Below are 72,089 nucleotides of genomic sequence, written 5' to 3'. Positions count from 1 at the left end.
AAGTAAATATGAAATGAGCATGATGGGAGAGCTAACTTATTTTCTTGGTTTACAAGTTAAACAAGTTAGTGGTGGAATTTTCATTAGTCAAACTAAATATATTTATGATCTTTTAAAGAAGTTTGACTTAATGGATTGTTCATCTGCAAAAACTCACATGGCCACTACCACCAAGCTTGAATTAAACAAGGCTGAAAAGTCTGTAGACATTTCAAGTTATAGAGGCATGGTTGGTTCACTTTTATATTTAACTGCCAGTAGACCTGATATAATGTTTTCTACATGTCTCTGTGCTAGATTTCAAGCTGACCCTAAAGAGTCTCACTTAGTGGCTATTAAAAGGATTTTCAGATATCTCAAAGGGACTCCAAATCTAGGAATTTGGTACCCTAGAGAGTCTAGGTTTGATCTAATTGGCTACTCAGATGAGATTATGCAGGTTGTAAAATAGACAGGAAAAGCACAACTGGCACCTGTCAATTCTAGGGAATAAGCTTGTGTCATGGTTTAGCAAGAAGCAAAATTATGTTTCAACATCAACAGCTGAAGCTGAGTACATTGCTGCTGGTAGTTGTTGTGTACAGATACTGTGGATAAGAAATCAACTATTTGACTATGGACTAACTGTTGACAAAATTCCTATATTCTGTGACAACACAAGTGCCATTGCCATTACTGAAAATCCAGTGCAGCACTCAAGAACCAAGCACATTGACATCAAGTACCACTTCATAAGGGAACATATGATGAAAGGTACAGTGGAACTTCATTTTGTTCCAAGTGAAAAGCAGATTGCAGACATATTTACCAAGCCACTTGATGAATCAACATTCACAAGATTAGTAAGTGAGCTAGGTATGCTTAATTATTCATAAATTCATCTACTTTGTAGCCTGAAATGAATTTGTGACAAGAACAAAATTGGCTTTAAGTAAAGATTATTTTATCAATGGATAGTCCCTATCTGTTGAAAGTTGTTCTATCAACGGATGTTCATTATCCGTTGAAAGACAAATACATTTCTGGTAATTTTATCCTTCAACGGATAAAACAGTGTTAACCTTCAATGGATAACTATTTACCTCATCCGTTGAAGTGTCACATCAGTTACTTTAAGTGAGTCACAGCCGTTGATTTGTTTACTTAACCGTTGATACATATATACACTGTTGTATGTATTTGTATTAAAGGCAGTTTTCAGAATTTCTACAGTTTTCTTTATTTTCAAACGGTTGTAATTTGTTTAAAAGTATCATTTAATCATTTTATTTACATTTTAATTCGAGAAAGTATAAAAGCCCATTGAATTCTTATTTTCACTTTACGCTTTCTTGCAATTTTTACTCTCTTTCTCTCCTAAAACTCTCAATCTTTTCTCTGCAATCTCTACTCATAACAATGGCACCAGTAGTCAAGATTATGTCACAGTCTGGCTTTGTTTATGAAAAGAACAATTTCATAGCCTTGGTGGAAAAGAATGAAGCCCATTCAGATTATCACAAGATGATGGACTTCATCAAGAACTGCAAACTAAGCTATGTAATGCTGGAAGCCCCAACTATCTATTGTGAGGTAATTGAGGAGATTTGGACAACTGTAGAGTTCAACTCCACAGATATGACCATTGCTTTCTCTCTCAAAGGTAAGAATTATTGTATTAACTGTGATGATATATAGTCTTCCTTTAAGCTACCTGAGAATAATGCCATGACACCACACACTGATAATTGTTAGATCCCAATTTGTTTGTAGAAGGGGGGGTTGAATGCAAACAATACCGTTTAAGCGAATAAAATGCGGAATAAAAAAGTGAAACAAAATTCAAGTTAAATAAAACTTTTATTAAACTTGAAAGGTGTTACAACTACGGTATCGGTTACAAGAGATTAATCTCAAATCAATTATTACAAATCTAGAATAAATTCGACATGAACTTTTTCTATTTTTGCAATTAAAAGATCAAATGCTAAATGCGATTTGAGATTAAGTTCTAGGGATTTTAATTCGCTAGATTGATACACAAGAACAAGATAAAGATTTCTAGTTGATTGGATTTAACTTTACAATCTAGAAATTTAATCTTGAAGAAAAGCAGATGAAAAATAAAATGTTGTGCCTTTGTTTTCTGCTTCTTTTTCTCTTGTGTGTTCTGTTGAATTATTGCATTTTAGTCTTCTGCTGTGTTTTGTTGTTTAAGTAAACAAAACCATCTAGTTTACTCAGCAAGACTTTCGGCAAGACAATCAAATGAACTGGTATGACAATCCATTTGAACTGGTAGGACTTTCGGTGAGACTATCCTTTTGAACTAGCAAGACAATCCCAATAGCTAGCAAGACAATCAGAATGAACTAGCAAGACTTTCGGTATGACTATCAATTGTCATACCGATTGTCATAGTAGTTCAAATCAAATTGTCTTACTGAATTATTAATAGATTTTAATCTAATAATAATTCTGAAAATCCTTAATATTAATTCTGAATTAATTAATCAATTAATTCAATTAATCAATAAATTAATCTTTGCAGATATAATTTATTTTCTTAGTTAAATTATATGACTTAATTAATTAATAGAGAATTAATATTAATCTTGAGCAGCAACCATTCTTCTGAAAATCTTCTGAAAATTACTGTCAAGTATGAATCAATTCCACCACTTCAATGTTGACACTCGATGTACTGTCTGGTTCATGAGTGACTAACTTCCGTGACGTTTCTTCAAGTCTTGACCTTGATACTCTTGATTTTCTTCAGACTAAATCCTTGTAATTAATTAATACCCTGACGAGATCTCTGTCACTTGATTAATCCATAATCCTGATTTATATCACTGAGGCTTGATCAATTTCTTGAGCTTCTTCCAGTGAATTAAGTCTTCAAGTCTGTAGATGAATAATGTTTCTTAACCCTTTGACAGATGTTACTATATGAGATCTCTCTGACGATAGATCCACTATTTACTTATTACATTCTTATTTGAGTTGAGTTAAATCCTCGAATATACAAATAGGTTATGCCATATGCCTTTCAATAATGATGTATCTGCTATGTTAGATTCCATAGGCTATTCTTTTGATTCTGCTAGTCTAGGGAGCATTAGAAGAAAGGGCCTTAGGAAAGAATGGAGTTTTCTTGGAGATGCCTTTATCAAGGTTTTCTCTTGTTAATATGCTCTATATGCTAGTTTCTGATAGGTACTTTAATTTTAGCAACTATGTCATGCTAGAATTAGGTTCCAGGTTAGGTAACAAAGCTAATAGACCTCATAACATCTACTATGCTAGATTCTTTATGTTATTGGCTAACCATGTTGCTGAAGGTTTGGTCATAACTAATGAGAGCAATAAACTCAAATGTTGGGCACAAGAGAAAAGGGTCCTTGCAGACCTTTTGAGAATTAATCTCAACAGCCAGGTGCCATTGGTATATTTACCAATAATGAATGCACCTCAGGTAAGTGAGGTAAATACTTCTGCAACTCCTACATCTTCCACCCCCATTGTTTCTTTGCCTTCTAGTGTGGCAATGGAATCTGTGTCTTTGTCCCAACAGATTCCTACCAAAGCCACCAAAACTAAAATTCCAAAACACAAGTCAAAGAAAACCACCTTTGTTGTCTCTCAAAAGACAACAGTTGTAACATCTACCATAAACCCTGAAGGGAGTGAACAGGGTGTGAGTGGTGAGGGGAGGGGTGAACATCAAAAAAAACCCCAGGATAAGGTGGGAGAGGTGAGTGGTACCCTATCCAGCCAAGCTACAGTTTCTCAAAAGACTGTGGTGGTTCAAAAGGAGTCAAACACATCCCTAGTTGCATCCTCCCAAAAGGATGCAGCTATTGAAAATAGTCCCCAACCAGGGACACAGAACAAAAGAGGGAGGGACACTGAAGCCACACATTCACCTGTCAAAGCTTTTTCAAGAAGAAAGAAGGCTAAAACCCTAGTTTCCACACAGGGGGCACACACTGCACAGATACATCCACCTGTATCTTTGCCTTCTCAAACTCAGCTTGATGTGGCTCCAGTAAATGTGGAGTCACAGCCCCATTCTCTCATAATAGACACACAACAATCACCAAATTCTCCATCACCATCTCTGGATGTGGATATGATATTCACATCAATTCCTGATTCTCCCTCTTTAAAACTCAGGGAGGAGCCCCACTCAAATCCTGGTGATCATCATCTGTTAGATGATTTGTTGGATCATCAGCCAATTCTTTCAGACTTAGTTGAAGAATCTGTATCACCTCACTTAAAATCAATTCACACAGATTCAACAATTATGTCACTTTCAAAATCTACATCTTTTCCTTCTTCAACGGATATCTATCATCCGTTGACAAGTGGTTGTTCTTCGACGGATAAGCTTAACAGCAGTTATCCGTTGATATCATCAGTTTCCACTTCAACGGATACTCCCTATCCGTTGATGGTCTCTACACATATAACTGAATCAATTCCAAGTGTAGAAGACATGGTTACTGTACAATCACTTCTAGGATTGAGGGAAGGGAGTGATAATTTGAGTGAGAGGCTGGGTTGCTCCCAGGCAAAAGGAGAGGTTGAGAGTCAAAATATGCATGCTATTTCTTCGAGCATGGCAAAAGTAAGTGAGGGGAGTGACACCTTAGTAGGTGAGGGTGAGGGTGTGAGGGTGTGTGTGAGCCAGGGGGAGCCCCTGATGCAAGAATATAGAGAAAATGAGAGAAAAGCAGGTACATAAGCTATAAGGGTGGATCCAGTCATTGCTAGTGAGTCAATGATTGTGGATGATGCTGAAAAGGAAACACAATTTTAGCAACATTACAAAGCTGAGATTGATAACATTTCCTTGGATGCTGACACTTTTACTCATCCTGTTTCAGCCTATCAACTGTTGGCTGCTCAGGGCAATGTGGAGACAGAGCAGACTTTGAACATAGTGCACACTTCAGAATCTCTTCAAAGAGATAAAGTTGTTGTTAATAGGATGCCTTCTCAAGCTGGTGAGCCATCTGAAGAATTTGAAGTAAATATTAATGATGATGACTCTAATTCTCTGGATGGGAGCATGAACTTAGGGGGAGATGCAAGCCCAAGTTCTGTTCCAGATTTACCTGAATGGGCATGGACAAAGAAATCTACACCAGGACAGTTTGGTGTAGCTTTGGTCAAGCAAGTAATGGCTATTAAAAAAGGCCCTTCAGGAGACTACAGATGTTGGTACAAAGGCTATTCTTCAAGCTCATCTAGACTCTCTGCATCTCTTGCAGTTGCAGCATATCAGACAGAATTTAAGTGTGGATGAACTCAAAAAGGATATTGCTGATCTGAAATCCTACAATTCTGAGAAGTTGGATTCAGTTATGCCTTATGGTACTATGCAAGATTTGTTGCTGAGATTGAGGAGAGAATCTGATACTGACAAGAGGCTGGCCAAGTTGGAAAACAGAGTTCAAATCATTGAAGACTCTGTGGTCACCATTCTTCAAAATCAACAATCTCAGACAAATCTACTATTGCAGCTGGCAAAAGCACAAGGCTTGACCCTTATCCTTGATGATAACAAAAAGGGGGAGAATAAAAGGGAAGGGGAAGGAGAGCCATCAACAACAGTTCAAATATCTAAAGTGCTAGTTCCTGCCATCACCACTTCTCCAATACTTCAAATCAAAGGAAAGCTTGATGGAATTGATCTAATCCAGATAGCAGTAGCTGAGATGAAAGTCAAAGAGCAAAGGAAGAAAATTGATGAAAGGATGCAACAAATTTTTAGTTCTACAACTTCAAAATCACAATTTGTGAAGCATAGCACACAAGTGGAGCCAATCATCATGGAGCTCAAGCCAGTAAGGAGAAATAAGGTTGGAGAGACTTCTTCCAAGAATCTGAAACCTATGGTTCTCAAGCCCAACAACAGATCCAATAAGGACTCTACAAAGAACCCTCTAAGCCTTGCTCAGTTGAAAGAAGTGGACTTTCCTCTTCCAAAGCCTGATGAAGACAAGGTTTTGGGTGGTAATATCATGAAGCACAAGGAGACCAAGGATGTGGTTGAAAGGATGAACATGGCCATTATCTTTAGAGAGGGAAAGAGTATCCGTGTGATACAAGGACATCCCAAATTCTCTGTAGTCAAGAGGGAAGAAACCAGAAGGTTGAAGGAAGAAGCTAAAAAGCTAAAGGCTGACAAAAGAGCACAAGCAAAGCTTAAAAACAGCTAAAGTCAAGTCAAGCTGAAGAAAAGAAAGAAATTGAAGACAAGAGTGAAGATGTAGGTATGGGGGACATGGTTAGTGATGATGTGGAGGAAAGAAGTAAGGAAATAAAGGAATGGCAGAAATGGAACAGAAAGAAGGCCAATGCAAAAAGGAAGATGGTAAATGAAACTGAAGAAACCCAATCAAAATCCAAACCACTACCTTCTATTCCTGAACCCATTGTGCCTAACCCCTTCATAAACATCCATGGTGAAACAATCAATCCTAAGGAGGAACCAATTGATTGGGACACCATCAAATTGCCCACCTTTTTAACCACTTCTCCACCATCAAAGAAACAGAAAAGGAAAATCAAATCAACACCTCCTCTAACCTCAATCAAATTCACTCAGAAGCCTAAGGCCACAAGCCTCAAAGGATGATTATGTTCACATTTGTGACATAAGGAATTCTCAGACATTGAACTCTTTCTGGATGAGCTGGGGGAAGGAAGGGGAATAGATGCCTACAGACAGCTTCCCAGAAAAGACTAGTGTTCAAATATAAAGGAAGTGGGGAAAGGACTTGGCCTCTCTACAGAATTCTGAATGAAGGCTATTCTACCTTGATTAGAGTCTACTCAGCCATAAAAAGAGATTTTGGCTTTACCAGGACTGCCAAAACTGAGATTCTCAACAAGATTGCCAGCATAAGGAAAACTTGGTGGGAGCCTAATGCCTTGCCTAGAACATTACTCATCCAAGAGAGAGGAATTACAGTTCATAAATCACCTCATTTGTTGATGGAGTTCAGAGACAATAAAGGAGTCAGAAGATTTTTCAGACTTGAAGATCAGCTCAAGATTACCAGTAATGAAACTCTCAAGGATATGCAATCTAAGTTGGACATCAATGAAGAAGATGAAGTTGAGTTCTACAGACAACTCCAACTTCAAATAGAGGAGAATGACAGGAGGCTAGGGAAGAAAATAAGGGATCAAATGAAAAGAAATTAATCTGCTCAGACCAAAGGAGCACCCTTGGAAACAATGTAATTCTTCAATTCTATCTCAGTATACACACTTTGGCAGCACTTTTGAATTTCTACTTTATTTCAGTTCATATGTTTGTTAAGTGTTTTGTTATCATCAAGTTAAACCCAAATTTATGCCTACAGTTCTAGTAGACATAAATAGGGGAGATTGTTAGGAATATGTGTATTAGTTTGATGATAAGTTAAACAAAACACTTAAGTAGAAATCTAGTGTTTGTAGCCTCAACGGATAAGACCATTTTGGCTATCCGTTGAAGGAGTAGCTTTACTTAGAAATAAGTTTAGTATTGTAGCATATTTCATTCTCTGTATTTAAGTTGTAATTCTTAGATGTTGTGGGAAATTATCAGTCATGTTGACTACTAGTGGATATGCAAATAGGAGGGCTAATTGTAAATATTTTATGCCTTGTAATTTTGTATAAATGAAGTTGTATCAACTGATATTAAAGGCCTTCAACGGATGAGAAGCAAAGCTTCAACGGATGTCTCTAAAGCTTCAATGGATAACATCCATCAACGGATGAGTGCTTCAACGGATAAAGCTTCAACTGCTAATGCATCAACGGATAAAGCTTCAACGGATAAAGCTTCAACGGATAAAGCATCAACGGATGAAAGCTTCAACGGATGCTTAGTTCAAATAGCAGTTGATAGTGACAATTCATAAGCTGACAGAGGCACATGGGTTGACAGAGACAAACGGGAATGTGGCAGCCTCTAGGAGGAATCAAGAAAATGCAGCATTTCCATTCTGGTGCAAATAAGGAAGTATTCAAAGATTCACAGCTAAACCTAAATTGCATTGGATAGAGAAATGAAGAAGAAACATGTGAAGAATCTTTTAATTGTATTTTACAGTTTTGTCTTCACTTGTAAACATGGTGATATATAAACCAAGTAGCAGCTAGTAATTAGAGTGTGAATTTTCCAGAGCTGTTTAGAAAAATCCAGAGAGAAAATCATCTAGTTTGTACTAGGACGCAGCTGTGATTTAATTCTTTGAATCACAGATTTTTTGAAATAACACATCTCTGGTGGAACAACAAATCCACCAGAAAAGTTTTTAAGTCTGTTGTGTTCTTTACATTTGTGTTTGAATATATATCTGTCGGCATTAGCTGAAAGCAATTCACACACACTTGTTCATCAAAACACAATAGCCCAGAAACTGCTCAAAACTTGAAAAAGTTTTGAGATTTACATTCAACCCCCCTTCTGTAAATCTCATTGTTAGTTCACTGGGAATAACAGAAGCAACATGGTATTAGACTTGATAGGTTTTGTTTTATTATCTTGTCTTATTACTATGTAATCTTGGTGATATATAAACCAATAGAAGCAAATAGAATAATAAGAAGACTAAGCAAATATATTCTCAGAGAAACAATTGTAAGTTATATCCTGTAGCATTTCTCTGTAAGTTTAGTTGTTCATATTTCTAAGCAGCTGTAAGCTATTCAAGCGTCACAGGGTTCTCTTGATATATATATATATATGGTGGATACATTCAAATCCACCAGAAAGTTTTTAAAGACTTGTGTTTTTAAATACTTATGTTTTGATTTATCTAACTCTTCATTCCGTATTTTGCAAATCAAACACTTATATATTGTTAAGTTAGAACCATTTTTAATTAATCTCAAAAAGTAGCCAAAATTACATTCACCCCCTCTGTAATTCTTATTGTATTATTAGGTACTAACAAAAGAGATGAATATATATGACATGAGAGAGAATTGAGACTTGAGAGTTGAGAGATAGAGGAGAGATAGTTGAGAGTTGAGAGTTAATGATAGAGAAGAGAGGAGAGTTTCTTGAGCGATAAAGGTCGGCGATCTAAAATGAAGAAACCAGATTGCCGAATAGAAAAAGATGGGAGAAAAAGGCAAATATGGAGAAGAAAATAATTGAGACCCTTATTTTTTAAATGAATAAGGCACGAAAAATGGTGCTTGTAAAAAAAGACAGCACTCACTACTCCTAAGGTCATGGTCCACAGTACACATCCATTATTTTACATTATTCAAAAAATAAATATATTATACATATATTTTTAAAAAATAATATATTAAAATATATCCGATTTTATTTCAATTTAATATTCCGATTAAATCCCCAATTTCTGATAAATCGTAAATCGGTAACTCAACCGATTTGGTCCGATTTCCGATTTCTACAACCATGATTATACCTAACATGTAAAAAATGGAACACTCTAACGGGAAGGCATGTTAGGTTTAAATTTAGATAACGAAAGACACGCACGCCATATTTGTTAATTATTCAGCCATCATCTATAATACTCCAAGTCATCTCCTGCCTATATTTTTTTATCGTAGGTCGCAGCCGCTACCCTTTGGGTGCGCACTGGGTAAACCGTACAGACTCATGCAATAGCCTGTATTAACCCTAATGTAGCCTAAATCTTATTCTAAATTTTTTTATAACATATTTAAGGTTTAAATATATAATATTATAATATGAAAATGATATATATATATATATATCTTCATAATTATTATATGCATAGATGTATATATGTACTGCTTGTATTTTTATTTATAAAAAAAATGTTATGTAATATTAAGTGTATGATAAAGTTATTTTATTGTTAACTAAATTTATAAAAATTCTAATATATGAATATATGTTTTAGTGATATATTTTATTTTATAGGTAAGTAATGTTCATAATAATAACTCATTTTTATTTTATAATGTTTACTTTAAAAAATGAATATAAATATAAAAATGTTATAATATTATAATAAATATCATTTTATTAAATATATTATTTTATTTCCACTAATATAAAATATAATTAATTAAACTCCTTTTTTCAAAAAAAGAAATCATTAAAAAAAATTATTTATATATTTAAAATTAATAAAAAAGAAATAGTTAATCTCATTAGAGAAAAAATGCTTACATCTATACTATATTATAATAGACGAAATATTAAAATTTTGGTAGTCGGTCGGTCAGTACTCGGTGAAATTACTTAATTATCCTTACTTAATTATTTCAATTCTAATTATTGGGTCGATCAATTCTGATTCTAATTGATATTGAAGGCAACTTACTCTATTACTTTACCAATTTCATATCTATTTTATATTGAACTCTATATCATTATAATTTATATTAAATTCAGTTTCTTCTACCAATTTAATTTTAATTCATATCGAGTTCTATATTATTCTAATTTATTACTTCGGGTTAAATTAATAAGCAAACTAAATATAATTATTAAGATTTAGTTGATATGTCATGTGAATCGGGCTAAGACAAAATAATAATACTATCATTCCTCCTAAAAAAATTATACAAATGAACTTGGATAAACAAAATAATATATTTTATTTATCCGGGATAAAAAAAATACATTATACAATTGATTCAGACTAACACAAAACTAAAATAAAAATACAATTCGACCAAGAAAAATAAAATAATATATACTAATTATTTAGTCTAAAATAAAATTATCGTATTGATCCACACTTAAAAAAAAATAAAATTAAACTAAAAATAATTAGTTTGATTTGGTCGGTGTATTGGGCATTGTGCTAAAATAAAATAATATAAACCACTAATCTGAGATAAATCAAATTAATATTAGATTAAGTATAATTCGTATCCTATTGATGAGAACTAAAAATCAAATTTTAATTAAAACATAAATATTATTTTAAAACAAATACACATAAATTATCAATAAAACTATATCGTTCAATCAGTAATATTGTCTTTTTCAAATATCTTTTATAAAATTACTGTTAATCGATTAAGTAATCAACATTCTAAAATAATATTTAATAAGGTCCCAACATAATGAAGATATTATATTTTTACTATAACGACTCGTGTATTTTTGAATTATTAAATTATGTAATTATGGAAATTATAAAATAAATAAAATATGTGTATTGATTTTGACCGCTATGTGTTGTTTGATTTTTGATCTGTGATTTATAATATACCGGGTTGTTCGTGTGATTAATTATGGAGTCGTATTGGATTGTTTTCATTTTCAAAAGTGGATTTGGTGCAAATTTATTTGCATAAATATTGGGAATGTTTCTAAAATTATTTTTATGATTTTATAATTACAATAATTATTTTTAGGATTTTATAAAACTGAGAAATCAATATTTTATTAATTATTTATCTTTAAATGATTTTCTGAATGCTTTTATTTATAAAATCCATATTCAATTCTAGAATTCTTCAAAAATTATGAAACTCATATTTATTTAACTTTGGAATATTCCGAGAATTTTAAAATTATTTCGGAAATTTTCGGGCTTAATTTCACGCGCTCGTTATTTCGCTTCATTGATAAAAGCGCATATAAAGTGCATTTTAAAAATTATTTTAAAATTCTAAAATTCATGTTTTTATTAACTTCGGGATATTTGTAATATTTTAAGACTATTTTCATGATTTACTGAATTTGTTTTAAGTACACCTCGGTTCGTTAAATGTGAAATACGTGTATATACTGCATTTCAGAAATTATTTTTAAATTATGAAATTTATGTTTTTGTGAACTTCGGGATATTTATAGCGTTTTAAAATTATTTTGGAGATCTGTTGAGTTTTATTTTTGTGCGTTTTATTTCGCTAAATTATAAATTTCGGGTAAAGTCGGGTTTGCAATTGGAAATACAGGACACGTGGAGGCATTTCCTTCCTTATTGTGATACGTGGCAGTAGTTAATTGTGTTGCTGTAGTATATAAAAAAAATTAAAAATAATAATAATACAAAACAAAGGGGATGTACCCCATGTTCTGTCTTCTCTCCGGCGTGGCTTGTCTCTCTCTCCCGTAATCTCTCGATCTTGTCTCTCCCACTCGATTCTCTTCTTCTTCTTTTTATTTTCCGATTCCTTCCACTTACAGCTGCCGGTGATTGGCCTCTTTTCGGCTGCTGCTCGGTGTTAACCTCGAATTGGTACCTTGTTCCGTTTATGATGTATATACCTAAGTATATATATATCTACATATGCATAGCAGTTGTGTGTCTTTTGCTGTGTTTTGCTGCTGTCCCCTATTTTCTTTCCGGCCACCGCCGTGTGTTTTCCGGCGTAGTGGCCGGCGCGCGTGTGTTCATTTGGATGCTGTGTATGTACTGTGGTTTCTGATAATTTAATTCGGTTTTACTTGTTTTCTGCAGGAATAAATTTGATTAGTATTCGTGATGTAATCTTCGTGCAGAAAGTTATTTAATTATTTATCGGCAAAATTCGTGTGGAAACCTGGAATTATTCGGGCACCGACGAATTTTACCGCCGTCCGCGATGAATTTCGACGAGCGGACGGTGGACGATGATTATATATATCTGATACCTAATATTTTGAAAATAAATATATGAAAATAAAATTCGAGTAATAATTAATAATTGTGATTGAGTTGGAATTTAAAAATGTGTGGATTTTGATTGACATTGTTGGTTTGAAGCAGTGATTGGATAATTGTTGCGATTGTTGTGTTTAAGATTTGACGTCGATGATGTTTCGACGGGTAGTTCGATAAACAAAGGGAACGCTGCCCCATTTCCAGGAAACTGAATTACGGAAATACGGGAGCGTATCCGAAGATTATCGGGACGTCGAGCGAGTATAAGTAAATACTTATACGTATATTTTATACAGAACCTGATTGTATGTGGTGTTGTATGTTTTGACCAAAACACAGTAACCCTAATTTCGTAAAATAACGAGTATACGTATTTTCTGAAAATAAACACTGGATCGATTTCGAGAATGTGAACCCTAATTGTTTTATGTATTATTCTAATATGAATAATTACGAGTCGTGTTTGAATAACGTTGGGTAAGAATTAGTATCGAGGATATGTCAAGCATACCTAGACGTCTAACGTAGGGTATTTCGACCCTGTAGGTTATAGTCGGGAACCTGAAAGTGGATGATGGACTAAAGATAATATAGTGGTCAGTCGACGAGCTCAGTAGAGTTTCAACAGAAAGACTTGAGTGTCGAAGTCAAATCCAATGGGATCTAGTGGTTGGACATTAGAACCTGAGCAGCAGAGTCGGCTCAGAGTTGATCAGTAATAGTTGTAAAGCCTTGTAAGGCAAGTATTTCTGAACTTTTCTTCAAGATATATTACCAATGTTTTCGAACTGTTTCATAACATGTTACTATTATTAAACATAACTCCTGATTTATAATGCATATGCTTCAAACTATTTACCCTTAAACCCTTATTCTTTCTTGATCTTGAGCCGTAAGCCTTATTCTTTGCAAACCGTCCTTTGTTGATCCTCAGACACCAAACCATACAAATATAATACTACTCTTCAAAGATATAATTACCAAACACCAAACACTGAAAGAGAATGATTTGAAAACACGGAAACTTTTATACTCCAATCATTCTTAATAACATCAAAGAACCATGTCCTGAAAAATCATTACTGGTCTGATACCGGACCCTTGTACAAACTGAAAACCGTTTCTTATACATACCCCGATATACTCTTGAGATATCCATGAGTTTCCTTACGTTTTTATGCAAATGTTTAACCATCATCGATTATGATCTTGTTTTATTGAATTATATTGTTATCATATTGAACTGCTTTAGGATTGGATAGTTTTTATATATATGTGGACCAGATTCGTGGTCAGACCATACCAATGGTCAAGTTAGGCCAATGTGTGCCTTGGATCCAGTAATTAGAGCAGTGTTGTGTGCTTGCTCGGGGTTAGTGCGTGACTGATCAGCAGCCCAACCTTGGTTTTTAAAACTTAAAATGAATATCCAATTCTAATGATTAGTTAAAAAGAAACTTGATTCCTTTGAATCATCTCATTTGACCATTGTTTAACCTCAGTTATCACTATTATGACTTGCTGAGCTAGTTAGCTCACCCTTGCGATTCTTTTATATATTTTACAGTTGAAAAGAATATGGATGATAGTGAAGTTCCTCGGTCCAAAGTACGGGCTAAGGTTCCAGTTAAGTTGAATCAAGCTAGAAGAAGCTTCATGCGGTATAGAGTTAGTCAGATTGTAAGAATGATTTTATTATCAATTTTAAGTTAAATTGGTTGGGATTTGGTACGTTGGAATAAAGGTTAAGATTGTGGCTTGTTTTCATACTTTAACCTGTTACGATCCGTGGTTTTGTGAAACAGGGTTATTATATATAATATTTCTTATACAGGTTGATATATTGTGTTTGTGTTGTGGACCCCAAACTTCTGACCCGGGTTTGGAGAGTGCCACAGGTTGGTATCAGAGCTACAGGTTATAAGTCACTGAGACAAGCCTAGATTGTCGGGATTGGGTAGAGGGTTAGGATTAGGAATAGGAAGTAGGAAGATAAGTCATCGTGAGGTTGAGTGCGATTGTATAGTAGGTCTCCGGCACGGTTCGTATTGCGATTCGGGATTTTTAGCTTGCGACGTGATTTCCAGACAACAGCAATGGCAGATCCTGATTTCCCGATGTCATTTGATCGTTTGGAGCTTTCCGTTCAAGGATAGTCATCTTCTATCAGATTTGATTTGTACCTTGTTCCTCCACCAGCATTAAGGGTACTACCTTCTGTTATAACGGTTGCACTTCTTCAAGCTATTTTACACTAATTTTTCGCCTCTTGATGTGAGATTACCTACTCAAAAACTTCCATCTGTTTATTCTTGTTTTACTGAATATTCGGCTGTGAGTGTATCTTTCTAGTTTACCTTATATCCTGTTCTATACCCCCAGTTTAGAACTTGTCCTATGAAGCGATTGCAGCTACGAGGATGGATTCGAGAGTTACAGTAAATGGGGAGCACTTGGGATATAAATAAAGGTGAGAAGAAGTTTAGAGAGAAGATTTAAGTATTTCAGAGGATAGCTGTTATCGGGTTAAAAGAAGTCATTAGTGACTAAGCCACCCGTGAATAATTATGGGATAAATTAGCTGAATTTTGAAAGAGTTAAAGAGAAAGGTATAAATCTGGAATTTTTGGTGGAATTAAATGATGGTGCTATGATAAATGCGATACATAAAGTAGTGATATGATATGATACGAGCAAACTTTGTTCTATGAAATAGACTTGTTGACTATTGGATAGCCTGTTCTACTTAACTACTGCAACGATAATGTTGGGAGTATTACCAGTATGAGAGCCTTGATGTGAAGCTACGAATGAGATAATGTGCGACAACAATTGAAGTTTCGTCGATTAAGGAAGGCAAATGGACTCGATAAAGGAGAAAAGGTAGATCGAAGTGAACGGACCTTTATGTGATTGTTTCTTTAATTTGGTACCTTGTTATAGGTCGGAAGGACAACAACCAACTCATATAGTAAGGAAAACCAGATTTATGATTTTCAAAATTTTTAACAAGTTTTCGAAAAAGAATTTTCCTTACAAAATTTCTAAAAGTCTTTTTGAATAAAATAAGTTTTAAACCTTGGTTGTCAAGTTACTACTTGAGTTTCTTGTTTGTTAAAAGACCCGGATTACCTGGAAGGATGCTGTTTCAGACTCAGTATTGTTAATTCGGAGAACGTGATAACCTGCGATTATGAAGAAGTTAATTATTCCTAACAGCAAGGTGCAAGTATTATCTGATAAGATTAACAACAGAATCAGCGTACGAAGTAACTATACATTCAATTACTAGGACTATTAGAGTTCGAATAATTCATTGATTTAACAGAAGCTGGAGCGTGATCGAAGAAGATTGGAAAAATTCCCAGACCTCTCTAAAAGCAAAATATTATTAACAAAAGGATCATTATGTCGAATGGTATGTGGTTATTCTAAATTAAAAGAGGAATCTTGAAGTTACCTGGTAGGAACGCCATTATGATCAAACTAGTAAGGTATTATAAGTATAAGTGCGATGTTAAAGACGCAAAACTTAGCAAGTAAGAATTCATTATAATGCTTGGTTTGCAAAGACATTTCAGCGGACTTTCTAAAAGTTGTTATATGACGCAATTGGGATATGATCGAACGAGCTCGAAAGATGAATACAAATGAAATGTGGATGGTGACCAATGGTATCATTCTTGCCTTCAATATTACAGCATATATTCCTATTCAATTCCTAAAAATATATGAACTTCTTTTCTCAAATAAACTCTTTTCTATGATATCGAAAAAGAGGATATTGCATTCCTTTCAAATTTAATTGTTTCCTCAAGTTTTGCTTTCTGATTGGGACAAACAGTGTTATGGTAAGACACTTGGTCAGAATGACGAAGAGTCGGGTGGGACGCCACCTAATCATGCGCTGTATGCCAAATGGTATGAAAGACTGGCCATCTTAAGTACCAATGTGGTTATCTTATTCATATTCAAATCCTTGTTTCTCCTTTATTTTCAACTCTAATTTTTGTTGAATTTTGAATCCTTCTAGTCGTTTCGTTGTACTGTCGTTCTTTGCAAGAGGTTTTCAAGCAGAAATCAACGTATCCTCAATCAAGCGGACGAAGTTCCATCTACCTCTTATGCATGGAAAGGAAAAACGGGCACATGACGAGGATTGCAAATCACTAGCACCAGTAAAGGGTCCACTAAGAGTCAAGGGAATCTACTCCAATAAGGAATACGTTTCCAAAAACGATAGTTATGAATTGTCTGTGAAATAGGGTATTCATAATACGTATGCGGTGACGTGAATGATTATGGTAAATACCTTATGCGTTAAAGTATTAAAAGATGTGAGAGAAACTTAATTGTTTATCTCAAAGTTTTGTTGATAAGATGAATTACCCTGCTGAATTGACAAGATTGTGAGTAAAGGACTAGCAAGTCAAGAACGTGTAATTGTTAAATAAGTGAGTACCAATGGTGAAATTGAGATTCCTGGCAATAAGTTGTGCAGAATCGGTATCCTGGAAGATAAGAAGATTTGATATTGTTCTAAAGAATGGATTGACTACTAAAGTGTGGTGTCCAGATAGACCGTTGTGACGAAAAGATAATTCTGAGGATGCCAAATGAGAAGGTGGGGAGGTTTAAAAGATGAAAGAAGGTAAAGAATTTGTTAATGATGATTATGATGATCAAGATATGAGCATTATGGTGATTACGGGATACATAAAAGTCAGAAGCAAACAAAATTTGAAGATTTGATAGCAATTAAGGAGTTTCAAGATATGTTTTAGATGAGTTATCAACATTTCTTCCAGATAGAGAAAGGAAGCTCGCGATTGACTTAACGCCTGAGACGAAGCCAGCGACTACGACCTTACCCAACATGGCACCAGTTAAAATGAGGAAGTTAGCAAAGTAGATGCAAGAGATATTTGAAGAAGAAGTAATTAGACCCAGCATATCCTATAAGGTGCACCGGTACTAATTGTGAATAAGAAAATGGAGGTATGAGATTATGCGTCGACTAAAGAAAGCTCAACAAGTTTACTATCAAAAGTAAGTATATGTTACCTCGAACTACTGATTTGTTGATCAAATAGAAGAAGCAAAGTATTTTCTAAAATTGATTTAAGATTTGGGTGTTACCAATTGGAGATTGAACCTATGGACATAATCTTTAAGGAATATCTGGATAAGTTGTAATTATGTTACTTAAAATCAACGGAGGACTGCACGAAACATTTAATGACAACTGAGGAATCGGAGAAGAAAGAAGTTATATGTAAAGTTTGCAAGGTGAAATTTTTTATGATAGAAAGCATAAGTAATCAGTGAGGAGTAGACCAAAGGAGATCCAGTAGAAATTAAATTTACTATGAATAAAGGAAGGCCAAAAGCACCAAAAAAAGTAAGAAGTTTTACCCTGGACCGGTTATCATTGAAAATTTGTGCAGGATTTCTTGAAAGTTGCAATACCTTTGGCAAAGTTAACTAGGAAAAGCAAGAAGTTTATATGAAATGGGGAAGGGTGATGAAAGTTTTGCGGAGTTAAATGAAAGAATGATTACATCACCTGTTTTATCACTTTGAAAGTATCAAGGAGATTTGGTAGTTATAGTGATGCTTCTCATAAGGGAGTAGAATGTGTGATGATGCAGCATAATAAAATGATTGTATACGCACCCAGACAACCGAAACCTTATGAGCAGAAGTATCCTATTTGTAATAGGGACTAGCAGTAATAATATTCGCTTTGAAATATTGAGAAACATGATATGTATGGGGAAAGGTGTAAGATCTATATGGGCCATAAGAGTTTGAAGTATGTATTCACGAGGAAAAGAAAATGTAGTGGCAAAGGATAAGCAAAAAAAGAGAGAACGAACATAGAGACTGCACCAGAAGAATTAACTATAGAATTCTGAAGGTTGGTATGGAAAGCTAAAGTTCATAATCCAAAAGGAACAAGGATGGATAGTATGACCTTTCAGTTAAAATTATGAAGGGAAAGATAAGATGTCAAGAGAAGATAATGGATCACGGTGTTAACTGTTAGTAAGAGGAAATTTATGCGCCCAATATCGAGTATTTAATCTATTGAAGAAATGCCAAGATATATAGAAATTTAAAGAAAAATAGTGATAACCAGATGTAAGAAGGGAATTTCAAAATAGATTGGGAAGTGTTGAACATGTCAAAGAATTAAGGTGAAATATCGGAGGCCTAGTGAACAAGACAGACCAAGGAGTGGTTTTACAATAAGCGAATCGTAAAATGTATCAGTGATGTTGTTAAAGAAAAGGGATGAAAGTATAAGAGTATGTACTGATTATCAGGAGTTAACAAAACAACGAATAAGAAGAAGTGAGACCCTATAAAGAATTGATTATTTACGAGACCTAATTCAAGCAGTATGTTATATCTCGTGGATTAACTTAAGATCTGACCTGAGAATATATCAGAGATTACAATTAAAGTAAGTTCAGAGCATTGTAAGCTCTGGTGATATTATGTGAAATAATAAGTGTATCAGGTGACTATAAGGAATTAAGGATCGTGGTGTATAAGGAATACTTAGATAAGCAAACTGTATTTATTAATAACATCCTCAGCTACTCAAAGAATAAGGAAGTCGGCGTGGAATGCCCAAGGATTATTATTTTCTCCAAAGATCAGAAGGAAAGCAACTATACATTGAATTTTCAAGAATGAAATTTTGACTACGGTTAACAAAAGATTCTGAATTAATCCATTAACAACTACCTAAGCAAAGCCGTATGATAACATATACCTTATTCCGACAGAAAGGATTGAATGTAATTAGGACCACCGAGGAGGTAATAAACGAATTGGAAAGAGTGAAATTTGAAGTTCAAATATTTAAAGGTGATAATACGTGAATATATAAGATTACTTTTCAGCCATAACTGATGGAAAAGAGTAAGAGATGTTTAAATGTTTGGAAATCAAGTTGAAAACGAGCACCGCCTATCATCCTTAAACGGAGAATCAAAGTGTGGGAGTGATTGGGGAAATGTAAGATATGTTGAGAGATTGAGTTTTAAGGATACACTGGAATGATCATTTATCAGTAATGTTAGCTTTGGAATGCCATTTTACCAAGCTTCATATAAACACAAGTGTAGGTCCCCATTTCTATTAAAATAAAATAGGAGAAAGAAAGCTATCAAATTCTAAGTTAAATCGGCACACCAAGAGCGTAGTAATATTGATTGAAGCAGCTCGGAGTAGACAAAGAAAGAAGGCGAAATTGTATCGAGAGAAAGTATGAGTATAGAAATAGGATCAGTAGTGTTAGTATAAGTTTCATCTTGAAGAAGACTGGATAAGTTTGAGTAGAAGGGACAGGTTAAGTCCTAAAATTAATGAATCATTCGAGGTATTGATAAAAATAGATAAAGTTGTTCATGAGTTGATGTGACTGTCACAACAGTGTGTACATACAATGTGTTTTCCTGTCAATGTTAAAGTAATAAGCATTCGATCTGAATTAAGCGATTGATTAGGAGCCAAAGGGCTCTTGTCCAAGTTTGTTCTGCATATAGTGATTAATCCAAATTCTTGATCGTTCAAGGCGAGTCCTTGGAAATGAGTATATATCTATGGTGAATACGTTGAAAATCCTCGAGTAGAAGAGTCTACTTGGAAACTAGAGTCAGATATGCTTGACAAATATCCTCACTTATTTAGTTAGACCAGATTCTGAGGACGGAATCTTTTTAAGGGAGGGAGGATATAACGACTCGTGTATTTTTGAATTATTAAATTATGTAATTATGGAAATTATTAAATAAATAAAATATGTGTATTGGTTTTGACCGCTATGTATTGTTTGATTTTTGATGTGTGATTTATAATATACCGGGTTGTTCGTGTGATTAATTATGGAGTCGTATTGGATTGTTTTCATTTTCAAAAGTGGATTTGGTGCAAATTTATTTGCATAAATATTGGGAATGTTTCTAAAATTGTTTTTAGGATTTTATAATTACAATAATTATTTTTAGGATTTTATAAAACTGAGAAATCAATATTTTATTAATTATTTATCTTTAAATGATTTTCTGAATGCTTTTATTTGTAAAATCCATATTCAATTCTAGAATTCTTCAAAAATTATGAAACTCATATTTATTTAACTTTGGAATATTCCGAGAATTTTAAAATTATTTTGGAAATTTTCGGGATTAATTTCACGCGCTCGTTGTTTCGCTTCATTGATAAAAGCGGATATAAAGTGCATTTTAAAAATCATTTTAAAATTCCAAAATTCAAGTTTTTATTAACGTCGGGATATTTGTAATATTTTAAGACTATTTTCATGATTTTCTGAATCTATTTTAAGTATACCTCGGTTCGTTAAATGTGAAATACGGGTATATACTGCGTTTCAGAAATTATTTTTAAATTATGAAATTTATGTTTTTGTGAACTTCGGGATATTTATAGCGTTTTAAAATTATTTTGGAGATTTGTTGAGTTTTATTTTTGTGCGTTTTATTTCGCTAAATTATAAATTTCAGGTAAAGTCGGGTTTGCAATTGGAAATACAAGACACGTGGAGGCATTTCCTTCCTTATTATGATACGTGGCAATAGTTAATTGTGTTGCTGTAGTATATAAAAAAAATAAAAAAATAATAATAATACAAAACAAATGGGATGTACCCCCTGTTCTGTCTTCTCTCCGGCGTGGCTTGTCTCTCTCTCCCCTAATCTCTCGATCTTGCCTCTCCCACTCGATTCTCCTCTTCTTCTTTTTATTTTCCGATTCCTTCCTCTTACAGCTGCCGGTGGTTGGCCTCTTTTCGGCTGCTGCTCGGTATTAACCTCGAATTGGTATCTTGTTCCGTTTATGATGTATATACCTAAGTATATATATATATATCTGCATATGCATAGCAGTTGTGTGTGTTTTGCTGTGTTTTGCTGCTATCCCCTATTTTCTTTCCGGCCACCGCCGTGTGTTTTCCGGCGTGGTGGCCGGCGCGCGTGTGTTCATTTGGATGTTGTGTATGTACTGTGGTTTCTGATAATTTAATTCGGTTTTACTTGTTTTCTGCAGGAATAAATTTGATTAGTATTCGTGATGTAATCTTCGTGCAGAAAGTTATTTAATTATTTATCGGCGAAATTCGAGAATCATAGGTAAGGCAAAGCGTTTTTACCCGTTATCCCCTAAGATCTCAGTGGAAAACTGGAATTATTCGGGCACCGACGAATTTTACCGCCGTCCGCGATGAATTTCGACGAGCGGACGGCGGACGATGATGACATATATCTGAGTCCTAATATTTTGAAAATAAATAAATGAAAATAAAATACGAGTAATAATTAATAATTGTGATTGAGTTGGAATTTGAAAATGTGTGGATTTTGATTGACATTGTTGGTTTGAAGCAGTGATTGGATAATTGTTGCAATTGTTGTGTTTGAGATTTGACGTCGATGATGTTTCGACGGGTAGTCCGATAAACAAAGGGAACGTTGCCCGATTTCCGGGAAACTGAATTAGGGAAATACGGGAGCGTATCCGAAGATTATCGGGACGTCGAGCGAGTATAAGTAAATACTTATACGTATGTTTTATACAGAACCTGATTGTATGTGGTGTTGTATGTTTTGACCAAAACACGGTAACCCTAATTTCGTAAAATTACGAGTATACGTATTTTCTGAAAATAAACACTGGATCGATTTCGAGAATGTTAACCCTAATTGTTTTATGTGTTATTCTAATATGAATAATTACGAGTCGGGTTTGAATATCATTGGGTAAGAATTGGTATCGAGGATATGTTAAGCATACCTAGACGTCTAACGTAGGGTATTTCGACCCTGTAGATTATAGTCGGGAACCTGAAAGTGGATGATGGACTAAAGATAACATAGTGGTCAGTCGACGAGCTCAGTAGAGTTTCAACAGAAAGACCTGAGTGTCGAAGTCGAATCCAATGGGATCTAGTGGTTGGACGTTAGAACCTGAGCAGTAGAGTCGGTTCAGAGTTGATCAGTAATAGTTGTAAAGCCTTGTAAGGCAAGTATTTCTGAACTTTTCTTCAAGATATATTACCAATGTTTTCGAACTGTTTCATAACATGTTACTATTATTAAACATAACTCTTGTTTTATAATGCATATGCTTCAAACTATTTACCCTTAAACCCTGATTCTTTCTTGATCTTGAGACGTAAGCCTTATTCTTTGCAAACCGTCCTTTGTTGATCCTCAGACACCAAACCATATAAATATAATACTACTCTTCAAAGATATAATTACCAAACACTAAAAGAGAATGATTTGAAAACACGGAAACTTTTATACTCCAATCATTCTTAATAACATCAAAGAACCATGTCCTGAAAAATCATTACTGGTCTGATACCGGACCCTTGTACAAACTGAAAACCGTTTCTTATACATACCCCGATATACTCTTGAGATATCCATGAGTTTCCTTACGTTTTTATGCAAATGTTTAACCATCATCGATTATCTTGTTTTATTGAATCATATTGTTATCATATTTAACTGCTTTAGGATTGGATAGTTTTTATATATATGTGGACCAGATTCGTGGTCAGACCATACCAATGGTCAAGTTAGGCCAATGTGTGTCTTGGATCCAGTAATTAGAGCAGTGTTTTGTGCTTGCTCGGGGTTAGTGCGTGACTGATCAGCAGCCTAACCTTGGTTTTTAAAACTTAAAATGAATATCCAATTCTAATGATTAGTTAAAAAGAAACTTGATTCCTTTTAATCATCTCATTTGATCATTGTTTAACCTCAGTTATCACTATTATGACTTGTGACTTGCTGAGCTAGTTAGCTCACCCTTGCGATTCTTTTATATATTTTACACTTGAAAAGAATATGGATGATAGTGAAGTTCCTCGGTCCAAAGTACGGGTTAAGGTTCCAGTTGAGTTGAATCAAGCTAGCAGAAGCTTCATGTGGTATAGAGATAGTCAGATTGTAAGAATGATTTTATTATCAATTGTAAGTTAAATTGGTTGTGATTTGGTACGTTGTAATAAAGGTTAAAATTGTGGCTTGTTTTCATACTTTAACCTGTTGCGATCCGTGGTTTTGTGAAACAGGGTCATTATACATAATATTTCTTATACAGGTTGATATATTGTGTTTGTGTTGTGGACCTCAAACTTCTGACCCGGGTTTGGAGAGCGCCACATTTACCCTCAATAAAATAATAATTTCGTTATAATAACATTTCTCTGTCAATGTTATCACTTTAAATAAATTTAAATGTTCAAAAAAGTTATGAACATATACGTCTACTAATATAATTATTATGAAATCATATTATTTAAAATTTTAAATGAACAAAATTAAAAACTGAATCCAAAATTATTTAAAAAAGTTATATAATATTAAAAAAATATGTGTCATCCGGGTTTTAAACTAGTATTAGCTAGCTGTTTTAGACATTAACGTTGTATTGTATATGCTTTAAATCGTGCACGGATTCTACGGAATATATACGCAGAGTACTGTATTGCAATCGCAACGTTGAGGCCCAAAAAATCGGGGGTGGCAAGACTAATTCGGTCGTTAGAATAGGAAGGAGAGAATTAAAGGCGTGTAAATCTCCCCCTGTCAGGTTCCCCTGTTTCGTATAGATATACAAAACTTGCACACGTTTTCCTCCATAATATCATACCCTTCTTACATTTCATCTGTCTTATATTGTTATTTGTTTGAAATAAGTTACAAGCCCATGGATGAAGAGTACGATGTGATAGTCCTTGGCACTGGTCTCAAGGAATGCATTCTCAGCGGTCTCCTCTCTGTTGAGGGTCTCAAAGTATGTACAATTACATTAGTTGTACACTTCAGTTTCATGTCTATGTATTTGCTTGTTTATTACATGGCCAACATGTGAATCTCTTGCAATGCTTGTTGAACCGGTAAAATGTAATTTTAAATGGTACCCAAATGTGAATTTGTTGGTATCTTTTCTTGCCTGTTCTGATCATTGCATGGATTGGAATTTGGAAAGCTACATCAGTGCATGTAAATTATACTTTGAACTTGTACTTGTGTTGTGTTCGACCATCCTTATAATTGAATTGCATTGTTTAATTTTGAGTCCGACTCAATCTCACCAAGGATCGATAGATCCAAGGGGGCCTAGTAGAGTCCATTGCTGGGTTCGGAATATATATGCAGAGAAAATGACAGACATTAGTAATAGATAAATCTGGTAGAGGTTTTAGACTATGATATAATTAATAACTTAGAAGTCAGTCCTAAAGCTTAATACCATATTATTAGTAAATTAAATTCTTAATTTTGGTCGGAACTTACATTTTAGATCGTCTTCAGACACCCAAAACATGTGTTTGTCACTGCTATGGACCATTACAACAATCGTCTAACTCTTTCTTGTTGGTTTAAGTTACTAACTCACTAGCACATCATATTGTATAACTTTTGCCCAAAGTATTTTTGTCATTCTTTTGAAAATACATCTAGTAAATGACTGGTGGTGTTATATGCATTTGTTACTAGTGTTATACTGGTTTTGTTGTAGGTCCTCCACATGGATAGAAATGATTACTATGGCGGAGATTCAACTTCTCTTAATTTAAACCAGGTAGGTTTGTAATTACTTTACTTTCTGTTTTTTAAATGTGCATCTATATTTTATGGTAGTATTAAGTGGTTTCGGAATGTGGTATGTAGTTATGGAAGCGATTTAGGGGCAGCGAGAAACCTCCTGAAACTCTGGGCGCAAGCAGAGATTACAACATTGATATGATTCCTAAGGTATATAGATCGCTACACATTAGTTTTCACACGTAGTATCCCATTAGATGACTCGAGCTATTCAATATTTACCTGCTATGTCAGGCATTTATATGTAGTCTAAATGCATCCTACTAGAAACTTCTTCAAAAGGGATTTTGAGCTACACAATGCCAAATCATCTTATAGTAAAGATTAATATTTATTCTGTTAAAATCTAGTGTTAAATTTCAGGACTTCTTTCGTAATATGCTTTATCTTATTATCACTCAGTTTTGTTTTTGGTTTCTGATAGTTCATGATGGCTAATGGTGCATTGGTTCGTGTACTCATCCGCACCAGTGTCACGAAATATTTAAATTTTAAGGCTGTGGATGGTAGTTTTGTGTATAACAAAAGCAAGGTTTGATTTCTAATGAAATTTCAATGCAACTTTCAGTTTTAATGCAACATGGATGTTTTAATGAGGTCTTCTGGAAACCAATTCTTCTGTTATCCTTATTTAGATTTATAAAGTACCATCGAATGATGTGGAAGCACTCAAGTCACCGCTCATGGGATTGTTTGAAAAGCGGCGGGCACGGAAGTTCTTTGTTTTTGTACAAGACTACAATGAAAATGAGCCAAAAACACATGAAGGGATGGATCTCAAAGCAGTTACAGCAAAAACTGTGATTTCGTAATGTCCCGTTTCCTTATTATTTAGTTTGATATGTCTACATATGTTGACTTGTGCTTGTGAGCAATACCTTTCATTTTCATCAGAGTTCCATACTCCTTTTCTTCTTGCTTTTAGCACACTTGCACTTACCGCCTTCTTATAAAGAACCCGTCTTCACCCTTATAAGACTCCAAACTTGTTACATTAACTGCTCTAATCTTTTATTCGGTTCATTAGCAAGTAAGATTGTATCCGTAGCTGTGTAGCATAATGCTGTGAACTGTACTTGTCTTTTAAGATTCTTCTAAAATAAAGAGTGTGACTTCATATTAATATATCAGTCATTACTAGAGGAATTCTCCTACTCCAATCTGTATCTTATTCGTAAACACATAAGCTTGTGTTGACTTGTGTAATTATTAGTCTCTTATATAAATCAAACTGCGTGCAATTCATATGTCAAAATTCATAATGTTTTACCATGTTCATTAATCACTCTTGATGTAGGAAGTATGGACTAGACGACAATACTCTTGACTTCATTGGGCATGCTTTGGCACTTTATAAGGATGATAGTTACCTGGAACAGCCTGCCATAGATTTTGTAAAAAAAGTCAAGGTAGATTATCTAAAATCCTTCTCCCATTTTGTTTTTTTTAATTTTCTTCTCTGTTATAGTGAATTCTAATTAAATAAAGCATTCACTTAGTTAATTACAATCCTCTTCTGTTTGAAAAAGATGTATGCAGAGTCCTTGGCTCGATTTCAAGGAGGATCACCTTACATTTATCCTTTGTATGGGCTAGGAGAATTGCCGCAGGTAAAAAAATTCATTGTTAAGAAGATGCTTATCATTTATCTTTAATAATCTAATTTTGATTGGTAATTACTAAATCTCAGGGATTTGCTCGTCTGAGTGCTGTTTATGGTGGAACATATATGCTTAACAAGCCTCAGTGCAAGGTAATACAGTATACAGCTCTGACAGTACCATGTAGGCCGTAGCTGTTGATCATTATTTATGGCTGTTGTGTAGACAATATGTTCTTCTAAGAGGCAAACTTGTAATGACTAGGATTATAATAAGTGTGTTTGTGTCTGGTGTAGTCTTCCCACTTCAACTTCAACTACTGAGATTTTATGTACGGGCTTGACAATGACACAAACATATTCTGATGATATAAATGACTAGGTGGAATTTGACGGTGACGGAAAGGCTACTGGTGTGACATCTGAAGGAGAAACTGCTAAATGCAAAAAAGTAGTCTGTGATCCATCTTATTTACCTGATAAGGTGAAGTGCTGATTCTATAATTAGTAGCTGCTTTACATATTTTTGATTATCCTGACTTACCAACTCCAATTTCTTGCACCAGGTAAAAAAGGTAGGAAAAGTGGCTCGTGCTATATGTTTAATGAGCCATCCCTTACCTAACACGGGAGGTGCTCATTCAGTCCAGATTATTTTGCCACAAAAACAAATTAAACACAAATCGGACATGTAAGTTGCCAATGAAAACTCGCATATGAATATATGATGGCAAAAGAGTAGTGTAAAACATATTATAAGGATTTCAACCTTTATCTGACCCGGCTAACTATATCCAATATTCCATCCTATAAAATATCTGTATTTTGTTCTTTGCATAGGAATCAAACCTCTATCTGCAGTGTCTAGATCTCTGGTTCAGTGACGCTTAGACTTACCCAGTAAATCATAGACTTTGTTGCCTTTGACTAAAATTCAATTACTTATGGGAAAAAAAATGAAATATGTGACATTGACTGTCTTGAATTTTTGATATACGAAGTGAAGTTTGCTCAATGCCAAGATTTCTTTTGTACCAGGTACGTCTTTTGCTGCTCTTATTCTCATAATGTAGTTCCCAAAGGCAAATACATTGCTTTTGTCACAACAGAGGCGGAAACAGATAATCCTGAAGCTGAATTAAAGCCAGGCATAGATCTCCTTGGACCCGTGGAAGAAATATTTTTTGACACTTATGACAGATACGAGCCCACTAACCTTGATGCATCTGATAACTGCTTCATCTCTACAGTAAGCATAACCAGAAGTCTTATCACTAAAACTTTCCATGTGTTGCGGATTTCAAAACTTTGTTAACCTTGCCCCTGGAGATTCTAGTGTTACAAATTAATTGACAAGTGAAAACAATATCATAAGGCTAAATTCTCAAGAAAATAATTGTACCAAGTTTTGAGGACTAACATTATTATCATTTTTCTTAGGTGCACTGTATCTAAGTAACATCATATCATCTCCTTCAATTTTTTTGTTCTAGTAAACTTGATAGAAGTATCAGAGTATAATGATTCAACACCATACATTTACTATTTTCTTCTCATTGGATTAATTTCATCAAAAATAATATTTTTGTTGACATGATTTTTAGAGTTTTGATGCAACTACACACTTTGAGTCTACAGTACATGATGTGATTGCAATGTACAAGAGAATAACCGGAAAGGTAATCTTTTCTGTTTTCCCAAAGTAAATTAGGGATAGCAATTTTTTTGTGGTTGCTTACTAGGTATGATTTATATCATAGTTAAACATCTGTTTGTGCTTATTTCCTGTTGTAGTCAGCATAGTCCTTAAACCACACAGCATTCCTGCGGCAATGCCTACACCTTCATGGTAACATGCAAGATTTTACTCTAAAACCTTGAATCTTAGAATAGTAAGAGTCTATGTAAAGGACATGCTTACCAAATATGTCATAGAAAAAGTGTTGGTGTAATAGGCGGTTGCTTTGCAAAATTGTATGGACGGATTCCACTACGCTCTTCAGAAAAAAGGCAACTATAAAGCATGAAATTCCAGACTGAAACCTATAAATTGGAGAATGGTATAGCGATTTTGTAACCTAACCGAAACACACACCAAGTATAGAATAACTCAACTGCAAGTGAGTTTCTTATAGCAACTACTTTTAATTTTGACAAAAGTCTCTCAATTACATTTCCACCACAATTTTCAGTTGTTACACTCTCTGAAATATTAAGTAGCACAATGGATGAAAGTAGACAAAGGAAATAGGTACAGATGATCCCACCACGGAAGGGATTCTACTTATAGAAGATAAATTTTCAAATATAGGCTCATTTTTTTAAAGAAAAATGTTAAGCTTCCTTGCTCGTTACCATCTAGGTAAAATTAATATAGAAGTGAAGTAGATTACGCACTAATGTTAATCTGGCATGGTCATTCTACAGGATCTGGACCTTAGCGTTGATCTAAGTGCTGCTAGTGCTGCTGAAGAGTAGTTCTTTGGGTTTTTTACACCAAAGCTGGAGTAGAAGATCAAATCTAAGTATCAAGACTAAACTTTTATTTTCTTGTTTTACTTGAACCTGATTATGCACTTTACTTTTCAGTGCTCTTATATTTATTTAATACAGCTGTTCTCGAATTAGCAACCGCTTTCTTTGTAGACTAAATGCAAATCAATGGTGCCTAAAGACCATGAGCAAATCTTACTGAGGTTTAGCTGGTGTTTCCCTCTTGCACATGATTATCCTGATCTACTTCTAATAGTTCCTACTTGAATTCTTAGAGAACAATATTAATATTACAATTTTTTCTGCAAGAAATATTAGGACTGCAAAATTTGTTAAGAGTAATTGGCAGTTTATAAAATTATTTTCCCAATCAACTTACACCCCATAAAATTAATTTCGCTTCTATTTGCACCCCATTGTTGACCGTTAACTTTAACGGAATCGGGGGCATTTCAGTAAATTACTAATTAAACCAGAAGAAAATAAGAGTATTTGGCACTTTGTAACCCATTTCTTTGGGCGTTTTTTCAATTCGGGTCTATATTATGTTTCCTTGCAAGTTGCACCTTTAACTTTGAATTTCGCTTTGTTTTGCACTCCGGACCGTTTTTAACTTTTATATCAGGGTTAAAATCAAAACTTTCTGGTTTCCAAGAACAAATCGCCGGATCCTTAGATTTCCCAGTCCAAACCAACAAATAAATACATGAATCGATTGTAAATAGGGCTGAGCAAATCGAACCGAAAAATCGAACCGAACCGTACTAATTCAGTTCGGTCCTAATTTTTCAGAAATTCTTTCTATTCGGTCCGGACCAAATAGATCGAAATAAAATTCGGTTTGGACCGATTCTTTTAAAAAATATTTCGGTCCGGACCGAATAGTCCAAATCATAAATACTATAATTTTATATTATATATTTACATATATCTAAAAATTATAATCATAGTTTTTAATTTGTAATTATACTCGGACACTCTTAGAACTCTACATATCACCTTACTTTAATTATATTTTAGATTTCATATTTTTTGGTTTGAAATTTTTAATAACATTTTCTTTTAAAAAAAAACTCGGTCCGTTTGATCCAAAACCGGGCCGAATCGAATTATTTGGGTTTGGTTGGTCCGGTCCGGTCCATGATAAAATTTCAGTTTGGTTCGATCCAAGAAAAAAAATGATAATTCAGTTTTTCGGTCTATTCGGTTCGGTGTGGTTTTGGACCAAACTGACCGAATGCTCAGCTCCATTTGCAAATAACAAACAAAAGATATTTGTAATATCAAATTTCAAGAAAAATGCCCGAAAATCAAACCCCCAATTCGAAATAAGAATCCTAGAATCGAGTTTAATTTTTTATTTAGTGAATATGGACCGGCCTATTAAATATTCGCTCCATTTATAATTAGATTTTTTTTATCAGATCGAATCCAAGATCGAATATTTAATATGCCGATTCATATCCGCTAAAATAAAAATTAAACTCGATAATAGGATTCATATTTCGAATTGGTGGTTTGATTTCCGGGCATTTTTCATAAAATTTGATATTACAGGTAGTTTTTACTTGTTATTTGTAATGGATTCATGTATTTATTTGTAGGTTTGGATTGAGAAATTAAAGGATCCGGCGATTTGTTCTTGTAGACCAAAAAATTCCGATTTTACCCCTAATATAAAAATTAAAACGGTCCAGGGATGTAAAACAAATCGAAATTCAAAGTTAAAGGTGCAACTTGCAAGGAAACATAATATAGACCCGAATTGAAAAAACTTCGAAAGAAATGGGTTACAAAGTGTCAATTACTTTTATTTTCGTCTATTTTAATTAGTAATTTACTAAAATGCCCCCGCTTCCGTTAAAGTTAACGGTTATCTTGGATGGAAAGTCATCATTGGGGTGCAAATAGAAGCGAAATTAATTTTTATGGGGTGCATGTTGACAGAGAAAATAATGTAGACCCAAATCGCAAAAATGAAAATAAAAGTGGGTTACAAACTGCCAATTACTCATTTGTTAACTTAATGATCATCTCTCTTTTTGAGATTTTTGAGATTTACTAGATATTCACTCTTCTTCCAAGTGTCTCAATATTATGCATATTCGAATTAACTAAATATTTAGGCTCTCTTTCAAATGTTTCACCAAGAACACGGATGAAAAAATCATGCAAATATTAGCATACATACAAAATTTTGTGAATGTTACCAATAAAAAACATACTTGGGTTTTTTTTTTAATATTATAAATTATAATTTTGCAGTCACTAACAACTTGATTGTTTATATCCTGTCGCGATTTTTGAATTACATCATTTACAAAAACTTGATTGTTTATATTCTATATTTTTAAATTGCATCATTTACAAAATTGAAATTTTACCTAGTTCACTGATTGGTTTTTACGTAAAATGGACTAGTTGATTTTTACATAATCCTTTAGTTCATATGGTTGAATTTGTGGCCTATTCCACAAGTTAATTTTTACATAATCCTTTAATTCATATGGTTGAATTGGCAATATTGTTACAGAAATATTGTTAAAATTGTGAATGTTAAAGGTGGGTAGAGTACTAAAATGTATCTCTTCTTAACCTTGGGGTATTTATTATTTTGTTTGCTACTACAATTTTTAATTGGCAACTTCGATAATCACCTGTAGGACCCATATTTTCGTGACCCTCAGGCCTCATCAGGTCTCAAATATCAGGATCTGTAGTCTGTACTGCTTATACCAACAATCTCAATTCTCTTTACATATTTTCACATTTTAAGAGAAGGCAAAACATGTTGAGTAATTAACTAAGAATACAAAGTATAAAACTATTATCACCTGTTCATCTCACTCAAGAAAAGAGAGTTCAGATTAATACACAAAGAATTACGTGTTCAGATTAATGGATTACAATTACTTCCGAGATGGCACAACACAGGAAATTCTTGTGACCAGATTTCAAATTAAAACTTTCTGAGGTTTACTCCCTCTTTGTTTTTGATAGAGCTTTCTTCCTCTGGCTGAGCATATAGCTGTACAAGAAGGGGCTGCCTGCAAGATGATGGCATCGATCTATATTAGTATTCAGCAGTATTGTACAAGGTGATTTAAACCAAATTAAGCCTTTTGCCGATGAGTTGGAAGTTTCTTTCACATATAGCAACGTTCAATTTTTATATCTTTATTTTAGTAAATTTTACTCTGTCATTCTTTTAAAAGTTCTCTGACATGTTATCATACCGCACCAATTACCTACTCTGACTATTTAAGTTGATTGTCATAGCCCAATACTACCTGATTCAGTTAGCCTGCATCTGACTCTGTCCGACCAAAAAGTTAATAAAATAGAAAAATTTCTTCACTACCCCGTAACACTCATTTCAATAATTAACATTTAGCCCCTTGGTTTTGTTTTTCTTTATTTTCCCTTTTAAACTCATTTATAACCAAACAAAATTTATACAGAAAATAGAAAGATTAATTCTGCCTACCTTCATGGCTGTTGACCACAGAGTTTTAAATTTTAGCAGACCTCAAGCCTAGCCCTTAGCCAACACAGACATACTGATGTTAATATTAATCCAAACTATCTAAAAGTTATAGGTTTAGTCTTTATCAGAATTTAAAACCACCATGATAGAACCAGCCTTTGGCCCTTTATACGATTTCCTCTATATGTATGACTTCCTTTAATTTTTCTCCTCACCTTTTAGTTCACTTGCATGTAAATAGTAGTTCGGGCAAAATGTAATGATGAGGCATTGACAGAATTAACCTCTACTTTCTCAAATTTGTTTTTTTTGAAAAAACATGTTTCTATAATTCTACTTAGTTTATTGGCAATATTTTCATATTTATAAATGATGAACAGAAGTCAAATCGCAGCTAACGACAGTGGTGCGCCATTGAAGTTAAATTTTGTCACATAAGAGTTAAGTCATGCCTGGGATGTAAAGACCAAGGGTTGCAATTGCAGCTGAAAAATAATCAAACGAGGAATTCCATTTGTTGGGCATCCTTATGCAATACTTTTCAGAAACCTGCAAATATCAAAACAAGTTTCAAGATTTAAAAAGGAAAATTAAAGTCTTGGTAGAAATTTTTGACTGATAAATGCTTTTACAAATCTAGAGTTTTCTACTCCGGTCAACATTATGATACCATTTATCCAATTAGTTAAGTGAGATGAGAAAGATATGGCAGCCATAATAATGAGACAGGAGTTATGGAAAAAACTAAAAGATGCTAATGATTCACAGACCTCAATTTTTTTAAAAATAATGGTTTTCCTTGATTATAGACTTACAAAACCACATAATCAGTAAACATGAACTAAGAATATCTATTATCCGAAATATTGTGTAATGTTGTTTAAACTCTGACTGACAATTAGTATAGTACATGTGTTATTAACATCTAACCTTCATGTAGGGCATGGCAATGTATATCAGACCGACTTCACTTGAAATCCCAGTTGGATACAACAGCAGAAAGGCACTGTACCTGCACAAATAACAAATCAGAATTAAACCTAAATGCATATTTCCAAAGTCCAATCTGATAGCAAAAGTAAATTAGTTACCTGAGCCATAACAGGAAGGAAGGAGCTGAGCCAAATGCCTCCTTTGTCCCAAAGAAAGAATATCTGATGACCTGAAAATTAGAAGAATAATTTTAAATTGGTTTATCTTGAATGTGTAAACCATGACCCAGATGAAAGTAACTTGAAATTGTGATATTCCATAGCTTCTTTTATTTTTCTTTTACAGTGATCTCAGATAAAAATTTTGGCTTGCCATGAATTCTCTCTTCTTTTCTGGGTAATGGTCATTTGCAGTAATTTAAAAATGTGCACCATCACACCCGATGCCTCTACTGAGGATTGAATCCTCAAACTCTATCGAGACTTGATTGATACAGATAATCTTTATATCTTAGTCAAACCATGATAATTCGACTTATCATTTAACTTGCTGTCGTCTATAAGATGAAATAATATTTTTTTATTACCTTTTAAAATATTATGATACAATATTTGAACGGTTCTTGTAAAAACAATTCCTTCTGATGTTGAATACATAATATTCTGAATAGTTTACTAATTTACCTATACAACTGAAAGCACGTGAGAGAAAATGTAGATACAACTTGGTGAATTACTAACGGCAAGTGTGCAAGACTAACCTCAGTAATCCCCCAGCTAATGACCAAAGAACTAACAAGTATATGAGTCCGAACCTGTCACCAGCAAGCAATCTAATTTTGGTAAAACTGTTCAATAAAATTATGTAAAGATAGTACAAAAGAGTTCTTACCTCAGGAAAACTATACAAGATTCCCCATGTTACATACAACCTGGAACCTATCTGGGGCAATGTCGCTGTGATTGGCGATCTAACCAAACCTTTTCAATGGTAAAAGAGAAAGAAGTGAACACAAATGACAAAGTTAAAATACATTTGAAATAATATATATAGTCTTCAAAAACTCAAATTGTCAGCAGAAGGTATCTCACCTATTAGACCATGAAGTATCTTCCCATCATTGTTAAATGAAGAACCAGCAGGGAACCAGAAACAAGAAGGAAAGTCAATAAAAAAATATCATTAAAATGTCATCTAGCTGTCAAACTTATGAAGCTCTATTTGCAGATTGATAGTAGATTGCAAGTGTTCCAATTAAGCTAAAGGCATGTTAAGTTGTTTAAAGACTATAGCATCATCTCTTCAATAGTATAATATTATGCTTGTAGATATTCAGTATATAATTTAACCAGAAAAAATATTCAGTATACACAAACACATAACAAAAACAAGGTTATTGTGTCACCAAATCTTGCTCTCTCTTTTTCCTGTGAAGTCGAGTTCAAATGCAGTATACAATACAAGTACTTCATCCTGAGTTCAACTCTACATTCACCCCGGGTGTATAAAGGAAAATCACAAATACTAAGTTATCAACTCACCTAAAGCATCAAGTTGTCTGGAGGAGGGTTGGATTCGTATATTTAGTTCTCCTCATACTCGAAAGCCCATGTTCTTAAAGACTGAAGAATGGATCACTAAGAGCCATAATTCCGGAGCAATATAAAACTTAGCATCCAAAGTAGATATGTAAGACTATAGGAGGTACTGGGGTTCAAATTTGACACCTCCGGCGTTACTTGCACTTCGATACTATGTTAAGTTACAAAAATGGAAGTCATTAACTAGACCGTATATATTAAAGCTACAACTCGGTAAGGATCCAATTCCACAATTCCATTTGGCGTAGCGGGAGTGTCGAATTTCCAATCAATGTCAAACAATTCATGTCTAGTAGTGTCGAATCAACAAGAAGACAACAATTTTATACAGTTCCTGGTAATAGCATAATGATCAGCAATACTATAAGTGCTTACATATATTTAGACAATCCTACTGCAATAACTGATTAAAATACAAGGCAGCCTCATGTAGCTTGAATTATTTCAGTAAGTAATAATAACTACTTTTAATAACTGCTAGTAACCACCAGGGGCTCATTTCTGGCCCCAAACCTGTATCCCATGGCAAACTGCAACGAATACTGTAATATGGTTTCTTTGACAACTGTCCTACATTACAGTCTTGGACTTATTTAGCTATCTGTTGAGACTTGAGAGCTACACTCTAAATTTCGTTCTGTAGATGGATTGTTAATTCAAATATGGTAAAGCGAATTCAAGAAGTGACTGAGTGAAATTGGTTTGCAAGTAAATCCTACATTCTAATCTACTCGCGATTCTAAACAAATCTCGAATGTTTATAATACAAACATCAACACATCAAAATGAAGATCTTAGTTTTATAAAGAAACAAATGTACCTCTAAAAAGGCTGCGGATTGAGCAAGTTGCAGAGGCTTTTCAACTGCATCATAAACATGTTCATGCCCAGATTCAATGAGAGTCTTTACAGCAAGATAAAGAACTTGAGCCCTACAAACACACATTAAACAAACACATATACATCAAATTCAAGAACTTGAAACAAAAAACACTAAAACAACAGTAAAATTAAAAGAATACCATCCAATAAAGACAGTCCAATTATAAATAGTGAGGTAAGTGCGAGACAAAAACCCCATTTCAAGATTCGCGCAAAAAATGATAAAGCTTGCAAATTTATTATATGATTTATAGAGTTGAGTGAATTAGAAAAAATGGGTATTTAAAAAGATTGGTGAAGGACAATAAGAAAGTTATATCAGTAGTAATAATTAGGTAAACAAAACAGATCAACAACTTTGAAACAGCCTTGACATGTTTGTGCTTTTAATTTCTTGATTTTGCCTCGGTGATGAGAGCCAACTCCCAACTGAATATACATATACCTGCCTATTTGTTTAGACTTAAGATTTAGTCATCGTTATTTATTTATAGAATATTATATCGGTGACCACACAATAAACAGTAAAAAATTTATTCATTTTAAACTCATTTTAATTGATAACTTAATTTTAATAGGGCTGGATTCCTACATCAATATGGCCAAAATTCATAAAAAAAATTACGCTTATTATGTGTCCACATATATACGGTAGACAAATCGTTTATTTATTTATTCATTTTTGTCGGAAACTTTCTTTTGACGGAATTTTTTGTTAAAATTTGTCTCTTTCTTAACTAAGTTGTTATCTAGATAAAATTGCATTTTGTATCTTTTTAACTTTACTTGAAAATATGTTGAAATCCCAGAGAAATAAATTGCATCCTTTAACTTAGTTTTGGGCTTTTATTATGCACCACCGGAGAAACATTGAATTGGTCACGAGTAAAATTAGAATTTGAGCAAAAGAAATATTTAAAGTAAATTTTATATTTTTAAATAATATTGAAATTTGGATTCTGATAAAAAATTAAAATTTTTAAATAATATTTATAATTTTGGTTTTGATTTTCATTATATAGTATTAATGCAGTATTCTATAATTCTATCGTAAAAAAATTAACAATTAATTTTGATTATATACTTAAATTTATTTTATTATAATTATAAATTTTTGAAAATAATATTATAAAATAAAAATCAAAACTAAAATTAATTATATAATATGAATATTCAAAATTTATTATTTTATAGTTGGTAACTTGGGATGAAAAATATAATTTTTAATAATATTTGAAAAATATGTAATTTATTTGGATTAAGTATTTTACGGAAGTCCCGATTTTGACCGTGTGCATTTCAATAAAATATTGAAAAACGGTGTATAATGAATTCTCAAGTTTAAGTTAAGGGGTGCAATTTATTTTTTCCAAATTTCTAATACACATTTGTTTTTCTAATACGGTTGAAAGGTTTAAAGTGCAATTTACTCTTGTCATATATATATAGGGGCTACTCTAATAGAAACCATTTTAAAATATAAACTAGAAATCAAATATTTTTTTTTTTGAAAATTACTTCGAAACATAACACATATGGTATACAAATCGATCGTTGAGAGATGTAAAAAAATACAGTGAAATCGGATTTTAAAAAAAAATTACGGTTTGACGAGAAAAATCAAATAAAAAACGGAAGGGGAAAACTGAAATTGAGTGTGGGAGGGTGCAGAGTAGTTGGGTGGGGTGATTTAGGGGGACCATTAGATTAGCTACATCTAATGGCTTAGATTGGTTCATAGTTTCTATTTTAATTTTAGTTTGTATTTAATCATTCCCCTATATATATATAAAAATATATAAAATAAATGAAAGAAACAAGACACGCGGATAAAAGAAAAAAATAATACACACGGATTGACTCTTACTCTAAGACAAACTTACAAAATTACGTTTATAGTCCATCTAACATAACTAGATTGAAGATGGAAATAAAAAGGGGCCAAGATCTAAGCAAGCCTATTACATAATTTACCTGGTTTCATTAAAGAATCAGAAGACTATTTCTTATACTCACTCCAAATGTGGTACGCAAAAACTTGAAGAGTTAATAGAGTAAAAAGTCGATGGCCACTGTTAGAGATGGCCCCCAAGTATATAACATATTCCACCAAATGTCATGGACCATCGTGATATACAAACGGCTAGCAACGCTTTGACTAGTTGATCCTTCTTTTACTCCCCCTAAGTTGTTACTGTGATTTCCTGAAAATCCTTACCCTTTATGACTGACTTCATTGAAGTAATGAGTTATGTTATACACTGTCATTCCACTACTTTGATATGAATCATCAATACCATTAATTTCTCTTTAACAGCCTGGAGCATATAGCTGTAGAATTGTGCATTAAGACAATCTATCACATTCTGTTGATCAACTACAAATACCGTGTAGGTTGTAGACTCCACTGAGTAGCCATGGAAAATATCATAACTAGTCTTGGCTGTAAATGCCAAGATATTCAAACTACTGAAAACATTTCATTGTTTGCTTCTGTAGAATATTCTCTCCAAACACTTTCAGGTTATCCAATGTTTGCTTATGTTGCCCATTAACTCATTAGTGGTCTTCATGTATACATTCTGATAAAGGCCTGATCTTACTTGTAGCAAACTGTGTTGACTGCTCCAGCCATTTGGTATTTAGAAAGTCTTGATTTTCTTGATATTTTCCTTGTAGCTTTAATCAAATTCTGGTTCTTTCTTTGTACCACTCCATTCTAACATGGAGCTCTCAGTGCTAAATATGTCTCAAAATATTCTTGATGTTACAGATATTAATCAGAACTGCTTCTTGAATTCAGTCCCATTATCTGATCACAAGATCATTTTTTACAGCTACTTCCAGTTTGATCTTCTGATATGATCAATCACCATTTGTGATGTCTTGTCTTGAGAACGCACGAACAACAACTTTGTTTATCATGAGTAGTCATCCACCATCACTAAGGTATATATTTACTTTGATGTGATGTTGTCTTTGACTTCTCTTTCTGACACGCCTCACATATTTTATCCATCCGAATTTCAGATGAGGCAGACCTCTCACTAACCTCTTTTTACAAGAGAGTTCCTTGAGTTGATGTTCAAGAGTGAGAGCTTCTAATGTCATAGCTAAACTTTTGTCAGATTAAGCTTTACAGTAGAAACCATTGATTTCACCTTTCCTGAGATACCAGTCTGGGCACGAGCATATCATTTCCTTACTCCAAGAAGAGCAAACTTCTCAACCTTCCTGCTTCAAATGAGACATTAATTCTTCATTAAATTGACATTTTGTCCTTTGATGCAGAACTATCTGAAAAGAGGATTTGTGCCCTTATTCTCCAGCAAGAAATATTCTTCAATTGTTATCAATGCCACTAATGATTATTTGTTATCAGTGATACCAATTGTTGAATCCAAGATGACATTCTTTTTTTGCATAACGTTGTCTCGTAGTGAAAACATTTGTTGTAATCTCCAAAGATTATTGACGGAATAGCTTTTATTGATCATATTTAATTGTGAGGCTCTTTCTTTGATCATATGCAATAAGGATGGACTACCAATAATGCATATGAATCAATTAACCTGTTATGTGCGGCACTCACAAATGGATTAACATTTCTTGTTACCCAACTTATCAGTTTGGGTCCAGTTTGATTAAAGATTTTACTATCAACAGAGATAACAACAGCTGCAACATTATCATGCTAATTCTTATCTTTGACTGACCATTTTCTCCATTTTAATACCCTTGAAAAAAAAATCTCAAGGCTAGGGGAAAAATTGTTCCAACCTTATATAAGGAGTGTTGTACAAGACATGTCTCTACTTTAACAAGACTAAGACAATTTGTCAACCCTGAGTAAGTTGTATTATTATCTTAATTTATATTTTGTACTTGTAACACTTAAAGTCTGTAAAAATATCAAAAGAGCAGACTGGAGTCTTTTTCTATAAACAGTGTCAAACCTAAGAATTCTATCTGGAAGAAGATCAAGAAGATCATGCCTCAGAAGAATTATGAAGAAGTTTGGAGTTGAATAAATTTGTTTTAGAAAAAAAAATTTAGTCAACATCTCTACAAGTCACAAATTTAGTGTTACAGAGAAGTCATTCGAGAACTCAAAATGACTTATCGAGAAGTCAAGAAAGGCACTAGAGAACTCACAGAGATATCGACAAGTCAAATTGAAGACATGGAGTTTGGAGATATCGACAAGTCATTTCTTCACTAGAGAACTCAGAGTTATCGACAAGTCAACATTCATTAGAGAACCCTGAGTTATCGAAAAGTCAAATTTCACTAGAGAATTCTGAAAAATTGATAAGCCAAAATTCATTAGAGAACTCTGAGTTGTCGACAAGTCAAATTTGACTAGAGAACTCTGAGTTATCGATAAGTCAATAAGCCATTAAAGAACTCAGAGATATCGATAAGTCAAAGTAAAAATATGAAGACTAGAGATCTCTACAAACCAAATTCTCTTATAGAGAACTCAGAGACCTCTACAAGTCAAAACTGTTATGGAGTATTAGAGATCTCGATAAGCCGGTATATTTATCGAGATGTCAAGTTCTCTATAGACCAAATGGAGATCTCGAGGTAAAATCTCAAAGTACAAAATTGCAGATCAGTTCAATATCCAAGATTAACAATCAACAAACAATCTAAACGGTTGGATTGATAAGTCTACAAAAAGCTGTTTGAAGGATGTGAAAGATCAATGGTGAAGATTAACTGACAAAGGAAGATCAAGATAATCACAAGATGTTAAAGATATGCTAAGCCAGAAATAGAAGATATACTTTTCTATAAATGGAATGACAAGTGACTGTTTACAAAAACTAATAACATGTCTTATTGTACGTTGTGTAAAACTAGCAGTTAACTGAATTATAAAGTTAACACTGGTCCTTTAGTCAGTTGTAACAATTTACAAAGAAAATCTTGTAACTCTCTCAAGAATAAGCTAAACTCTTTATCAACAAAGAGCCTAGAAATTTTGTAGTAAAGTATTCTTAATTTTAATATAAAATTAAGTAAGTTTTGAAGATTTGTGTTCTTTATTTTTCTGCAAGCTTAATCTCTGCATGAACACATTTATACTACAAGATTTAATTTACTTTGTTCAACTATAAAAAATTCAAGAAAAGCTCAAAAATAGAAAAATACATTAACCCCACGCCTGTGTGTTATTCATTTCCTAACAAGGAGGACTGACAGTCTTTGCCCTATTAAAATCCTAAATATGTTTTTTCTATAATTAATGCAAGTACTAAGAGATGCATTCATAGTATTGAAATAAACAAGTATTGAATTAAGACATATTACACACAAGAATTAAGCAAGACATACATGATATGGAACAAAAAGAATTAATAAATAAATCACTAATTCTATCTAGTCCAATCTTGTTGATGTATCTCATCTAGTTGTCTCAATCCAAATATAAATTAATACATTTTAATAAACAATTTAGATCACATTATTATAATAGAATACAGAGAGTAAGCATAAACAAATATTTTAAGTACTGAAAAACATATATCTCACTAAAGCAATTAATTATGTTCAACAAATATTCAAATACATATTTAAGATCATCTAAAGTAACATGCAAAAGTTAAATATCAATCTTAGTTACAAGAAAAATATTACAGTGAGCTGGATCAGGATTATCTATGTGTGAAAATATTTAAAATGGATGGAAAGCTTGAAGGGTGTAAGGTAGCAAGATGGGGAACCTATTATGTCGCATATGCTTTTCGCTGATGAGTTGATAGCTATATATTTTATGGAGCAGATGTACACGAGGCTACTAATATTTTAGAATTGTTACGTATATTTGAATTAGCCTCTGGTCAGAAGGCTAATTTTGATAAATCTTCAATATTTTCTTCAGCTCTAGCACCAAAGTAAGGTTTAGATATATGATATGTGATCAAATGATTATTAAGCATAAGAATTTAGGGTTTTTTTATGTTACGTCCCCTTTTAAAAACTTATTTACAGAAATATCCCATTTCTAATATTATTTATAAATATGACCAAAATTTAATTTTTTTAACAATTTAAAATTAACTATAATTAATTTCACTATTTCACATTTTTTCTTGACAAATATAACCTTTTTACTCACACACCAAGTCCTTTCTGACTTACCTTGTTTACTAATATTAGCACATATAAACAATTTCATAAAAAAATTTAATATCCAGCACACGAAATTTTACTGCAACAATAATACAATTTTTTGCTAATATTATTGTAAATACATAGCACTCAAATAAAATAAAATTAAATATTATTTTTCTAAGCAAAAATAGAATTAACATAATGTATTAAAATTTTAAAAGGGATAAATATGTATGATTTTTAAAATAGAAAACAATTATCGAGGAGTGATCTTTAACTGATTTCTAATGCTGTAGTTTTCTTTTCCGTTTTCTTTTCCTCCCTCTTCTCATTCCAATGACCAAATCAATGTTATCCAATCCCAGTGTCTACAAGTGAACTAAAAAAAATTATCTCAAATAATTATATAATTTAATATGTTGTATTTTCTTCTTCTTCATAATTCATTATTTTGACAAAATACAGTAGGAGATAATGGACAACATATTATACGGGGTATATTAGTCATATTCAGATAACTTTATTTATATATAAATTAAATATGTGTATATGAGTTATATATGAGTTAAAAATTAATCCGGGGACATATTTATAATTTTTAACTAAAAATGTACATATTTATAAAATAGTCTATTAACTTGGGATATATTATACAAATACGAAAGAATTTATTATACTAAAAAAAAGTTAAAATAAAATGATTAATAAAGCATTAGAATGTAATCATGTTCTACTTTTGTTAAAGTAATAATAACCCGTGAGGGGGGTTGGGGCAGGCACAAGCTCATCATTAATCATTACTCCCTCGGTCCCAATATACGTTTCTTCTTTTGATTTTTGGTACCGTTCACGGTAAGCGATTGACTATCAATTTACGTATAATTTATAATATCAAACATAGTCATGAGTGATCTCGTTGGATTCGTATTTATCAGTATTTTAATACAGTGAAATTTTTATATTTAATACTAATACGAATTTAAAAATATTAACAATTAAAAGTATGCATTGGCAAACATATACAACACAAATATAAAACGTTTTTAGGGACGGAGGGAGTAATATTTACAGCCGCATTATTGTTGTAACCAGAAAGCAACTAAATGGACAAATCACTACATTCCCGTCTAATCTTTAACGCTAAAAACTAGCCTTGAATTTATTTTGCCTGGTAATTTTTTCTTTTATGTCTTACTAAAATTTGATAATGGTACAAGAATTATAAATACCTAAAACTTATTTATTTATTAATAATTGATAATATAATTAACCCGATTGGTTTTTAATATATACATAAAAAGGTAGTAAATGTATTAGGTTATTATTAATATGGTGAGATTAATTTTGGGAAAAAGCAACGGAAACTGTAGGTGACGGAGCAAACGGTCGACCTACAATTACAAAGCTGCTACTGTGAGTCAATTAGGTGCACAGTAGTAGGAGTAGTCATAAATTAGTCACACGAATTTAGAAAAGGAGGGGTTGATAAAAAAGAGAAGCTCGTCACGATCAACACTAATGAAGGGAAAGAAATACTATTACATCGCCCTCGGATATACTGACACGTACTGCTCATATTATTAACTACTATTGTGTGTGTTTCTGTCGGTTGAGGCCCCACTAATTTCTCCACCTCCGAATATAAAAACAGAAGGCCTCTTGTCTTTACATACCATACCACCTCTCTATTCATTAGCTGGCTAGGAACACAACACTTCAACCCTTTCGGATAAATGGCGAGCAGACTCTGACTTTAAAGGAGTCGAGCCGAGTTATCTCCCGAGTTTAATATTCTTAAAATGTTAAAATAATTAAAATTTAAATAAAAATTCAATTTATAAACAATACAAATAAATTTTAAAAGTTATTTCTATATAAAATAGTCGACTTTTTTGGATTGACTTTTAATCAAGTTCGGTACATACTCAATCTGTTTCGTTTAGCTAAACGAATTTGAATTTGTCTTCGAATTCAGCTCGTATACGAGCTCGAGTCGAGTTGAGTTTCATTACGAGTTCAATGGGGCAAATCCAACAGTGATCCAAAAATCCAAATTTGAGACAAATTACCCCAAATTTCATTCCAAAAGTGATCTAAATGGTGATCCAAATTTGGATCAGTGAATATCCCAAATTTCATTCCAACAGTGATCTAAATGGTGATCCAAATTTGGATCAGTGAATAGTAGTGCTCATCCAAATTTGGATCACTTGGTTTAATATAAAATAATAATTTTGTTATTTACAGTTTATGAGATTTTAAATTGATTTTTGATTATTTAATTATATAATTAATAATAAAATATAATTAATAGTTAACAAAATTTATTTTTAAAATAAAACTTAAAATAATGAGAAAACATAATTTCATTAAAATTTAAAAATAAAAAATAAAGAGGCATATATTGCACTTAGAGATGCTGTATTTTTCGTGAATTAAGTGTACAATTTTAATATTCTTATGTGTATTTTTTTGATTTAATTAATTTATGAAATGTTATATAAATTGTTAATAATGATTAAATGATAAATTTAAGATAAAATTGCTTAATATGATGTTTATATATTATTTTATGTAAATAGTAATTTGGAGCAAATTTTTGGATCACAGTGTTGGAGTTGTCAGAAATTTGGATCAGTATTTAAATCAATTGGTGATCCAAATTTGAATTTTTAGATCACAACTATTAGAGATGGCGTAACAATGCATCTTTTTAATTTGACAAGTGCGACATTATATTATTTTATGAGGAGAGTTAGGTACCCAAAATATTTTTCCCAAAAAATTTATCCAATAATTTGACTGACACCGTAATACTTGGCCACGCATGAATACACACGGGTCTCAAAGTATTATGAAAAAAATTGTGAGCTATTCGTGCCGAGATTTGGAGTAAAAAATTGGGATTTTCAGAATTTTCCTTATTTTATTATCGGCAAGGAGGAATAATTTAGTAGTTAGATTTAATTTTATAAATTGTTATTATGAGCTTGTAACGAAAATTAAGCGGTAAAATATGTTAAACGCGTGTATATTGGGTTATTTACACACAAATATACGTGCATACATGTAGAGGGGGTAAGAGGAGATTTGGAGAGAGATACAGAGGAATGTATGTATAGTAGTATATTGGCGGTAATAGGGATACTGTGTTTATGTATGTGAGCTGTGGCCTGTGAGAGGTGGCCCATGTGAGAGATGCTTCCTTCTACTGAGGGTGATGGGTCTGTATGTAATGTATTTTTTATTTATTAATATCACACACTCCCCTTCATTCATTGCCCTTTTTAATCTCTCTCCTCCTCCTCCTCCTCCTCTCTCTCTCTCTCAAGCTATTCTATTCTATAATTTTGACTCACAGGAGACGGTAGCTACCTTGTTTCAATCTGCCAGAATGAAGCTCCTCCACCATTTTCATGGAGGAGCTATAGCTTCTCTCTTTGTGTTGCTCACTCTTTTTACTCCCTTTAGTTTTGCCTCTTCTTCCTTTCTTCCGGTATGCATCCTTCAAGCTTCATGTATTTTATTTTTATATACTCTTTTTTCTTGATGTATGTGTGTATTTATGTACATTCTGCATCATACTGGGCTTTCATTTAGTTTAAGTGTGATAGTTGACTAGTTTTCTCATCTGGGCTGTTTCTTTTTTCTTGTTCAAAATTAGAATATTAATTCTTGAGATTTTTTTTCTCCTTGTTTATGTTTGTACTATTTGTGATCTGTGCTTATGTTGTTAGTATTACATTAGAATTTTCGGGTTAGGTGAGATTTTTATGACGGATGATTAGGTTATATAGAATCTTAATCTCCTTGTAATAATTATTACTATAACAGTTAAGGTTTCCAACATAGTAGTAGTTAATTGTGGTCAAAGGAAGTAGATATTTATGTCAAAGAATAGCAAGTTTGATGAGAGAACAAATTGGCTAGTTACTAGAATTGGTAATTTACATCTACGAACGACAACTATTTCAACAATCGGTCATTATCCAGACCGATAATTTTCGTTTTGTGGACATGCTTGAATGGCAAAATTCCGGTGCAAAGTGGAAATAACTGGAAGCTGAAAACAAAGGTTGAACATAGTTTAAGTGGGGATGATGGATAAGAGTTGACCATAAATATTTAAATAATTTGAAGTGTGGGCTGATATTTTTGTTTTTTTCCTTTTCATGACTCATGTGAGTCTAAAGTTGAGAACCTGTGCTTCAAGTAGCTCAGTTTTTAATTATTTTGTGCAGGAATTCAATGCCATAAAACCCAGGCATCTGAACCTGCTTAAGAGTGCTGTTCGACGACAAACTGTGAGTAAGAGTTGCTTGAGCTGCATATGTAGTTGTGTTTTGTATAGTTAAAACTTTAACTGCTCATATGGTTTGTTCTGTTTTTAGTCAGATGAACAGAAATCTGATCTATGGAGGCCTTTGGCCAACCAAGGATGGAAAGCATGTGATTCAGCTACTGGCCCTAGTATGTGATGATAATTCATATTAATTAAGGATTTCGTACTTTATCATATTATTACTAAAATGATTTAAGAACTCGGGCTTGAGTAGTTGGAGCCATTATGGTCTAATGTAGATTATGTTCATTGTCTCATAATTGATTCCTTCGTGTCCCAGCACCTCCACCATCACCGGGAAACTCTCAGGGATATCTCCAGGTGTTCCTTGACGGAGGGTTGAATCAACAGAGAATGGGGGTAGGGAGTAAACTATATTATTAGTGATGCCCTTGATCAATTTACAATGTCTCGTTTAAATGCTAACTGAGATTGTTTTATTTTAAAAGATATGTGACGCAGTTGCTGTTGCCAAAATACTAAATGCAACACTTGTAATTCCTTATCTAGAAGTGAATCCTGTCTGGAAAGATTCAAGGTTTCTACACAATTTGAACTTTTATTATTTTTCTTTGGATGTAGATTTTTTTCCATATTTTGAAATTATTGGAAAAAATCTAAACCTTATTTATCTGCCTAATGCAGCTCATTCACCGATATTTATGATGTGGATCACTTTATTGATGTATTGAAGGATGATATTTCAATAGTAAAAGATTTGCCTGAAGATTTCTCTTGGAGCACAAGAGAGTATTATGCTATAGCTATTCGAGCCACTAGAATTAAAATGGCACCTGTTCATGCTTCAGCCAACTGGTACTTCGAAAATGTGTCGCCTGTCCTAGAGAGGTTGGTATATCTATTAGGGTTTTTCCCCAATCCGTGTATTTGTAGGATAGCAATACATCAATGAAGCTGCATAATTAAACAGTATCACTCATTGTTTACATTTGCTTAATTCATAAAAGTGATCCGTGATACGGCCTCCCTTTAAACAACATGAACATGGCCTGTAAAATAGTATAGATTTCGTAGGAAAACAATGACCATGTACATTGGCATGCATAATGCGTGGATCCGATCTATTGATGATTTATATACTACTTGACTATCTACACTGTCGATAACTACCTGTGAGGTGTTTTAATCTGCACTTGAGCGCATAAGCCAAAATTAAACATGGCATGGGATAAGACATAGGTTGGCTGGTCCTTATAATCTTAAAGTTCAGTGCTCATTTATTGGTTCCACGATTAATTCATTTTTTTCCGAGTCATATTGATTTTTTGACAATTTCTAAATTGTCATTATAAGCATTTTGGTCTACTAGTACTAGTAAATGACATGCTTTGCAAACAGTATTCTTGTATTTATTTTTCTATATTTTTCCATGCACTCTGCAGGGTTACTAATGGAAAAAAGAACTTTGGTACTTGCACACTTTAGGCAACTAATAATATAATGCAACAGAGGGAATGCAGGATGCATATTTTTACAAGTTATTCCTCTGCTGCTTCTTTACATCATATAAATTATAGACTGAAACTAAATTAAACGATGCATAGAATGTTCTGAAAATTTACTTAATTAACTAAAATTTTCCATATGCATTTCTATTTGAGCATCCATACAATACAACTGTGTAGCACTTCTGTAAGTACAGAAATTGTTTATTACTTTGTTCACTATTCAGTTATGGAATAGCTGCCATTGCTCCATTTTCACATCGACTGGATTTTGACAACATGCCCGAGGATATCCAGCGTCTACGTTGCAAGGTCAATTTTCAAGCACTAAGTTTTGTACCTCATATAAGATCTCTTGGAGATGCTCTTGTCAGCCGCCTCAGGTATCCATCAGGGCAAATCGAAGAGGGTAGCAAGTACCTCACAGAAGTTACTGAATCACAAGGACGACAAGAAGCGGGGAAATTCGTTGTTCTACACCTTCGATTTGATAAGGTATGCCAATAATTTTATAAAGGTTTGAGATCTTTTTCCGCTGTTGCCTTTTAAGAGCTTGTGGACTATTAATTTATTAATATAATGGGTTATTAGTACACATATAAACCAAAAAAAGCAGCTTCTAATAATTACACGCATTCATGAGATTTCGTGCATTAAATATGCATTTAAAATATATAAGTTTGTTCACTATTATGGAAGTACTCTATTTTGTGTCCAGTTGTTTATGATATGGAGATTACTACTCACTGAAAAATTTGCATCACTTATAACTTGATGATCATCTTCCTAAATTTTACATTTCACATTTTCAAGACCTAAATGCTCATGTACACACATCAATATTTCCACTTGTCAGGATATGGCTGCTCACTCAGCCTGCGACTTTGGTGGTGGTAAAGCTGAGAAGTTGGCACTGGCTAAGTACAGACAAATGATTTGGCAGGGAAGGGTCCTAAACTCCCAGTTCACTGATGAGGAGTTGAGGAACCAGGGCCGTTGCCCATTAACTCCAGAAGAAATTGGACTGCTTCTAGCTGCTTTGGGCTTCGACAATAGTACTCGTTTATATCTTGCTTCCCATAAGGTTCATACTAATATTTAGTTGTGAAACAAAGTGCAATACATGCTATGTAACTTTTACTTAACTTAATTATGGGCACGGTTATTTTCTAGGTGTATGGTGGTGAAGCTAGGATCTCCACGTTAAGAGAATTATTTCCATTAATGGAAGACAAAAAGAGTCTTGCTTCTTCTGAAGAGAGAGCAAATATAAGAGGAAAGGCTTCTTTAATGTCTGCTGTTGATTATTATGTCAGCATGCACAGTGACATCTTTGTTTCAGCATCCCCAGGGAATATGCACAATGCAATGGTAAGCACTTCTTATCAGTCATGATACATTTTAGGACAGTATCATAGCACACATGGATTCGATCCCTCGATAATGTGTTTCTAGTAATTTTTCAAGTTCAGTTGTTGTGGCGAAGTCAGGATCAGGTGGTTTTTCCGGCTCTCATTCCATATTTTTGCATTTTAGTTATTCTGCTGTTGCAATTGTGCACGTGCACTGAAAAAAATTGAATTTGCTGATCTAAAGAACTATGTACTCAATGTGTTAACTTAAACATAATAGACATTTCATCAATCATTATGTTGATCCCATGCTATGTCATGGCTAATTTACGACTCATTTATTTAGAAACTCAACCCGGATTAAAATATTTTCTAGATTGATGTTGCAGGCATTAACTCTATATATATATATATTTGTATTTTTAACAGGTCGGACAACGGACTTATCAGAATCTCAAAACAATCAGACCTAACATGGCGCTGTTGGGGCAGCTATTTCTCAACAAGAGCATGGATTGGCCAGACTTCCAAGAAGCAGTGGTTGAAGGGCACATGCACAGGCAAGGGCAACTCAGAACACGGAACCTGAAACAGTCAATATATACGTATCCTGCACCGGATTGCATGTGCCAGGCTTAAGTTTTTGGGCCTAGAAAGATAAAGTCGCTGTTATTTATCATAAACCTGAAAATTAGTGGTTGAAGCATGGTATTTGTCATATAGTTATATAGGCTGCAGTCACTATTCTTGGTTAAAGTAAAATAAGATCCATTCTCTTGGTCTGTCAAATAACATAATTTACATGTTAATTATTTTAGTGGGAATCTTAGAATTGGTCTGTATTTGTTTGTGTTGTGGATACAAGATTGATTATACAGTTTGTAAAAACCACTCTGAGTTGAGCATATAATGTAATATATATCATACCGATTTAATATTTGTCGACTCGTTTAATTCAGATTTGAGATAAATTGCATCTCTCAATCATATTATGAAGAATGAAGACTTTCATGCTGAACTCGTGTGTTTGAGCCTTTTCTTCCACCTACAATTGGCAAATTCCATAAGATATACAACGACACCGAGTCATCTATTTTGCTTTCTTTGGTTACCTCGCATAAATTGGTGCTTTACTGCTTTGCTTCTGCGGATTGTTAAGCCTCAAGGTGTAGTAGAATAGGGCATTCAGACCCTTTATGACTTGAACATTTGTAAAATTTTAGCAACGCTCTGATTAAGTGCTCCAGTTGTATTGTATGTGGGGGCAAAAATAACCCAATTCTGGGGGAAAATTGTTTAGAGCACCAGTATTTAGAAAGGAGCGCAATACCCACCTGCAGTATACATGTTTAAAATGGGTTCAAGGTTCTACACATTTGTAACCCTTGAAATGTCACAAATTTATCTAATTATATACAGGCGCCATTACATTACATTACATTACATTACATGTGGTAGCTTGAATATGTATTTACATTCTGCAATTTTGATTCACACGTCAAAAATTTTATGGTATTTTTATCATAGTTCTATTTAACTTTATCTGATGTTTCTGTAGTAAGTTGGAATAGTTACTCGTTCACTGTAACTCCAAATTCAAGTCCCTATAAGAATATATTCTAGAAAAAAAAGGTGTTCGAACGAGTAACTATTCCAACTTACTACAGAAACATCAGATGAAGTTAAATAGAACTATGATAAAAATACCATAACTCCAAATTCAAGTCCCTATAAGAATATATTCTAGAAAAAAAAGGTGTTCGAGAACTCTAATATGGCAGATTATCTGCTCAAGTCTTTATTGACAACTGATACGAGTGACAATGTATTTATGCAAACCATATTAAACCAATACAATGCTTGTGTAGTATAATAGTCGTCTGTTATTCAACTAGGATGATCCCTCTCAAGACCCTTTAACAAGAAAAAACCATGATAGTTCACCATTATTCACAAATCTAGGGAAAAAGAATATCAACTTCAAATGAAATCTTTTCTCCTCATACCAATAAAATTTGAAAACCCTGAAAGGAAAAAAAAATTACCTTCCGATGGAACGTTTCGTGGAAATGAATACATGTTGAAAATGTTAGAAACAAGCTAAATAATTTCTAGTGTAAACAGGAACACAAGCTAAAAAAATTCAGTAGCTCTGACTAGATATGCAACCTCCTGTTGAGAGTGCTCAATGGAGATCTTCCATCAGTGGATGGAGATGAAGAAATTGTCAATTTCGGTTTCTCTATCTTCATTTTCATGGGTGAGGGTGAAATGATAAGGTTTTCTTTAACAGGGTCAAAGTAATCTTCATTATCTCTTCCCTTCCTGTAGTCATCAATGTTCTGCACAATCCCTTCCAAGTTTCTCATTAGTTGCATGTCTTCATTATACAACTTGCTGAACCTGTAAAATAGTTCCACTTCAGCTCCTATTTGGTTGTCCCTTCTCTGTATGGAAGTTGAAAATAGCTTCTCCTGCAACTCTAGTTCCTGCTGCAAATGACTCGAATTGTTTTCCAGCTCATATTTTTATATTGGATTTCAAGCTCTTTCAGAACCACGGTTGTTGTGAACTTCTCCTGGACTTCTTGGAACAAAGTAGTCTCTGCTTGCAGCTTTAGCAGAAGAGCTGAAAACGAGGAAGTCGAATTTTCAAACTCCTGTTCCAGAGAATTTACATGCTCGTGGAAATCAACAATCTTCTGGGATTTTTCATCTACAAGCTGGTAAAGTTTCTTTTTCTCATGCTCATATATTTTCTGTGCATCAAATTGTGCAAATATGGTTGTTTCAAGTTCTTTACTCAGCCATTCTTCATTTTCATGGGTGAGGGTGAAATGATAAGGTTTTCTTTAACAGGGTCAAAGTAATCTTCATTATCTCTTCCCTTCCTGTAGTCATCAATGTTCTGCACAATCCCTTCCAAGTTTCTCATTAGTTGCATGTCTTCATTATACAACTTGCTGAACCTGTAAAATAGTTCCACTTCAGCTCCTATTTGGTTGTCCCTTCTCTGTATGGAAGTTGAAAATAGCTTCTCCTGCAACTCTAGTTCCTGCTGCAAATGACTCGAATTGTTTTCCAGTTCTGCAATCATCATATTTTTATATTGGATTTCAAGCTCTTTCAGAACCACGGTTGTTGTGAACTTCTCCTGGACTTCTTGGAACAAAGTAGTCTCTGCTTGCAGCTTTAGCAGAAGAGCTGAAAACGAGGAAGTCGAATTTTCAAACTCCTGTTCCAGAGAATTTACATGCTCGTGGAAATCAACAATCTTCTGGGATTTTTCATCTACAAGCTGGTAAAGTTTCTTTTTCTCATGCTCATATATTTTCTGTGCATCAAATTGTGCAAATATGGTTGTTTCAAGTTCTTTACTCAGCCATTCTTTATCCCACCATTCTACTTCTCTTTCAGAAATATTGCACTCTTCACTTTTCAAGAGCTTCTGATCTAATGACATAATCTTTGACTGAAGATCGTCTATTTTTCTATCTTTCTCTTCTATCATTTGCACAACGGATTCTTTTAACTTGAGCTCCTCTTCCATTGATTGAACCTTTTGCAGAAGATGGTTTACTCTACTATCTTTCTCTTCCAGCATATGCGCCATGTCTTCTTTTTCTTGTTCAAGAGTAACCTCAAACGAGACTTGTTCGAGAAGAGAAGCTTCTACTTGCTTGCGCAAGTGATAGTTCTCCTCCATTTTATTCTTTAATTGTTCAGCAATAGATTCCCATGCCTGTATCTCGTACTCAGCTTCCTTTACTTCACAGAATTTCTGAGCTAGCTCCTCGTTTGCTTTATCAAGGGCATCATGAACTCTGTTTAAGTCACCTTTCAGCTGCAGTACTTGATCCTTTAGATGCTGTTGACAAGTGAAGGAATCCACAACCATTTTCTTGTGGTGATCAAGATCATTTTCCAGTGTAAGCTGCTGCTCTTCGATTAGATTAAACGACTCAATTTTTCTGGATAAAGATTCTACCTTTCCGCGTTCCTCTTCTACCTCATTTAGTGCTGCAACAATGGCACTATCTTTTATCTCTAACTGCTGCTTTAGCAAAGAAAGACACTCTTCTTTCTCAACATCATCCCTCTGATCACTGAGCTTCAACCGAGCCTCCTTAATTTCTGACTGCAGCACTAGCAGCATTATTGATGATTCCTCAATCTGCATCATTAACTGTATTATGATAGAATGGCAACCTTCTAACTCCAGATTGAGTTCCTTTATAAGCTCTCCTTTACCATCTTGATCGTTTGTCAGTGTAAGCTGCTGTTCTTCGATTAGATTAAACGACTCAATTTTTCTCGATAAAGATTCTACCTTTCCGCGTTCCTCTTCTACCTCATTTAGTGCTGCAACAATGGCGCTATCTTTAATCTCTAATTGCTGCTTTAGAAAAGAAAGACACTCTTCTTTATCTACATCATCCCTCTGATCACTGAGCTTCAACCGAGCCTCCTTAATTTCTAACTGCAGCACTAGCAGCATTATTGATGATTCCTCAATCTGTATCATTAACTGCATTATCAGGGAATGGCAACCTTCTAACTCCAGATTGAGTTCCTTTATAAGCTCTCCTTTACCCTCTTGCTCAGACCTGCAACAGGTCAGATCCTTCATCAACTTTTCCTTCTCAGAAATCCATTCAGCTTCTTTGATTTTAAATTTAGCTGAACGTTCTGTATGAGTCTGCTCCAAGCATTTGAGCTTGCTCCGAAGCTTTGACATCGAAGAGGAACTTCCTGCTTGTTTGATTTGATCTTCCTGGAATTCTTTAAGGGATAGTTTTAAATCTTGATCATCTTGCTCTAACCTTCTGATTTTGTATTCCAACTCTTTATACAATGTCTCTTTTGTTCCCAGCAAGTCTCTCAGAGTAGCAACATCTTTATCCCTCTTGCTGGATAGACATTCAAGTTTCGACTTGGCCTCTTCACATTCTGTAGAAATATTGTCAAACCATGTTTTGGATTCTAAAAGTTGAACTTCCAGGCTCTTACACCGGCTCTCTTCATGAGCTAGAGCTTGATTGCACATCTGCAAACGGCTCTGAAGATCTTTTAAAATTCTAGTTTGAGAATCTAGTTTATCCTGTTGAGCATCTATCTCATCTAGCAATGTAGATTTCTCCTTTTCCCATTCTTTGAAATTAGTTCGTAGCTGATCTTGAAGCCTTTCATGGGCCTCTTTGAGATGTTCAAACTGTTCTCTCTTCCTCTTTAGCTGGTCTTTGAGCTCTCTATTTTCATCCTCTGATTTGAGTAAAACATCATCTTTGTATCTAACCTCTGTAGATGTTTTACGCAGCTCTTCTGCATCTGCACCTGCACGCTTCTTATGTGAAACAGATAAGACTCCTTTGAGACCTTCAAGTGCTTCCTCGAGTCTCTGAATCTTTTGCTCATTATCCACGTTCTTTGAACTTTCCTCCTCTAACTTAAAAACCAGCTCCCTCTTTTCCTCTTCATATTTGGATATCTCCTCAGCATGACTAGTACGAAGCTTATCATTGGCATAACCAAGGTGCGTAACAGTCTCCTGTTTCTCTTTCAAACTACATTTGATTTCCTCAAGTATTTGCTTCATTTCAGACAATTCATGGTCCTTTTCATTTGATTCTTGTCGTCGTGTCTCAAGTTCTTTACTAATTTCTTGAATCTGAACAAGCTGCTTATCATTCGCTCTCCTTAACGTCTCTGAGAGTTGAGCTTTTTCTCTACTATCTGCCCTTAATATCTCAATCTCAGCTTTAGCAACATCTAGCTCTTCATAAATTTTATCCATCATTATCAATACAATCAACAATACAACCTGCCCCCAAGATAAATAACACATATCAAGATAAAATACTGACCAGCAATTCCAATTAAGAAAAAAACAATAATATTTCAAGACCTCAATAGGCATGTGCAAATGAAATAAAGCACAGTTCCGTTTGTTGTAAGAATTCAACTGCTAGCACATCTGGGACGAAATGACCATAATTTTCCAATATCAAATACATACACAAAAGAATAGCTACTAAGTAACTAATTTATTAAAAAGGCCTATTAACAAAACCATAAGATGCTAACCTCATCTGATTAAAAAAAAACTATGGAAATATACATATTTATCGATAGTTGAATAGTGAGGCAAAACATTAGAAAATTTCTTGCAAATAACCACTCTTCACGGAAGCAGTCCCTCTCTAAAAAATCCAAAATTAAACCGATATCAGTTAAACATTCTGCAAACCTAATATTCATTCCATCAATTGCAATATACACAAAATTCAAAACTAAAATCTTGAAATTCAAACCAGCATTTTTGAGTCTTCTACATTCACCCTTATAAGTACAAACTTAAATTAATTTACCTTTTTTTTTAATTCCCAAACAAAATAAGCAGCTAAGTATCATTCAAACAGCTAAAGAAACCAACATATAATAAACAAATCAAGAAACCCAACGAATACAACATTGTTATAAACATATATAAACATATAGATACAGAGAGAGAGAGAGAGAGGTGATAACACGTACCTGGTTGTAAGTATAGTTAAGTTTTGGGACATAACAAACGAAGAAGATGAAGATGAGAGAAAGTACGAGGAAGTGAAAAAATAGCCGTTAGAAAAATGGGTTTGCTGATAATGAAATTTAAAGATTTATAAAAAATGTGTTCAGGCAGTTACCGTTGTAGTTTAACGGCAATCACCGAATGGAGGGGATAACATTTGTTTTTCTTCTTATATTTTAAACTACCCCTTTTTTTCTTCTTCCTTTTTGCCCTCTTGATCTTGAGATAGAATCTTTATTTTTACATAAATGATATCAGATTGAGCCAAGAATTACATAAATGATAATCGTGAAACTCATGCAAAGTAAAAGTTTAATGTTTCTATTTTTTTTAACAAAACATATCTTGTTTTCAATTTCAATCTTGTAATCGAGCAATCAAGTTACATATGGTGTTGAACATGTAACAAATTGGGTCGTCAAACATTGTTGAATTGCAAAACCTAATTTTCAAAACACATATTCAGCTCACTCTTTTGTCATAACTTTCTATACTATTCTCAGAAATTCAACTACATTGCATCAGAAGTCAAAAATCCAAATGCATCAAAGTCAAATGGAATAAAACTGTGTTAATTATCCTTACATGCCTAATCATGTTTGTTAACCTTTTTTTCAATTACCTTGATTGCCGCCTTATCAACTATATACCAAATCCGATGAACACAGAAATTCTGATTTTGTCTAATACTAGATCTAACTTCTAATGTAGCGATAAAAAAGGTCATTGGTGCCTATTTGTTAGCTGGAATCCCTACTTTGCCAAAAATATCATACAACACATATATGATCATGTCATGACGATACGTAAAATCTAGTTGCTTTTGACAATGAACATATTGTTCTCCAAATATATTTATGCGAAAAAAGAATAAAGAATAATGTTCACCCTCCGAAAATAAGGAGATCATAATTCTGTAGAGCAAAATCAATTTATACTCCGTTGACGTTATACGTTGTCCTAAACCTTCTTGTAGTAACTAGTAGAAAGTCTTCAGCGTGTTTAGGCCTAATCATTTAAATACTATTACTTATTATTTTAAAAAGTCAAACAAAATATGTAAATTTTTACAAACATCACTAAAGTAACGTTATGCCAAATTGTGCAATGATATTGGGGGAAAAGAACATTTAGTTGTTAGTTTCCTCAAATCTGTATGTGAGTATAAGTTACAGAGTGTTTATTGCAGAATCAATCCATTTACCATTGGAAACCTCGTCACATTTACATAATATATATGATTCTGTAAATTAATATATTGTATCTAAGATATAACAAATATAAATAAACTAGCATCACATGCAGCATATACACCTAACCCGCCTACACAAATTGCCATTGAAAAGTATCAAAACCAGGTCCTTCAAATATAAAAATATTAATCAGAACTTTACTTAAAAAATATTGAATCGAGCAGAAACTTGTATAAAAATTATGGCTGACAAGTGCCTAAAACATAATAGAACTTAGTTAACCTCACCAAGTCACGTTGGGGGTACATCTTTTAACATTAGTGTTCTCCATTTATTGTTCAGTACAATTAAAATTTTGTAAACTTAAAATGATGTAATGTGATATTTTCTTAAATTCTTAAATTTACTTTAAAAATATTAAATTAGTTATGATTACTTTTTATTATTAACAAAGAAATGACGGCTTTTATTTAGAAAATACACCAAAAATTTAGGTTGACTAAACCAACTATTGAAAATATTTCAAATTTTGTTATACAAATGTAAAATATTTTTGGGGGATTTTCAAAAATACGCGTTGCAGAAAATATTTTCAAAAATACTGTGTAACTTTATATGCAACATTTGCAACCTCATATGCAACTTTGAGCAATCTCCTCTACAACTCATATGTAATTTTGACCGTATTTTTTAAAATAAATTTTAAAATATGAATATTTTTAATAAATTCTCAATATTTTTTGGTAATATATCAAATAAGCCTTAAAATGAAACAAAATCTATACTATTATATTAAAGATGAAACTGTGAAAATTTGGTTGGTAGTCGGTCTAGTCACCGTAATTATAGTAATATTTAAAAATAAAACACTTTCATAAATGTTCTCAATAGAATTATAATATGTTTAATGGTTTTGGTTTAAATAAAATAATATATATTATTCACCCAGGTCGGGCTAAACAAGATTGCATTATTGATCTAATTTTAAATAACAATAAAACTACATATAGTCAGTTAGATTTGTAGGCTCAGACTAAAACAAAATAATAAGGACTATTGATCCCGCTAAAAAAATATATTATTTGACCAGGCTAAAATAATATAAAAATTTGAACGAAAATTCGTTTGGTCAATATAATGTCATCACGCTAAATACATGTATGTATGTATATGTGTTTATATATGTTAGGTCCCGAATTATTATAGAAGGGGGGTTGAATACGATAATCACTAAATTAAAAATTCTTTCAAATCTTATGCGGATATAAGATTTAGTGCTCGGTTAGTGGTTTCGTGTTCTTGAGGTGAATAGTGTTTGGAACAATAAAACGAGGAACACAAGATATCCGGGGAAGTATATAATCATATATAAATCCTCGAGGGGTGTTGCTACACTAAGGTAAATAAATTAACCGACTACAATCTAAGAACAAAAAAAGTTCCTAGCTACTACAAAGATTTACAAATCAAATCCTATACGATGATCTAACTTTTATTTGTCTAAAGATTTAATTACCGGGTAACGATTATAATGCCCCTATGAATATACAAGAGTTAAATCGGGCATTATAACGTTACTCCGGTGAGAAGTTAAACGGATATCCAAGGTGCCAGAGCTTCTCTATAAATCTTTGCTTCTTGTTTTCATCACCTCTCGTGAGAGAGAAGATGAACATAACTCAAAACTACTACTCAATTCTGCTTCAAAGTGTAGACTTATATCAATTCAATTGGACATGTGGCATTTCTGTGTCCACACAAGTCCTTGAATTGCTGCAAATGAATCAATAAATATAACTCCTCTATGGTGACCAGGGCAAGCTTCTGTGGCGACAACTATATTACTTAGTACATACAAAATTTGATTACTATTATTCTAACACCCCTGTGGCGACCACAGGGGTTACTAGTATACTTTATAAACCAAAACAAAAAAAACAACCTGCCTTCTGTGGCGACCAATGCCACCGCTGGTTACTTTTTTTTTTCTTTTATCCTCTTTTTTTATTTTGTTTTGTGTTAGGAATATATGTATTAGTTTGATGATAATTTAAACAAAACACTTAAGTAGAAATCTAGTGTTTGTAGCCTCAACGGATAAGACCATCTTGGCTATCCGTTGATGGAGTAGCTTTACTTAGAAATAAGTTTAGTATTATAGCACATTTCAGTCTCTGCATTTAATTTATAATTCTTAGAAGTTGTGGGAAATTATAAGTCATGTTGACTACTAGTGGATATGCAAATAGGAGGGCTAATTGTAAATATTTCATGCCTTGTAATTTTGTATAAATGAAATAGTATCAACTGATAGATTAAAGGCCTTTAACGGATGATAAACAAAGCTTCAACGGATGTCTCTAAAACTTCAACGGATAACATCCATCAACGAATGAGTGCATCAACGGATGAGTGCATCAACTGCTAAAGCATCAACGGATAAAGCTTCAACGAATGCTCAGTTCAATAGCAGTTGATAGTGACAATTCATAAGCTGACAGAGGCACATGGGTTGACAGAGACAATTGGAATGTGGTAGCCTCTTGGAGGAATCAAGAAAAAGCAGCATTTCCATTCTGGTACAAATAATGAATTATTCAAAGATTCACAGATTATCTTAGATTGCATTGGATAGAGAAATGAAGAAGAAACATGTGAAGAACTATTTTATAATTGTATTTTATCTTTGTCTTCACTTGTAAACTTGGTGATATATAAACCAAGTTGCAGCTAGTAATTAGATGTGAATTTTCCAGAGCTGTTTAGAAAAATATAGAGAGAAAATCACCTAGTTTGTACTAGGAAGCAGCTGTGATCAATTCTTTGTATCACAGATTTTCTGAAATACACATCTCTGGTGGAACAACAAATCCACCAGAAAAGTTTTTAAAGCCTTTGTGTTCTTTACATTTGTGTCTTGAATATACATCTGTCTGCACCTGCTCAAAGTAATTCACACACAACTGTTCATCATACACTTAGCTTTTAAAACTGCTCAAAACTTGAAAAAGTTTTGAGATTTACATTCAACCCCCCTTCTGTAAATCTCATTGTTAGTTCCTTGAGAATAACAATTGGTATCAGAGCAAGCTCTTGACATACAAAGAGTTTAAAGATCTATTCTACTAACAACATGAGTAAGAAGGATATTGGAGTGAAGATTCCAATCCTGGAAAGAGATATTTATCATCACTGGAAAGTGAAGATGCATCTACATCTTCTCTCTCAAGATGAAAGCTACATCAACTGCATTGAGAATGGTCCTCACATCCCTCACAAAGTGGCCACAGCTGCCACTGCCACAGTTGTTGTTGGACAGTCTATTCCCAAGCCAAAAGCAGAATGGACTGATGAAGATATTGAAGAGGTTCACAAGGACAAGAAGGCCATGAACATTCTGTTTAATGGCCTAAACAAAGATATGTTCGATAATGTCATTAACATCCAAACTGCTAAGGAAATTTGGGATACTGTACAACTTATCTGTAAAGGTACTGAACAAGTTAGAGAAAACAAAATGAAGCTTCTCATTCAACAATATGAATATTTTCATTCTGAAGAAGGAGAATCATTAAATGATACCTAAAATAGATTTCAAAAACTGTTGAATGGATTGAAGCTGTATGGCAGAGTGTACCAAGTCAAGGATTCCAACCTAAAATTTCTGAGGTCTCTACCAAAGGAATGGAAGCCTATGACTGTTTCACTAAGGAATTCTCAAGATTATAAGGACTTCACACTTGAAAGATTATATGGAATTTTGAAGACTTATGAACTTGAGATGGAACAAGATGAGCTGTTGGAGAAGGGAAAGAAAAAAGGTGGATCAGTTGCACTTGTAGCTGAAAATGAGAGAACTGAATCCAGGAATGAAGAAAAGACAATGCCAAGTCTCAAAATTGGCACAAGCAAATCAGAATCAAGCAAGGGAAAGGAGCAAGCAGCTGAGGTTAAAGACAATTCCAGTCAAGATGACTCTGATGATGTTGATGAACATCTGGCTTTCCTGTCCAGAAGGTTTGCAAAGATGAAATTCAAGAAAAACATTAGAGCCACTAAGCCACACAAGAACATGGTGGACAAATCTAAGTTCAAGTGTTATAACTGTGGCATAAGTGGACACTTTACAAGTGAGTGCAGAAAGCCAACTTCTGAAAAGAAGAAATTTGAGCAAGTGGATTACAAAAAGAAATATTTTAAATTGCTCAAACAAAAGGAAAGGGCTTTCCTGACTCAGGAAAATGACTGGGCAGCTGATGGAGCCAATGAAGATGATGATATGGAGTATGTCAACTTAGCCCTGATGGCTAATTCTGATGAAAATGAGACTAGTTCATCAAGCAGCCAGGTAATTACTACCGACCTCTCTCAGCTTTCTAAAAATGAATGCAATGAAGCTATAAATGATATGTCCAATGAATTATATCATTTATGTGTTTCCCTTAAATCACTGGCTAAAGAGAACACAAGAATTAAAGAGAATAATTTGTTTTTAAGTGATAGGTTTTAGTCCCTTAACAATGTAGCAAGAATTACAGAAGGGGGGTTGAATGGAATTCTTGAACCTTTTTCTTGAAATAAAAATGTTCAACTCGATTATAGATATATTTGTTTTGATTAGCATAATGCGGAATGTAAACTTAATTGAATCAAAACATAAGTAATTAAAAACAAGAGTCTTTTAAAAACTTTCTGGTGGATTTAAACAATTCCACCAGAGATATATATAATATATCGAGAGGACTCTGTGTGCAGAAATGCTCACAGCTGCTTACAAATAGAACTACTGAGAATACATAAAATGCTAAAGATTCTGCTTACAAAGATTTCTCTGTTTTTGTGTTTCCCAGCTATTTCAGTTATTTTTCTATTTGCTACTCTCTTGGTTTATATAATACCAAGATTACAAAGTCAAAAAGACTGAACAAATATAAAATCTAACAATCTTAAGCTTTGCTGCTTTTCGTCCTCTATTACCCAGTTAATGGGCTTCCACAGTGTGTTTGTATACATCTCGACGGCTGTGTGTCAGCTTTCACTGTTCAACTGCTGTTTAAATTCTTCATATGATTATCCGTCGATTTTTAGAACATCCGTTGATGATTTAATTGATCATCCGTCGACTGCTATATTAAACATCTGTTGATAGTCATTTGATCATCCGTCGATGGCTTTGTTAATCATCCGTCGGTAGCTATTTTGGCACTTGACTCTATTTCACTTATGCAGAATTACAAGACATCATTTATGTACAATTAATCAACCTATTATGCATATCTAGTTAAAGTCAACATGACTTATATGCTACTACAGATTCTATACAAAGGTGCATACATAACTGTGCTACAAACTTATTATTACATAAGCTACTCACTCGATGGATAATAAGTTAATCATCCGTCGAGACTATAATGAGTTATCCGTCGAGACTATAATTCTTATCCGTCGAGTGCTACATTATTTCACTAAGTAAAATCTACTTAGATGTTTTGTTTATAAAATCATCAAGTACACAACATATGCCTAACAATCTCCCCCAATTTATGTCTACTGGAATTGTAGCCATAAATTAAGAGATACTTGATGATAACAAAACATCCTGAACATATATCTTTAAAGATAAGTAGATAAACTGAATGTGCTTCAATTAATTAAAATGAACAAGGTTTGGCTCACAGTCAATTCAAGATGCTCCTCTAGCCTGAGTAGATTTTTCTAGTTTCTTGAAGGTCTGGATCTTCTTCCAAACTTTCTGTTATTTTCTTCAATTTGATTCTGGAGCTGCCTGTGGAATTCTAGTTCATCAGATTCTGAGAGATCTAGCTTTTCTTGCATTTATAAGAGAGTCTCATTGCTAGAGATACTCAATTGGTCTTCTAATCTGAAGAATCTTCTTACACCCTTGTCATCCATGAATTCCATCAGCCAGTAGGGCCTTAGATGCACTCTTCTCCCTGTGTATGGGATGATTAGAGTCTTTGGGAGTGCATCTTTAGCTCTAACACTCCTCAGCTCTTTAATCTTCTTCAATACTAGTCTTCTTGCAGTTACATTGAACCCAAAGTTTTTCTTGAAGGATGAATAGACTTTAATCAGCACAGCTTGGCTTTCTTGAAGAATCCTGTGAAGTGGCCACTGAATCTCCCTTCCTCCTTTGTACTTGAACACCAACCTTTCAGGTAGGTTTCTGTATGCATCAATTGCCCTCACTTCATCTAGTTCATCCAGATAAAGATTTAGATCTGAAAATTCTTTGATATCACACAAGTACAAGTAGTCTCCCCTGTTGACCTTGGGTTGAGCTTTAACTACTGACTTAGATCTGAGAGGTGACAGCTTCACTTTCTTGACTGCCCTTGACTTTGTCCTTTTTGGCTTGATAAGGATTGGTAAGTTGAAGTCAGGAATTGGTATTTTATCCCACTCTATTGGCTCATCCTTTGGCACAATAGGTTCACCATGTATGTTCCTGTAGGGATCCACCACCCTTATGTCTTCAAATACCACAGAGGGCTTTGATGCTTGAGCTGTAGCTTGAGTGGATTCCTTAGGAAATTGATCTTCCAATTCCTTGTCAACAACATCCAGTTTTCTTTTTATTCTTCTAGACAATTCTTTCTTTCTTGGGGATTTCTTCTGTTCTTCAATCTTCTTCTTTGATTCAGCAGCTTCAGATGGTTGAGAGGGAATTTGTTGAGAAGAATTCACAGCCTGTAGCTTGGCCAAGATAGCAATCTGTTCTTTCTTTTGTTTAGACTTCTTTGCATCTAGAGCAGCTTGCCTCTTTTCCTGCTTTAATCTGGCTTTTTCTTCTTTCTTTGCTTGAGCAAATTGTGGATGTCCAGCTACCACACAAATTTCCTTTCCATTTCTGAATATCTTAGCAATTCTCCTTTTTGAAGCTGAATCAGCTGGATCTTTATAGAAGACAATAGATCTTGACAGAAGCTTCTTTTCATCAGGCTTGGGTGTCTCATACACAGTGTCCATAGGGTTCTTCCAAGATGATTTTGGATAATTTGCCCTTGGTTTAAGAATTGTTTCAGCCTTTGTAGACTTGATGCAGGAAGATTGTCCTTTTTCCAGATAGTTCATGCTCATCTCATTCACACTGATTGGCTTGACATGAGAGTGATGGATGGCTGACTGAATTGGCTTCTTGACTAGTTCAAACTTTTTCTGTATCTCCTCATCAATCTTATTCCAGTTGATCAAACTCAACTTTCCTTTTTCAGCAACTTTCAAATTTGCTGCTGTTGCATTAATTAGATCTATACCATCTGCAAGTGTTGGCTTGGAGATTGTAATTGAAGGTACAATTACTTTGCTGATTTGTACTTGAAGTTTCTCCCCCTCAGTTGGTCCTTTCTCCCCCTTACTTGATCTCTCTCCCCCTTTTTGTTATCATCAAGTTGAAGAGTTAGGCCTTGTGCTTTAGCCAATTGCATAAGAAGATTTGTCTGAGTCTGTTGATTTTGAAGAAGGATAGCCACTGAATTCTCAATAACTTGAACTCTATTTTCCAGCTTGGCTAGCTTCTTTTCAGAATCTGATTCTCTCCTTAATCTCAGTAGTAGATCTTGCATGGTACCATATGGCATTACTGAATCCAACTTCTCAGAATTGTATGTCTTCAAGTCAGCTATATCTATTTTTAGTTCATCCACACTCATATTCTGTGTTAAGTGCTGGATCTTCATGAGATGTAGAGAGTCTAGGTGAGCTTGAAGAATAGCCTTGGTACCAGCATCTGAAGTCTCCTGAAGGGCCTTTTGAATAGCCACCACTTGCTTGACCAAAGACACATCAAATTGTCCTGGTGTAAATTCCTTTGTCCATGCCCAGCCAGGTAAATTTAAAACAGAACTTGGGCCTTCATCTTCCCCTAAGTTCATGCTTCCATCCAAAGAAACAGAGTCATCATCATTATAATTTACTCCAAATTCTTCAGATGGCTCGCCATCTTGAGAAGGCATCCTATTGACATCAGCTTTATCTCTTTGAAGAGATTCTGAGGTGTGTACTAGATTCAAGGTCTGTTCTGCCTCCACATTGCCCTGAGCAGCCAACAATTGATAGACTGACACAGGATGAGTAAAAGTGTCATCATCCAAGGAAATATTATCAATTTCAGCTTTGTAATGTTGCTGAAATTGTCTTCCCTTTTCAGCATCATCCACAATCATTGACTCACTAGCAATGGCTGGATCCATCCATATTTCTCCTGTACCTGCATTTCTCTCATAATATCTCTTTTGTTGCATCAGGGTCTCACCCTGGCTCCCCACCCTCACACCCTCACCTTCACCTACTAAGGTGGGACTCCTCTCACTCACTTTTGCCAATCCTGAATAAATGGATTACTGAGATTCACTCTTTTCCTCTCCTTTTGCCTGGGAGCAACCCAGCCTCTCACTCAATGCACTCTCCTCTCTCAGTCCTAAGAGTGACTGTATTACCACTAAATCCTCTGCACTAGAAATGATTGAAGTTTGAAGTTGTGCAGAGACACTCGACGGATAAGTGATATCCATCGGGTGAGTGGTAAAGCTATCCGATGGATAACTGCTGTTAAGCTTATCCATCGGGATACAATCACTACTCGACGGATGAGCAATATCCATCGAGAGAGTAGAAATGAATGAGGTGGGAAGAGAAACTATTGTTGACTCTGTGTTGATTAAAGTTATTTGAGGCACATATATCACAATAGTATCTGAAAGAATTGGCAAGTGAACCAACAAATCATCTAAAAGATGATGCTCACTTGCACTAGATTTTGGCTTCCCCAACAGAGTTAAAAAAGGGGAATCAGGAATTAAAGTGTTTATCATATCCACTTCCAGAGAGTTTGTTGGTGAGTATGGTGTTTCAGAGGCTTCTATTATAAGAGATTTTGGCTGTGACTCCACATTTATTGGAGCCACATCAATCTGAATTTGAGAAAGTGCAGGGACTGTGTCTTTAGCACCAGTTTGCACTGTGTGTGTGCCCTGTGCATCCCCAGTTATTTTGGATTTCTTCTTTCTTGTGTAAGTTTGGGGTGAGCTTGTGTCCCTAACCCTTTTGGCCTGTGCTCTTGGCTGAGAGCTTTGTTCAATAGCCACATCCTTTTGGGAGGATGCAGCTAGAAGTGAGCTTTTGTCCCTTTAAGCATTGCAGTTTGTTGGGAAACTGCAGTGTGGCTAGGCTGGGATTCACTCAACTCTCCAACCTTATCCTTGGGGTTTCTTTGATGTTCACCCCTTCCCTCACCTAACTGACCCTCCTTCACACTCCCCTCTTTGGCTTTGGTAGATTTTTCAACTGGTACCTTTTGAGAGATACTAGAGGGGGTTTTCTTTGACTTGGATTTAGAAATTGTAGTTGATTTGGCAGCTTTGGTAGGCAACTGTTTGGTCATTGTCACAGTTGCCATAGCTACTCCTGAACTCAAAGAAATTGAGGAGATTGGAATAGTTGAGGGTATGGATGAACTTACCTCACTTACCTGAGGTGTCTGCATTACAGGAAAGTAGAACATTGGCACATCCCTATAATGGTTGGCTCTGTTCAAATCTGCAATAATTCTTCTCTCTTGAACCCAACAAGCTAATGTGTTGTTTGAGTTCTCAAGTACAATCTCTTGACAAAGATGGTTAGCCAATATTATGAAAAATCTAGCATAATATACATTCTTTCCCCTTTTGGCTAACTCACCTAGTTTAAAACCTAACTCATACAAGACAAGGTCACTGAAATCGTAAAATTTATCTATAACTAGCATGTATAGCATGTTAAGCATGGAAATGTTCACAGAATCAAAATTACTGACTTTTCCAGAGAAAACTTTAGTCACAACATCACACATGAAACTCCATTCCTTCCTAAGACCTAATCTTCTAATCTCACTTAGTTTAGTAGTAGGAAGTGCATAATGCATGGAATTAAACATATTGATAATATCAGTGTTAGTGTGTGGTGAAGTTACATTATCATCAGGAATTTTGAAACATGCTTTTATCACATCACTATTGATACATAACTTATTACCTTTGATAGTTATAGTGATGGTTTTGTCAGTAGAGTTGTAGATTGTAGTGGTCCACATCTCTTCAACAACTTCACAGTAAATTGTGGGTAATTTAAGCATGACATAACTTAACTTGCAGTTCTTCACGAAGTCCATCATCTTGTGATAGTCTTCTGATTGCTGAATACCCTTATTGACCAAAGCAGTGAAGTTGTTCTTCTCATAAATGAACCCAGTCTGAGACATGATCTTTACTACAGGTGCCATTGTTAGAGAATGAAAGCTTGAAGAGAAAGAGGATATTTGCTTGAGAGATAATAAAATAAAAGCAGTTGAATTTTAGAATGATAAAAGAAAATAATTGGAATGAAACAAGCTTTTATACTATCTAAAAAACAACGGATGAAAATAATAAAGAAAAGTAAATTACCCAATAGAAATTGCCTAAATTAGCCGTTTAAAAATAAACTGTAAAAATTCCACCCATTATCCATCGTGTAATGCTTACAAACTGTAAGTATACTCGATGGATAATGTTCAGGGAATTAACGGTTAAGATTTAGACACTTCGACGGATGAGGATTAACTGTTATCCATCGAGTTTTAAAAGATTCCGGAAAAGTAATTGATTTTTATTTGCACATAGTATATCGACGGATGACTCAACTCGATGGATAATGGTCATCCGTCGAGATGTAAATTTTGACTTAGCCAAAATTTCACTCATGACTAAAATTCAGTTAAATTTCTGGCTACATATCAACTTGCAAAATAACTCAGATAGATTCAAGAGTAATTAAGCATACCTAACTCACTTACCAACCTAGAAAAGGTGGATTCATCCAGTGGCTTGGTAAATATATCTGCAAGTTGCTTCTCACTTGGAACAAAATGTAACTCTACAGTACCATTCATTACATGCTCCCTTATGAAATGGTACTTGATGTCTATGTGCTTTGTCCTTGAATGTTGCACTGGATTTTCAGTGATGGCAATTGCACTTGTGTTATCATAGAAAATAGGAATCCTCTCAACTTGCAAACCATAGTCTAGCAATTGATTTTTCATCCATAAAATTTGTGCACAACAACTGCCAGCAGCAATATATTCAGCTTCAGCTGTAGAAGTAGAAACTAAATTTTGCTTTTTACTGAACCAGGACATAAGCTTGTTTCCTAGAAATTGACAAGTTCCTGTTGTGGTTTTTCTGTCAATTTTGCAACCTGCATAATCTGCATCTGAATAACCAGTTAGATCAAAACCAGAATCTCTAGGATACCAAATGCCAAGTTTTGGTGTTCCCTTGAGATATCTGAAAATTCTCTTAATAGCTATCAAGTGAGACTCTCTAGGATCAGCCTGAAATCTAGCATATAAACATGTAGCAAACATTATATCTGGCCTACTAGCTGTTAAGTACAGAAGTGATCCAACCATGCCTCTATAGCTTGAAATATCCACAGACTTTTCAGTAGTGTTTAGTTCAAGCTTAGTTACAGTGGCCATGGGAGTTTTTGCAGATGTGCAATCTATTAGATCAAACTTCTTTAAAAGATCAAAAATATATTTAGTTTGACTAATGAATATTCCATCACTAACTTGCTTAACTTGTAAACCAAGAAAGTAAGTTAGTTCTCCCATCATACTCATTTCATACTTACTTTGCATCAGTTTGGCAAACTTTTTACAAAGTTTCTCATCTGTAGAGCCAAAAATAATATCATCTACATAAATTTGAACAAGTATGCTAGAGCCATTAACATTTCTAAAAAATAAAGTTTTATCTACAGTACCTCTTGTGAAGTGATTTTCCAAAAGGAACTTTGATAAAGTGTCATACCAGGCTCTAGGTGCTTGCTTCTGTCCATAAAGTGATTTCAGTAGATAATAGACATATTCTGGAAAATTTGGATCTTCAAAGCCAGGAGGTTGACTAACATACACTTCTTCCTCCAAATCTCCATTCAGAAAGGCACTTTTGACATCCATTTGATAGACCTTGAAATTGGCATGGGCTGCATAGGCTAAGAAGATTCTGATGGCTTCAAGTCTTGCAACAGGAGCAAGTGTTTCATCGAAATCTATTCCTTCTTGCTGGCAATAGCCTTTAGCAACCAATCTGGCTTTATTCCTTACTACTATGCCATTTTCATCCATCTTGTTTCTGAATACCCATTTGGTGTCTATTGGATTCTTTCCTTTAGGCTTGGGTACCAGCTTCCAAACTTTATTCCTTTCAAATTGGTTTAGCTTCTCCTGCATAGCTAAAATCCAATCAGGATCTAACAACGCTTATTCTACCTTCTCTGGTTCTTCCTTTGACAGAAAGCTGCTGTATAGACATTCTTCCTGAGTTGCTCTTCTTATTTGAACTCTAGAGGAAACATCACCAATAATCAGTTCAAAGGGGTGATCTTTTGTCCATTTCCTTGGTTGAGGTAGATTAGCTCTAGATGAAGAGACCTCAATGTTGTCTTGATGTGTGATTGAGTTTTGATTGCTAGAAACTCCCCCTGAGTTTGTGGATCTTTGATTTGAGAAAAGGGTACTTTCGATGGGTGATCTGCCTTGACTTCCTGCTCCTTTTGATAACTCGACGGATGGTGAATTTTGAGTACTGACGGATGAGGCAGGTTGTCTACCGACGGATGAAGCATTTTGTAACTCGACGGATGTTGAGTTTTGTGCTTCATTGGTGGTAGATTTGTCTGCATTATCCTTAGACACTGTTTCTTGATCACTTTCATCATCACTTCCATCACTGACCATCTCAATATTGTCGAATTTGAGGCTCTCATGGTAATCTCCATCTTTCAGTCCTTCAATCTTTTTATCATCAAACATAACATGTATAGATTCCACAACAATGTTGGTTCTTAGATTGTAGACTCTATATGCTTTACCAACAACATATCCAACAAAAATTCCTTCATCTGCTTTAGGATCAAACTTCCCATTTTGATCAGTTTGATTTTTCAGAATATAGCATTTACAGCCAAAGACATAAAGAAAGTTTAGAGTTGGCTTCTTGTTCTTGAACAATTGATAAGGAGTCATGCATCTTGCTTGATTAATCAGAGAGATGTTCTGAGTGTAGCATGCGGTGTTTACAGCTTCAGCCCAGAAATATGTTGGTAGTTTTGATTCTTCAAGCATTGTCCTTGCAGCTTCAATAAGAGATCTGTTCTTTCTTTCCACTACTCCATTCTGTTGTGGAGTCCTTGCTGCTGAAAACTCATGCAAGATCCCATTTTCCTCACAAAATGCTCTCATGACATGGTTCTTGAACTCAGTTCCATTGTCACTCCTGATTCTTCTAACTTTGAAATCAGGGTGATTGTTAACTTGCCTTATGTGATTGATGATGATTTCACTAGCCTCATCTTTAGACTTTAGGAAATATCTCCAAGAGAACTTTGAGAAATCATCAACAATTACTAGGCAAAATCTTTTCTTTGAAATTGACAATACATTGACTGGTCCAAACAAATCCATGTGAAGCAGTTACAGAGGCTCTTCAATTGCTGAATCAAGTTTCTTCCTGAATGATGCTTTGATCTGCTTCCCTTTTTGGCAGGCATCACACAGTCCATCCTTTCTAAACTCCACTAGAGGAATGCCTCTTACTAGTTCTTTCTTTACCAGCTCCTTCATGGTCTTGAAGTTTAAATGGGATAGCTTCTTGTGCCATAGCCAACTTTCATCTTGACTTTCTTTGCTGAGAAGACAAGCTACAGATTCTGCTTTGGTTGAGTTCAAGTCAGCTAGGTACATATTTCCTCCTCTCACACCAGTGAGAACCACTTTGTTGTTTTGATTGTTAGTCATAACACAGGCTTCTTTGTTGAAGGTTACTGAGTTGCCTTTGTCACAAAGCTGGCTGATGCTCAACAGATTGTGTCTGAGATCATCCACTAAGGCAACCTCTTCAATGATGACATTGTCCTTTAAAATCAAGCCATATCCCACAGTATAACCTTTGCTGTCATCTCCAAAAGTAATACTTGGGCCAGCTCTCTCCTTAAACTCTATGAGCAGGGTAGAATCACCAGTCATGTGTCTTGAACAGCCACTATCCAAGTACCAAAGATTCTTTCTATTTCCCTGCACACATCAAAATCAAATCAAGTTGATTTTGGTACCCAAGTTTCCTTGGGTCCTACCTTATTAGCTTTCTTCTTCTGTTTCTTAGGTCTTAACTCATTTGACTTAGGAATTTCAGATTCTTCCTTAGTCATTTGGGTTGGGCCTTTGAAACCATTTAATGCAATAGAATTATCATGCATATTATGGCTAACAGGAAATGACATGCTTGGTGCAAACATGTTATTCCAGTAAGGCATGCTAAATGGCATTTGAGGCATATTGTATTCAGCATAATATGGATTAGGTGCAAATGGCATATTAGCAAACTGTGCATTCATGTCCTGTGTAGGCATAGCATTAACAGGCATGGGAGGCATGACATTCATGTTAGGAAATTGAGGCTGAACAGACATGGGAGTAGGCATGGCAGATTTGCAATTAACAGATAAATAATTTACACTACCACACTTGACACATAATTTTCTAGGGGCATATTTATCAGGTGTGTAGTTATTGTGTTTGTTAATCCCTACTTTACCATTCCTATTGTTTTTCTTTTTAGTATCTGTTTTTACCTCTATTTTCTCAAGTCTGTCACTTAACTGTTTGACAGTCATGTGACCAACATTAGCCTTTTTCCCTTTCTTAGCTTGACTTGACTCTCCTGAAACAAAGTTTTTGGAAACAGACC

The 72,089-nt window shown here is 34.1% G+C and overlaps 4 protein-coding genes across 4 annotated transcripts; 2 read left to right on the top strand and 2 right to left on the bottom strand.

Moving 5' to 3' along the window:
• Nucleotides 1–24,220: 24,220 nt before the first annotated feature.
• Nucleotides 24,221–29,584, top strand: LOC141712713 (guanosine nucleotide diphosphate dissociation inhibitor At5g09550-like). Its single transcript, XM_074515757.1, has 14 exons — nt 24,221–24,239; nt 24,347–24,443; nt 25,173–25,235; nt 25,325–25,408; nt 25,683–25,790; nt 25,894–26,066; nt 26,556–26,667; nt 26,788–26,868; nt 26,949–27,011; nt 27,241–27,342; nt 27,425–27,549; nt 27,897–28,107; nt 28,463–28,537; nt 29,286–29,584. Exons 2-14 carry the CDS (start codon nt 24,357–24,359, stop codon nt 29,334–29,336), a joined length of 1,335 nt encoding a protein of 444 aa, XP_074371858.1. The 5' UTR covers nt 24,221–24,239; nt 24,347–24,356; the 3' UTR covers nt 29,337–29,584.
• Nucleotides 29,585–32,142: 2,558 nt separating this feature from the next.
• Nucleotides 32,143–36,709, bottom strand: LOC141712712 (very-long-chain (3R)-3-hydroxyacyl-CoA dehydratase PASTICCINO 2A). Its single transcript, XM_074515756.1, has 9 exons — nt 36,395–36,709; nt 36,193–36,304; nt 34,863–34,881; nt 34,663–34,751; nt 34,532–34,585; nt 33,930–34,000; nt 33,769–33,850; nt 33,291–33,387; nt 32,143–32,398 (listed from the first exon to the last, which is right to left on the bottom strand). The coding sequence occupies exons 1-9, from the start codon at nt 36,451–36,453 to the stop codon at nt 32,328–32,330; spliced, it is 654 nt and encodes a 217-aa protein (XP_074371857.1). The 5' UTR covers nt 36,454–36,709; the 3' UTR covers nt 32,143–32,327.
• An 8,873-nt stretch (nt 36,710–45,582) lies between these two features.
• LOC141712711 (O-fucosyltransferase 39-like) lies at nt 45,583–50,474 on the top strand. Its single transcript, XM_074515755.1, has 10 exons — nt 45,583–45,873; nt 46,619–46,681; nt 46,769–46,847; nt 47,000–47,079; nt 47,169–47,257; nt 47,365–47,568; nt 48,413–48,680; nt 49,042–49,269; nt 49,359–49,556; nt 49,967–50,474. The coding sequence occupies exons 1-10, from the start codon at nt 45,598–45,600 to the stop codon at nt 50,174–50,176; spliced, it is 1,695 nt and encodes a 564-aa protein (XP_074371856.1). The 5' UTR covers nt 45,583–45,597; the 3' UTR covers nt 50,177–50,474.
• Nucleotides 50,475–51,596: 1,122 nt separating this feature from the next.
• LOC141712710 (uncharacterized protein At4g38062) lies at nt 51,597–56,334 on the bottom strand. Its single transcript, XM_074515754.1, has 2 exons — nt 56,071–56,334; nt 51,597–55,357 (listed from the first exon to the last, which is right to left on the bottom strand). The coding sequence occupies exon 2, from the start codon at nt 55,331–55,333 to the stop codon at nt 52,340–52,342; it is 2,994 nt and encodes a 997-aa protein (XP_074371855.1). The 5' UTR covers nt 55,334–55,357; nt 56,071–56,334; the 3' UTR covers nt 51,597–52,339.
• Nucleotides 56,335–72,089: the final 15,755 nt, after the last annotated feature.

The sequence above is a fragment of the Apium graveolens genome, chromosome 3, assembly GCF_009905375.1.
Source record: "Apium graveolens cultivar Ventura chromosome 3, ASM990537v1, whole genome shotgun sequence".
Lineage (NCBI taxonomy): Eukaryota > Viridiplantae > Streptophyta > Magnoliopsida > Apiales > Apiaceae > Apium > Apium graveolens.
This window is presented reverse-complemented; position numbering and strand designations above follow the sequence as displayed.

Excerpts from the sequence above, each read along its gene's own strand:
- LOC141712713 (XM_074515757.1), top strand. The coding sequence starts at position 24,357 with ATGGATGAAGAGTACGATGTGATAGTCCTTGGCACTGGTCTCAAGGAA. Across the intron at positions 24,444-25,172 it reads TCTCTGTTGAGGGTCTCAAA|GTCCTCCACATGGATAGAAA; the intron begins GTATGTACAATT and ends GTTTTGTTGTAG. Across the intron at positions 25,791-25,893 it reads TTGTGTATAACAAAAGCAAG|ATTTATAAAGTACCATCGAA; the intron begins GTTTGATTTCTA and ends ATCCTTATTTAG.
- LOC141712712 (XM_074515756.1), bottom strand. The coding sequence starts at position 36,453 with ATGGGGTTTTTGTCTCGCACTTACCTCACTATTTATAATTGGACTGTC. Across the intron at positions 36,305-36,394 it reads TGGACTGTCTTTATTGGATG|GGCTCAAGTTCTTTATCTTG; the intron begins GTATTCTTTTAA and ends GTGTGTTTGTAG. Across the intron at positions 34,001-34,531 it reads TTAGCTGGGGGATTACTGAG|GTCATCAGATATTCTTTCTT; the intron begins GTTAGTCTTGCA and ends TCTAATTTTCAG.
- LOC141712710 (XM_074515754.1), bottom strand. The coding sequence starts at position 55,333 with ATGATGGATAAAATTTATGAAGAGCTAGATGTTGCTAAAGCTGAGATT.
- LOC141712711 (XM_074515755.1), top strand. The coding sequence starts at position 45,598 with ATGGGTCTGTATGTAATGTATTTTTTATTTATTAATATCACACACTCC. Across the intron at positions 45,874-46,618 it reads CCTCTTCTTCCTTTCTTCCG|GAATTCAATGCCATAAAACC; the intron begins GTATGCATCCTT and ends TATTTTGTGCAG. Across the intron at positions 47,569-48,412 it reads GTGTCGCCTGTCCTAGAGAG|TTATGGAATAGCTGCCATTG; the intron begins GTTGGTATATCT and ends TTCACTATTCAG.